Raw genomic sequence first — 58,998 nt, 5'->3', positions numbered from 1 at the left:
CAGACACCAGCCAGAATCTTGGTGGTGCCTAAGTGGGGACCATACTGTCAGAAGTTCTTGGTGTCCAGAAGTTGCACTCTATTCCTCTCGAAGTGGAAGAACACCTGTCCTCCACTTTGGTATTTGGTATAACACTTCCCCGTAAGAGTACCAAAGCAGTACTGCTTGTGTTCAAATGCCTTAAAGGATTTGTAATGAAACAGGTTCACTAAAAGTAATTTTACTTACAGTCTACCCTCCTACACCAAGATATATCAATAGATATGAATCCAACAGAGACTGGAGATGGAATGTAGACAAATCTTACTCATAAACACCACGTTGTGCTCTGGAATTACCCCCCCCCCCCCGTGACAGTTATCCTAGGGCAAATTCTCAGACTTCTGTAGAAACTGGTTTGGTTTGGTCATTGCCTGAAGCTCTTTTTACAGGAATCTTGTGCACTTCAGAAAGAAGTAAGACATTTATATACATCAGCACCAAACTAAGACACTAGTACAAGGAAGATTGAGAGACAGGAACTGAGGGGATGGAGAAAAATCAGGGGCTTCCAGTCAGACCAGCTGGGTATTTATGCTCAGCCATCATTAGCGTTGAATGGCGAAAATTACCCAGTCTCGCGGAGACTCAAGCCTTTGGGCAGATTTTTGTTTTGCTTATTTTGTTTTTTCATTTTTAGAAGAAAATACCTATTTTACCTTGTCCGGTTTTCTGAATAAACGGCCGCTACGAAAATAGGAATAAAGTTGTGTTTAAAGAATGGGATGCTCAAACAGTGCTTTGCAATTAACCTAAGGTATGTAAAAATACAGTGAATTTTAGGGTAAAGGTTTTGAAAAGTGTATAGTCAAATTTCTAACATTACACAGCACACTGAAATACACTGCCAAGTAATTTTGCTAGTTCCATTTTTGCCAAGTTGAAAGCAAGCTGCAGGGCCCAGGAGCGGTTAAAGATTAAACATAAAGGGTATTTTCTTGCCTACTCTAACAACTTGCTCGGATCTCACAGATCACCCGCGGTGTGGAGCCCTACTCTAAGGACGAGAGAAGTTAGCACCATCCAAACGCAATGTGAAATTGGCCAAGAAAGCGCGTAAACGCTTAAGCCAATTTCAGTGAAAGAGCAAGCGCCCCAAAGGCTGGTTTTGGCGAGATCTTGAGAAGCGAAGGAATTAGTAGCGTTCGTGAACCCTCTCGCGAGAGGTTTCGACGCCACGTCAGAAACTAGAGATCCTGACGCCGAGCGACAGGTGCTGGAACAAACCGACGGTGAAAAGCGGCGGACGCATAGGCGCTTCGGTGGGCAGGACTTCCGCCGGAAATGGGGTGGTCTGGGAAATCTCCGAGCTGAATTGAGGCCGGGTTTTTCCCTGCAGGTTTGGCCTGGGGGCTGGGTGAAGATGGCTTGTGCCGCTGCGCGGTCCCCGGCCGACCAGGACAGGTGAGTCCGGAGAGAGGACGGGGCTTGCGGCGAGCCCGCGGGTGTTGCGCAGCCTTCCCCAGCCCTGAGGAAGGCTCGCCGGGGGAGCTCAGCCCCAGCCCCGGGCTCCGGGCCTGTCCTCCGGCGTCCGTTCCTCCCTGAGGCCGGCTGCGCCAGGGCTGTTCGCAGGTCCCTAGATCCCAACTTAACCTAGCTCAGTGTTTACCTGTACGTGAGACAGAGGACTTTGGGTGCTACGTGGACATGACGTTAAGTAATCACAGTGTGAAAAATCTGTTCTTTCAGTTGTTGGTATGTTCGGAAAGGCTCGTTTGAGTTCTTTCAAGCCTTTAATACCTCTGACTCCTTAGTTTCTATATGAGAGAGCAGGCCCCGCCCTCAGAAGCTTTTGACAGGCACCTGTATCTAACTGAACAGTTACGGCGCTGCTTCCTTCCTTCCTCCCTCCCTCTAGCAAGTGATGTTTTTTTCCATCTAAGATAGTAAGTTAAAGTTCGCTTTTTAAGTAGAGGGGAGGCAGTTTAAAGAAAAAAAGTTAAGCACATAATAGTATAGGTGTACCGGCAATCCTGATGATGATGATGATGAAAGAAAGAATGAATGAATTTTTGGAAATATTTCTCTAGTGATACCAGCTGGGCTTTTCCTGTGGCAGGTTCATTTGTATCTATCCTGCTTATTTAAATAACAAGAAGACCATAGCGGAGGGGCGGCGAATCCCCATAAGTAAGGTAAGCGGGCTGTTACTTCTGTCTTTGAGGGCCTGGGGAGGTTGTATTGTCCGGGCCACAAAGGCTTCTTTTACTTTACTCCATTGTTTGGGGCATGAGGAGAACGGCAGCCAACAATTGGGATGCTTTCGTTAATAATGGTGATGCAGGAGGGCACTGATTCATAACTGAAAGAATTTTTTAAGTGGTTCTTCACGAGCCTGTGTTTGAAGGAAGTTGGGGGTGGAGCGTTGTAGGGTTTGCACGTTTTTGTTTTTTTAAGCTTAAGGTTATGACACTCTTTCCCTTAATAAAGGAAACCAAAATTATGGCATTGTACAATATGATATACAGAATGCAGCTGAGTTTTTAAACAAGACTTGCAGAAAATTCAGATATGTTGAGTTTTACAGTTTTATGTCTGTTATCATCGTCATCGTCTTCTTTTTGAGAGGGGTAAAGTTACTTTAAAATTAATACTTTTTAAAAGTAGGTGTTTATAGTTTTAAAAGAGATGATTTCCCCCTTGTGCTGTTTCAGTAGAAAAACCCGAGTTCTTAGTTGGCCTTGTGGCTTAAGTTTAGAAAGTGCCTAGTGCCAAGTGAAGGGGGTCTTTGTAGCTTTTCATTTTCAAAATTAATGTTATAGTCTATTTTTTTAAGATTAATTTACATTTTATACATTTTATAATCTGATGATGGATTTAAGGAACTTGGCCTGAAGCAATACATTATTTTTGTGTTATTTAATATCTCTCATTTTACTGCTTAAATGTGTAGAGGAAAGTCTACTTTGCTGCTACAGGGTAAAAGAGAAGACGCCAAAGCACTGATTCAGAGTAATGCCTAACATCAAGCCACATTGACAGAGGCCTCTGGAAGCAAGCTCTCAGGATAATTTGGAGAATGATTGAATTGTTTTTAGCTTTATTGATTTATAGCATACATACATAAACATATGTAAATCTTGTGTTTATTTTGATTAAATTTCATAAAATGAGTACGCATGGGTAACCAAGCACCCAGATTTTAAAAAGAACATGTTACCAGCACTCAGGAAGATTCCTTTATGTCCCTTCCCAGTCTCTGTTCCCTCCACATACACTCACTACAAAGGATGACCCCTGCCCTGACTTCCGATACCGTAGATGACTGTTGCTTGTTTCTTATTTTGTTTCAGTGGCATTACACGCTATGTACTTTTATGTCTGTCTGATTTCAATGAACATGAAGCTTATGACGTTTCAGCTTACGAGTGCTTATACCCTGCACTTGTGAGTGTAGTTTGTTGAATCTCATTGCTCTGTTGTAGGGTTTCCCGACAGCAGCACCACCGGCGTTTTGAGCCAGATGATTCATGGTTGCAGAGGCTGTGCTGTGCTGTGGGGGGTTTAGCGGCATCCTTGGCTTCTACCCACCAGAAGCCAGTGCCCTACCCCACCCTAGTTGTGATGATCAAAAATGTCTCCTAGCATTGCTGAATGTCAGGGGGCAAAATTACCTTGCTGAAAGCCACTGCTCTGTAGTACTGCATTGTGTGTATATACCACAGTCCAGCCTACTATTGATGGATAGTTGGGTTGTTTCTAGTTTGGGGCTATTAAAAATAGTGCTACTGTGAACATTGTTGAGATTGTCTATTTTGTGTTTTTCCTCAATACATACCTATAGCAGTGGAATTGCATGGCCATAAAAAATGCATATATTTAACTTTAGTAGATGCTGCCAAACAGTTTTCTAAAGTGGTTGCATCTGTATTATGTAGACTTCTTGAAAAAAAGACCCTTGTGGCAAAGACAGTTCCTAGCATATATTTATTTAATAGACAGATGTGTCCATCAAAATGTACCATTAATGACTACAGAATTCCGAGGGCTTCTGGAGGAGCCAGAAAGGGTACTTGGTGATAAGAACAAACACTGCTCCTCATTAAGCAATGGAATCTCCATTACCCATACTAAGCTTTGTCTATCCTGAATACTGTTGTTATACCTTATAATTTGCTGAGTATGGAAACCAAAGAGTAAATACAGACAGACAGAAAGAAAGAAAGGAGGGAGGGAGGAAATGGTTGCATCTGTAATAGTTGTTTAACCAGTATTAACCCTGTGAAGTTTATGTTCTCTTGGAAGGGAGGTGGATACACAAGTATGAATCAGTGTGAGTCCCAGGAATTTAAAAATTACAATTGAAACAACTGTACCTAGTAAAAAGAAAAAAAAGAAAAAAAAAGAAACCTAGGATTTTGGTATGTGTTTTGATCATAGTATTTGAAATGATTTATACAACAATGTAGCACTATCCACTTAAAGCTGAGTTATTTAGTGTTTTTGTTTTTAACTTTTCAGGCTGTTGAAAATCCTACAGCTACAGAGATTCAAGATGTATGCTCAGCAGTTGGACTTAATGTATTTCTTGAGGTATGATATGGTTCTTTGTTCACTATTTTCCATACTCATCTCATTGACATAATAACTTTCTTAAAGCCTGTTTTTATTTATTTCTTTATGTTAGAAAAATAAAATGTACTCTAGAGAATGGAATCGTGATCTTCAGTACAGGGGCAGAGTCCGGGTGCAGCTCAAACAGGAAGATGGCAGCCTCTGTCTTGTACAGTTCCCATCACGTAAGCTTTTTTTAATGAATGAATTAAGTTTGGGATAGGTTACTCCTCTACACTGCCAAAAATGTTCTAAAACTGACCTTTTGACAGGTCAGAAACATAATTTGCATTCTATAGATTAATTTAGAAAAAGGGCTACTGCTGATGCAGAGAGGTAAACAATGCTTTTAACTTCTTTTAAGTTAAGGACCTTTGAGAATGTGATGAAACCTACTAATCATTTCTCCAAAAAAAAAAAAAATTGGTGCATGAACATTTTATAAACCTCTGGAAGTCCCATCATTGTTCCCAGGTTAAGAATGTGAAATTATTAAATGGTCATACATTACTGCTATTTCAGATCCTAGAGACCCTTGAGGTCTGTTATTCATTTCTATCAGTAAATTTAAGAAGCCATATTGAGGGCTTCCCTGGTGGCGCAGTGGTTAAGAACCTGCCTGCCAATGCAGGGGACATGGGTTCGAGCCCTGGTCCGGGAAGATCCCACATGCCGTGGAGCAGCTAAGCCCGTGCGCCACAACTACTGAGCCTGCGCTCCAGAGCCCGTGAGCTACAACTACTGAGCCCACGTGCCACAACTACTGAAGCCCGCGTGCCTAGAGCCCGTGCTCCACAACAAGAGAAGCCACCGCAATGAGAAGCCCACGCACCGCAACAAAGAGTAGCCCCCGCTAACTGCAACTAGAGAAAGCCCGCGCACAGTAACTAAGACCCAACGCTGCCAAAAAATAAATTAAATAAATAAATTTATTAAATAAAAAAATAAAAAGCCATATTGAGGGAATTCCCTGGCAGTCCAGTGGTTAGGACTCTGTGCTCTCACTGCCAGGGGCCTGGGGTTCAATCCCCAGTCAGGGAACTAAGATCACACAAGCTGCGTGGGGTGGCCAAAATAAATAAATAATTTTAAAAATTAAAAATAAAAAGCCATATTGAGTGAAAAACACAAGAGATATGCATAGTGTGGTGCCACTTAGGTATACATTTAAATACAAAATATTACTGTTTATTGATTGATGTATATGCAGTATTGTTTATTGACATATATATAAACACTTTTGAAATGGACTGGAAGAAAACACGAAGTCTCAAGGTACTAGTTAACCTAATGGCGAGTAGGGGGTGAGGAGTGTGGTCAGGGGTGTGATGGTCAGAGTAGATTGTAGCATTAGTTCTAGTGTTTTATTTCTTAAAAAACAACGAGAACCAAACAAAACATACTTCAGTATTCCAATATATTAACTCGGTGTATTGGGAAGATGAGTATTTATTTACATGTAATTCTTTACTTTTCTGAATTTTTTATTTGTAAAAAATATGTTCTAGGTTTTTTAAATGGAGCTGTTAATTTTTTTCTTGACACAATAACCCCAAAGTGACAACTGAATTGTTTTTAATTGAATTAAAATAACTGGTTATTATTCTAACATAATTATTTGGTTATTAGTATCTACCAAAACCTGTCAGGATTGGTAGATATTTCTAGAAACTTAAGGGTCTGACTCGGGAATGACAGGTAGTATATTCAGTGTATTTTTTCTTTTCTTTGGCATCTTCCTACACTACTTCTTACAAGTCAAAAGACAAAAAAACAAAAACAAAAACCATCAACCTTTTGCTTTGACTAGTTAATAACATAGAAGTAAAAATTACAGTTGAAAAGATGTTGCTTACTGTTTCCAGTAAGAAAATAGTAAGAAAGTAAAAAGAACAAAGCTGAGCAGTGGGGTGTGTTGAAAGCAGCTACTGGAGCTGGAGGAGGTGGTTGGTGCCCAGAGCAGGGGTGCATGTATGCATAGATCATTTGGACATGTGAGTAACATATTTTGTAGCTTAATGACATGGGTTTTTGTTGTAAGACTGAGAGGGCTTGTGCTTCCTAGCTTAAGTTACAATGATATCCTGACTCTGTTTCCAGCTTGTTATGTTTAGATATATTTTCCTTTGATCTTCAAGTCAATTCCTAGGACCAAGATCAAAATTTTTATTTTGTTCATTTAAATATTTCAGCATTGTTCTTAATACGTTTTCTCCAGGAAATGTCCCCACTTGAGCAAATCATTGTCTTCATGGTCATTTGATTTTTTCTTTTTAAATTCTCATTTTCTTGATGTGGTGATGATTTCTTAAACTTTATGATTTTCAAGTTAGCAACCTTTTATGTCTTATTTCTCAGATTATACACTAAGCCTAACTTCTTGTTCCTAGGTAAGTCAGTAATGTTGTATGCTGCAGAAATGATACCTAAACTGAAAACAAGGACACAAAAAACAGGAGGTGGTGACCAAAGTCTTCAGCAAGGAGAGGGAAGTAAAAAAGGGAAAGGAAAGAAGAAGAAGTGACCTGGTATGAGAATCAAGGATGTGGTACTACTGTAAGAGACATGAATGGAGGTTTCTCATTTGTATCTGAGAGAAACAGAAGCTTTCTGTTTGCATCATTTAACTGAACTATGAACATTTGTGCCTCCCAACTTCAGCATCAGAGTTGACAATGAAATAAATTTACATCAGAAGTATGCATCCAGCTCTTAGGCAGTATAAAAGAAATTTTTTCTTTTTGCCTTTTAATGCAGAATTTTTGTGAAAGAAAGAATCATATTTTTAAATGGACAGTGGACTCTACCATAAGTTACTTGAAATCCTATATCTGTTTGTCCTCTGTGTAAACGTGTTTCAGATAAATGAGTTTAATGAGATTTGAAGTACACATTTTGTTCATCTTTTAAGTTAATGAAATAAAATTTCAAACTGACTTTTGTAGCTTTTGCTTACGAACTAATTAATGCCAGTAGAGGAGATAAAGAGGATAAAACGGGGAGTGGAAGCGTAGTGTGAGCCTAAAACCAGAAGAAAGTGGTTAAATCCTTTTGGAGGTCTATGAACAGGCAGTCTGTAGATCATATTCTTTTTTTTTTTTTTTAACTTGGAGTATAGTTGCTTTACACTACTGTGTCAGTTTCTGCTGCACAGCAAAGTGAATCAGCCGTACATATACATATATCCCCTCATTTTTGGATTTCCTTCCCATTTAGGTCTCCACAGAGCACCAAGTAGAGTTCCCTGTGCTATACAGTAGGTTCTCATTAGTTATCTGTTTTACACATAGTAGTGTATATATGTCAGTCCCAATCTCCCAGTTCATCCCACCCCCCCGTTCCCTCGTGGTATCCCTATGTTTGATCTCTATGTCTGTGTCTCTCTTTCTGCTTTGCATATAAGATCATCTATACCATTTTTCTAGATTCCACATATATGCATTAATATATGATACTTGTTTTTCTCTTTCTGACTTCACTCTGTGGATATATTCTTCTACTCAATTATTGTAATTGAATTGTTTAATCAATTACTAGTTTGTTGGCATGTGGAAAGTCCTGGAGTTTAAGCTTTAGATTTGCTTATTGTGTAGACTTAAGAATATTATTTTAATTGGAGTTCTAAAATTACCTATGCTTTAGCACCTTGACATAAACAGTTTTTCAAGAAACTAAATTGGATTGGTGATTCTGACTTTATTCCAAAGCACTGTTCTAAAAGTGGTGATTTTGTGTAAAATTTAAGAGACTCCTTATCCAGCCATATGTTTTTGTCTACTGATCATCTCTTGGGGAACTGCCTTCCCTGACTCCATATGCTTCTGGAAGGGCAGTTAATTACAGGACTGCATCCTGACCACAGGATATGATCCAAGCCAGGCCAGTGGATTATTTCTCACGAATTGTAAATCTGGAGTAGAAACACAAGTACAGATGGTGATGGGAATTGTTTACAAATTTGAGCTATCCTGATTCCTGTCTTCCTGAGGCCTGGTATAGCTCTTCTGTGAATCTTATGAGCTCCCTTATGTCCTTCTTTAAATCCCCATTTCTTTAAATTTTCATTGCTTGATATCAAACAATTCCAAGTGATTACAGAATAAACGAAGCCAGACTTTCAGAGCTTTAAAAGGGGTTGCACATCCAGGCTGTATGAGATGATCCATTGGTATGCAGGAAGAAGTATTAGAATTGCTACTTAGGTTTTTTTCTCTCTAATGACTTCTGTTGTTAATACGTTTTATAGTGAACATAATAGTACAGCAGTTTATATATCAGACTTACAAATAAATACAGGGGTGCAAAACATGATTCAGAGAAGCCCTCTTTGGGGAAGTGTATCACTTAGGAATGTGTTTGGCTGTGTAACAAAACAATGAGGGACTTAAGCAGGAATTAAATTTTTTCAAATAACATGAAACCCAAAGGTTATTATAGGTGTTGGTTAGGTTGCTCAGTGATGCCCTCATACCTTTCTACTCCACTATCCATGGCATGTTTCTAACATCCTTACAGTCGTCGCAAGCTTGTAAAAGGGCTGATACCAGACCCGACATTGTATCAGAGTTCCACATCTGTCCCCCTCTTAAAAGGAAAGCCAAAGATTTCTCAAAATCCCTCCTGGCCAACTTTCACTTAAGTTTCATTGTCGAGAACTCTGACACAAAGTGAAATACAGCCTTTCAGTCCTGATAGTAGACGCAGCCAAGGAAGTGAGTAGTTGAGAGTGGATACTGGGGCAGTCAACTTAAAAGATTTCTGGGCTTCCCTGGTGGCGCAGTGGTTGAGAGTCTGCCTGCCAGTGCGGGGGACGCGGGTTCGGGCCCTGGTCTGGGAGGATCCCACATGCCACGGAGCAACTGGGCCCGTGAGCCACAACTACTGAGCCTGCGCGTCTGGAGCCTGTGCTCCGCAACAAGAGAGGCTGCGGTGGTGAGAGGCCCGCGCACCGCGATGAAGAGTGGTCCCCACTTGCCGCGGCTGGAGAGAGCCCTCGCACAGAAACGAAGACCCAACACAGTCATAAATAAATAAATAAATAAAAGAACGTGAATTTCTTTAAAAAAAAAGAAACATGAAATTAACCTGTTAATTTCATAAACTAAAAAAAAAAAAAAAAGATTTCTTACAGAAAGATGACTAGAATCTAAAATTCTTTTAGTTAATGGGGCAATAGGATTGTCAGAAAAGGTTTCACAACTATTGCTGTAACATATTGCTGTTTCTTCATCTTGCTGCAATCAGTGAATAATTAACTTTGCTGCTTTCCCAATCAAGTGAAAAATAGACTCTTTTCTAATGAGCAAAATTGAGCATTTATTCATATGTTGAAATGTCATTTGTATTTATTTCAGTGAATTATGTTCACATCCTTTGCCCTTTTTTTTAAGGACTTTATTGTTATCAATATTATACTTGTACATAATTTAAAGAGCCAGCCAGTTTTAATAGTTTCAATTTTAGGCATTAACTTCCATCTGTAGAAGAGGATGATTTCGTTTTCCTTCCTTTACCCCCAACACATGCATGCATCTTTCCCATCTTCCCTCCTACCACTGTATTTTATAATTTTAATCACTATTCAAAGTTTACATTATTATCCTGTATTCCATTCATAGCTGAACCACGTAGTACTTTTGCTGTTCAAAATTACGGTCAGGGATCCAGCAGCACTGGGCTCCCCTGGGAGCTTGTGAAAAATGCAGAATCTCTGGCCCAAGCCCAGAACTGGAATGCATTTAGGAAGATCCCCAGCTGATCTCCAGAAACACTCTTGAGTATGCTATGGTTATTTTTTATTTCTTTGGGGCTAATTTTTTTTCTTTTATTTGCTCAGTTTTCTGAATATTTGTCACTAACTCAGCCATAAACTATCAGTTGTCAAAACATCCTTACAAATAGTTTGTTCACATCAGATAGTTTATTTTTTTTGTTTTTTATTAATTTATTTTATTTTTATTTTTGGCTGCATTGGGTCTTCATTGCAGTGTGCGGCCTTTCTCTAGTTGCTGCGAGCAGGGGCTACTCTTCGTTGTGGTGAGCAGGCTTCTCATTGCAGTGGCTTCTCTTGTTTTGGAGCACGGGCTCTAGGTGTGCGGGCTCAGTAGTTGTGGCACGCAGGCTCAGTAGTTGTGGCTCATGGGCCCTAGAGCGCAGGCTCAGTAGTTGTGGTGCATGGGCTTAGCTGCTCCGTGGCATGTGGGATCTTCCCGGACCAGGGCTCGAACCCGTGTCCCCTGCATTGGCAGGCGGATTCTTAACCACTGCACCACCAGGGAAGCCCAAGTAGTTCATTAATTTCATCTTTTTAAAGAAGTCTCTTCTGGAGCCTTTCACCTGGCTCTAATCTCTACTAGTTACCCTTTCCACCCAGTGCACAGCTTCACTCAGGGCTCTCTCTTAACCATCATTCAGAGTGTGACTCGCTTCACTACTTTGCTGTTTTTGGATATCCTGTATTTCTGCATGTTATGTATTCTTTCTTGAGTTACTTCTTTGTTTTGTGTAGCCCATCTTCAGGATCTTCCTGGGAAAAATGTAAGGGAGGTAAATGTTCTTAGACCTTGCATATCTGAAAGTGTCATCATTCTACCCTCACACTGTTTGGCTGGGTATAGAACTAGCATTGGAAATCATTTTATTTCAGAAGTCTAAGGGCATTGCTTCATGGTCTTCTGTTGTAGCCATTCTAGTTCATGATCTATCGTGACTCACATTATTCTTACTGAAACTCAGATCTCAGTGTTCTTAAATATCACAGTAGTGTGCTTTGTGTGGGTCTCCTTTTGTCTATTGTACTGGGTACCTAATGGGCCCTTTCAATATGGAGACTTGTGTTCTTCAGTTCTGGGAGATTTTCTTGAAAATTTCATTGATGATTTTTCTCCCCTTTCTGATCTTGGAATTGCTTTTTTTTTAAAATTAGACCAACAGCTTTATTGAAAGATGAGAACAGAGCCCCTCTTCCCCCAGGGTCCTTGTGGCATCGACCTCAGGCTCTGAGCATCCAGGCATCCTATAGCCGGAGAGCTGATCTTGGAATTCCTTATTTGAATATTGGACCTGCTGGGCAAGTCCTAAAATTTTCTTACCTTTTTTTCTTCTTATTTCCATTTCTTTGTCTTTATGTTCTGTTTCCTAGAATTTCTCAGCTTTATCTTCCAACCCTTCTATTGAACTTTTCATTTTTCTTGTTATTTTCAACTTCTGTAAGCTCTTTTGTCATCTAAATGTTTCCTTTTTCTAGCATTCTATTCTTATTTCATGGATGTAATTTCTTCTTTCTTAGAGGGTATGGTTTATATCCTTTTACTTCCAAGTCACTTTTTTAAGAAATTGTTTTTATTTAGATCCCTGTCATGTTTAAGTGGCTTTCCTTAATTTTTTTTTTAAGAGTGAAAGACCAAAAAAGTTGATTGGAAGTTCTGAGCACATAAGAAGGGCTTGCAGGCTGTGAGTTTCACTAAAGGGATATCTGGCTGAGACATTTTGGGGGAAACTTCCAAGATCAGTGGTGTTTTCTCTTAGGCTGATGTGCTTCCCCAGAGAGAAGTCTAAGAAGCTTCCAGGAGGATAAAGATCTGGGAGCCTAGTGGGAGAAGGCAGGGTGGGGCTAATGGGTCTCAGCATTTAGTCGCTCATTCCTGTTTTTAATACAACTTCCCTCCCTTAACTCTGCCTGTGTCCCCTACTCCAAAGATCCTCTTACTATCTTCAGACGATAAACCTCCAGTCTTTACTTGGATATGAACAGTTCTTCCCTAAACCCTCTTTTTTTTTTTAGTTTCCTCCTAACATTAAGATGCTCTTTGCAGTTATTTTGATATTGAGGGTAACTATAATGAAATTTCTGTACCCAAAGAGAGACTAGGTGGGGTAGGCAGAATGGGCCGCTCTCCCTACCACTTGCCACCCGCGCAAAAAAACAAAACAAAAACAAAACAAAACCACCTGTGAGTATGTTACTTTACATGGCAAAAGGCTTTGCATATGAGATTAAGGATCTTGAGCTGGAGAGAGTATCCTGGATTATCCAGGTGGGCCCAATGTAATCACAAAGTTGCTTATAAAAGGGAAGCAGAGGTCAGAGTACCAGGTAGTCACAAACCAAGGAAAGCAGGCAGCATGTAGAAGCTGAAAGCAGCAAGGAAATGGATTCTCCCCTACAGTCTCCAGAGGTAATGCAGCCCTGCCAACCTCTTGGATGTCTGACCTTCAGAACTGTAAGCTAATACATCTGTGTTGTTTTAAGCCACTGAATTTGCGGTAATATGTTACAGCAACAATAGGAAACTAACACACCAGGTGAACTAATGAGCTAAGACAAACTCTCCAGACCTTGGGATTCTTGACCTTACTAGTAGTCTCTACCAGTAGTTCTTGTTGGCAAAAAATTAATCAGTCGATCTAAGAAAGAACGGGAAAATTTTATTCAAGCCAAATTTGAGGATTGAGCATCCTCAAACCCGGGAAGAGCATCTCAGAAAGCTCTGAGAATTATCCTGCCCATTAGAAGTCAAGACACAGTTTATGTATGGTTTTTTTTGAGACAGAGGGCTGTATGATAGATGATGTGTTTGTACTTGACAGTTTTCATAATCCAGATCTAAGTGTCATCGTGGTGGGTCATGTGAACCTTTACAAGCTCAAGAAGGCCTGTTACCTTTCAAGGAGTTGTCTTGTTGATGCTAGGAGAATGTTGCTATTTATGGTTGAGCAGGTATTCCTGCTGATGGGGGAGCTTTGGTCAATGCATAATGTGGGTACACAATGCACACTGGGGGGAGAGGGGAGACCAAAGGACAGAGAAGAATTTTTATGTTTAAATTTTTCTTGTCTTGCCATAAATACGAATTTTATTTCACATTCTCAACCCTGGCTGCATATTTGAATCACCTGAAGAGTTTTAAAATACTGGCACCTGGGTGTATAGTAGATTAATGTTAGAATTTCTGGTAGTGGAGGCAGATACCAGTATTTTTTGAAAGCTGCTCAGATGATTGTAATGCACAGCCCAGGCCTGAAAACCTCTGTATAGTAAGTGTAACCCAGTGGTTTTGTGTCAAATTGTGATTCCTGGATCATTAGCATCACCTCGGATCTTGTTGGAAATGCAGATTTTTCAGCCCCACCACAGACTTCCTGAATCAGAAACTTTGGGGATGAGGCCAGCAATCTGTTTTACCAATTCCCGCTCCCGCAACCCCCGCCAAGAAATCCTGATGCACACAAGTTTGAGAACCACTGATTTGACCAAATAACCTCTTTATTGCTCTTAATTCTCTGAGGTGTGTGTTTACAAAGATACTTTATAAGCTAATATTGTAGTAAGCAGCCAGAAAAACTTCTAAATAAGGTCATTCTCAAATATATTTACTTTCTCCTGCTATATTATATAGAACTGTAATATTTGATGGCTAAGGATGTGAATTGTATCTATTACTCTAAACACCATGATTCTAGACATACAGACATGTAATAAGCAAATGTAGGAGATGAAGCTGACCAAAGTACGCCCTCCAGAAGTAGGTATTTTTAATAAAATCCCAAATTCTTTTCTTGGTCTCTTAAACTACAGAGTGATTTGGAGGCACATATGTGTTTACTACATCAAAATATACTTACATGCAATAACAACACCAACTAGTAGTTGTATGTGACTGTGTGTAATACATTATGCCAGTAGAAAGCAGTACAGCTGACAGCTATCACAGTCAACTATCCAGTGATAACTTCGCAAACAAACGGCTCTCCAGAGCTGCAGTTTAGCAACTGGATATTCAATCAACCGCACATCGTGTAGTACTATAGTATGTATTTATTGAAAAAAATCCGTATGTAAATGGACCCGTGCAGTTCAAACCTGTGTTATTTCAAAGGTCAAGAGTAGTTTAGGTTTCCTCTACATCTAATGCTAATTACTGGTAGAAACTCTTTTTTTGGTTGGTATGTTTTTAGGGAAAGTCTTTCCTCTGACAGGTAGTTACCACCAGGGGAAAATTACAGGCCAGGTGAGGAATGGGGTCAATAAACAGCAGTGTTTAAGGTTCACTTATCTGTATTTACTTAAGATTTTGCTTAAATTATTCTAGATTTCTTTTAAGCCCCATCAAATAAAATGAACTAAAACAGCTCAATGAGATAACGGAATTTTATTTACATCCATTTTCATTTACTATATCACATCTTCAGGATAGGTGGTAACTTATTTAAAGGCTATGCTCATGTTCTTCAGGCTGTAGGTACAAGACTCTCCAGAGTAGCAGTAATTGTCAATCAGAAGCTCTTAAGTAGGAGAAGAATTGTCGTAGGAATTCTTTGCCTTTACATATCCCCGAAATAGCGTCCATGTATAAACAAATGCTTGTCTTATAGCTAGACACAGGCTCGATTAGTTTTTCAAATACTCTAGCCATGGCAGTACCTTATTTGGGAAAACTAAACTGAGACAGAATTGCTCAACTCATAAGTTCTCCTGTCATTAATATGTACACGTTGACTGCCAAAAAGAGTAACTAAAATTTCTTACAGAATGCACTGTAGGGTAAAGCTATAGGGATTAAAAAAAAAAAATTGCATTCAGAATTTTCTTAGTAGTTTTAAAACTGGTATTAGCCTGTAAGTAGTTATGAGCAATAGTAACTTGTATGCTCCACCCTGCCTGATACTTTGTATACTAAAAGTTACATATTTTGTATACTAACAATCTGATTATATATTCTGATTAGCTAGAAGTTGCTAATTTTCATTCTTCTGCCACCAAGAAAAGCATAGTTTATTTACAGGGAAAGGGATTTAAATACTCCTAGAGGTACTTTTTTAAATCTTTAACCTAAGGCTTGATTTTCTTCCAATAACAACTAATTCTGTTTGCTTTCTAAAAGGTTTTTATTTTTTAAGGTATGGTTAATAAGATGCCTAATCATCACATTCCCCCCCCCAAAAAATATTATTATAATATTGGGTGTGATATTATCCATATTATTATAATATTAGGGTGATATTATGCCCTATTTTTGATATCTTTGATATTTCATGAGAAATGATTTCATGAGACATCATTATGATTTTACCTAATTGTTATCTAAAAGGGACGTAATCACCTTTATTTGCTTTAAGAAATATTTTACAGGCCTGGATATTTAATTTGAGTTTTGTTAGGCTCTTGTTTTGGTCAGTTTAGTCTAATTCAGAAGCATCCTAGCAGTATGGTTGGTGCAAAGCTCAGATTCTGTAGTACAGACAAGTTGTCAAGGTCCCTATAAGCTATGTGGCTAATCAAGCTAGTGACATTAATTTTAACTTTGTGTTCTGTACTTAAACTATGAGGTTGTATGCAGTTTATCAAAATAACGCATAAAGGTGAAGGCGTGTAAATGGACTACAAATGATTCTGATTTGTAAACTAGGGAAGCGTCTGGTGTTTGACCATAAAGGCCAGGGAAAGAAGGTGAAGGCCGTTTGTCTTAACCACTGCCAACTGGATTATGGGTTATATCACACTTCCTTTCTTCTCCGAGAATTGCTCTTAGAGCCTGGTGTCATCATTAGCATGTAGTTGCTAATGATAAAAACAAGAATGTACATGTAATCAGAAGTGGGCAAGCCTCCGGAGGTTCCTTAACTGCTTTTAAAAAGACTGGAAAAGAAACAAGACTAAACCAACATATTATTCAGCTATGAAGGTGAAACCAGGGATGGTTTCCACTATAGCATCTTAAAAACAGACAGATTGAAAGCTCATCAGCCAATTTTTAAAGAGCTACAAGACAATATTAGTAGTTCTACAGAACTGGGAGCTGTGATGTGTGTGTGTGTACATTTCCCCATTTATCACTCAACTGACTGCTGTACAAAGCTGTTTTTGTATTCAGCTGCTACAATGTTAGGAAAACCACCAGGCCAACCTCCAGTTCAGCCTCATTTATCACTTAACTGTTCATATGAAACATTACTCATGTGTATTGCTTTTCTGAAGTATTATTCAGATCACACCAGCACAGTGGAACCTTCAGCCTTCGGCAGGAGCTCCCCATGAGCATTATGCCCGACAGTAACACTTCCCTATGCGTGTGTATGCACAAATACATCAAAAACATTTAATACAAAATTGTACTTTACATGAAGTAGACCGTTATAGAGTATCCTAAAAGTACAGAGAAAATGCATGCAGAGAGAGCCCACTGAAGTACAAAGCCTGTAGGATATATAATTTTAAGTTTATATTTCCTGCAGGATGGTGACATCATGTCTTTTCCTACCCAGAGGCAAAATGTACTTTCCAAAAACTTGGACACTGCCCATTACATTAAATTTAAATGCTCCCTGTGTATACAGACAGTAAAAGTAAGCAAAAAAACTTACACATTCCTTTTTTTAATATATCAAAAATGTTTCCAAGGCAACATTATTAAAATGATTATACCACAGTTCCTAATATAACATCAAGCTCTAAAAGGAAGGTACAGAGAGGGCAGAAAGGTTTCATCCAGTCAGTGATTTAGGTGCTCTTCTTTTCCTCACCCAGTAAATTCACAGCAGCTTTCTTGGCTGTTAGGAGGAAAGAAAATTACATCAGAGCTACTTGCAATGCGGTTCTGTGCCTAATGTAGCTACTAGATTAACAACTTGAATGACTCATGCTCAGATGAGAACATACCGAGGTTCGTGGGCAGGGCTAGGAGAGTTTCCCGGAAATGGACAAGAGACCTCTTCAAGGGCAAATCCTGAGTACCTGAGCAGAGTTACTGAAGGTCGTCTGGCCTAGCCCCCTTGTAGTGACTGTCACCTAAGCCATTGCCCTCTGTCCTTTAAGTATCACAAGAAGTAGAGATTCCTTGAGCGTATAGTGTCCCCTGTACATTCAAGAAATTCTCCTTTGTGTCTGGGCACTCACCTGTACAATTTCACTATGTCTCAATCTGATGACAACAGGGTTGGCTGTCTATGCCTTAGTGACAAAAATCAGAGAAAATCATCATTCCCCAAATCAAGAAATGACGGAATACTTATATGCATGTTTATGTTCTATCGTGCCACCATTTCCTTGTATGATGGGAAGAGTTTGCTGTAAGTCTTCAAGTTCGTGGCACAAAGCTACATTCATCAGGAAAATATTCTTACATCTGTGGGAGATTAAGCCCCACCTACCCTGCCTAATTACCAAGTGGCTTGGAATGTGCTGTAAGAACGAGTGTGATATGTGTGATGGGGCAGCGGGGAGTGTTCTGGAAGCCTCCAGGCCTCCTGAGATTCCACAAACTGCAGCTGTTCTTGATGGAGCCCCAAGGGGAATGCCAGCCAAGCAGACCCTCCTTGTTCACCAGCTGCCTGACAGCTGCTCTCCCTTCACTCAATTAAAATTGCTGAACAAAGTTTACACAGAAACTGCAGCTTCTCTCTTAACTAGCCTTTTGCAAAAATGTCCTTTTTGGAGAATCCAGAAACTCGGAGAAAAGTCTAAAATGTGTCAGCACCTAAATTCCTCTTAACTTATTTTCATTCTCACACCTCTGTTTAGGAATGTATCAAAGTAAAATCGGATCAAAGTAAAATCGGATTTCAGAGTACTGAGATCTGAGAGAATCAAAGACTAAGAAATGTGGGCAAACTAGACAGAAATGACATCATCAGAGGTTGCTGGTTAGGCTAAGAGCAAGGAGGAACAGTTAAGAAATCTCTTAAAAAGGAACTGGCGATTCCAACGTGGGAGGATGTGAAGAAACTGTAAAAAACATTCTGAAGGAGACTGGAGCCATGTGCCCAGGAGCAAGCGTCGGGAGAGAACGGCCTGTGATGCGGGGGAGGGGAGAGCACACCACTGCTGGGACACACAGCTGCTGGGGGACCGTCTGGGGGATCTTCCTTCCCCAGGGGCCAGGTCACCTCTTGTCTCCCACTTTCTCATTATTGTAGAACTTTTTTTTTTTTTTAATTCTCTAATTCTATGCCCATTCTCCGCTTTTTAAAACCCTTACTGTGCCCTCTGGAATTTAAGTCCCATCATTAGCGAGCTCTCCTCTATCCTCATCCATTTCTCTGAATGTGTCCTTTACCTTGTTGCTTTTACAGAAACCTGGCTGTCCCCTAAGGACACTGCTTTCTCAAGTGTCGGCTGTTTTTTCCTTCCATGACCCTGGTACTACTGGGTCTGGAGGTCCAGAAAGCGTCCTTTGTTCTTCAGGGCCATGTTCAGAATCTCATGTCATCAGATTATCTTTCCCACTTGCCCTTCTTTTTCCAGTCCGCTGACCCTTGGGCTGTGCTGCCTCATTTCTTTAAGATTTTACCTCCAAACTTAATATCACTCTCTAGCACTACTCTTACTTTAATTATCAGTGATTACAATATTCTTCCAGTATCCTGGCCTCTTGGTTCCTCCCCTCCAATAACCTTGACATTCCACCCTACCTGCTCCAGCCTACCTCACGTCCTCACTGTCACAGCCAGTAATGGCTGCCCCTCTCTGGTCTCAGTGCCGAGCGTCCCACTCCACCATCACCTCCTATCTTTGCAGCCCGCTCCCTCTATTTTCCTGACTCGAGTTCTTCTTCCCCCACCACCTGGTTGTATAGTCCATCGATTCTATCGCCCCTTTCACTGTCCCTCACTTCCCTTTTGTCCTCACTTCCCTCCTCTGCCATCAAACATGAACCACTCATTAGATCCCCCTTCAGAGCTCCTACTTAACCAAGTCAACCCGGACGCAGCTCTCCATCTATCCCACGGCTGCACCCATGCAGCTGGAAATGTGGCTGGAAAAGAAGACACAAGCAGAATACGCGGCCTCACTGTAAGTTCAGGAACACAAACCTCCAGTGAGCCTCTAATGCCCCCTGGCGATCACACGACACTGACCCAGTCCATCCACTCTCCCGTCTTAGAGCGGCCAGCACACTACAGTCACACTCACTGGTCACCGTGTCACCTCTGGCTGTGTGTTGCGTGAAGCAACAATGGCAGGGTTGCGTAGATGCCACAGAGACCTGACGGCCGGCAAAAGCTGAAGTATTTATTATCTGACCCGTTACGGAAAAAGCTTGCTGACCCTCGTCCTAAGTAACTATTTCATACCATCTCCCCTTTCTATCACCTCCTTCCCCACCCTCTCTCAGTTGACCTTCTTTCTTCTTAGTTTCCTGAGGAATTTGAAGTGATGAGAAAATCACTTCTGTAAGCTCTCACCATCACATACGCTCAGCTACCAGCATCTTCACCCATCAACACTGATTCCCCTCCTATAATTCTAAACTGTTCCCGCTCCTACGACCGATCCCTCTATTTGTACTCTAGACCCTGTCTCCTCTGGTCTATTCCAGGACAGAGCTCCAGCAATTCACCTTCTCACTCCTATCATTTTTTTGCTCTCTACTGGATCATTCCTATTAATTTTCAAATGTACTTTGTTTCTTCTACCTTAAGAAAAAGAAATAAACATCCTCAGGACCCTAGTACCTTCCTCCAGTTACAGCCCCATTCTTCTACTCCTCTCTGCGGGAAACTTCTCAAAAGACTAATCTATGTTCTCTCATGCCCTTCCTCCCATAAAATCCATTCTGATCAGGATTTTGCTCTCGCCACCCCACAAACTCTGTTTTGTCAAGACCACTAGCGCCTTCCTCACTGCTAAATCCAAGAGTCAGTTTTCAGCCCTTATCCTCCTTGACCCGTCTGCACCATGTGGCCACGGACCCCTCCCTCCTCTTTGAAACAGTGTCTTCACTTGGCCCCAAGGATACCACAGTCTCGAGTTTTCTTGCTTGCTCAACTGGCCAGTCCTTATCAGTCTGCTTTTTTGGTTGCTTCTCATTTCTTCAATCTCTAAATATTGGTGGCCACAGGGCCCAGGCCTCAGACTTCCTCTTTTCTAACTACACTCACTCCCTTGTGATCTCATCCAGTCTCATGCTTATTATACTGTCCATATGTGGGTAACACCCCCACCAAATTTCTATCCCTAGCCCTGCCCTGTCTCCTGAACTCTCAACATCCATATCCACCTGGCTGTGCCGACTTCTCCATGTACCCAGGAGACACAAAGGTATGTCCAGAACTAAATTCCTTATTTTCCCTTCTACACCTGTTAACACCCAGTCTTCCCCAGCTCAGTGGCAATCCTATCCTTCCATGTGTTCAGGCTAAAAACGCTTGGCCTCGTCCTTGACTCCTCTCTCGTACTCCATTGCTGATCCATAAGCAAATCCTACTGGTTCTAACTCCAGAACATAGCAAGGATCTGACTTCTCACCTCCTACTGCTACCACTACAAACAAGTCAAGCCACCACCACCATCTTCAGCCAGATCACCGCAATAACCTTTTAACTGGTCTCCTGATTTCCTTCTTGTCCCCCTTCAGTCTATTCCTAATACAGTGGCCAACATAAGCCTGTTCCAACAGAGGACGAATCATGTTGCTCCTTTGCTCACAGTTCTCCAGTGGCACCCCATCTCACGCCCATCTCACGCCCATCTCACGCAGAATAAAAGCCAAAGCCCTTACAACAGCCTGGAGGGCATTATATGATCTGTCCTCTTCCAGCTCCACTCCCCAACCTCTCTAACCTTGTCTCCTTCAACTCTCCCTCTAGATCACCCCCCACCAATCCTACTCTGCCCGCTCCCGGCTTTTGCACATGCCATTTCTTCTATCTGGAGCTTTCTTCCCCATGGCTCCTACCCTTAACACTTTCAACTTTGACTCAGTAGAGCCTTCTTTGTGAGGATTTGCTACATCACTCTATTTAAAATTGTAACCTTCCCTTCAGCCCCTGGCACTCCCTATATTTCTATCTGCTTAATTTTTCTCTGTATCATCTGCTAAGTATGCCATATAACTTGCTTTTCAATGGTATTGTCTCTCTCTCTCTCTCAACAAGATTGTAACCTTCATGAGTTCACTATGGTCCATTGGTCTGTCTGGTTCCCTGGTTCATGCCCAGTGCTATGAACATGCTTGGCACATATTAAGCACCTCAACAAATAAGTATTTGAATGAAAGGATCAGGAGAGCTGAGAGAGAGGGCATTCTCTTGGCCCTCTAACAAAAGCAGTGTGAACAGCATATTAAGCAGTTCAACCTGAAATGAAGTAAAGAGACTGCACTTGTGTATAAATACAGATGACTCTCTGAAATCTCTACCAACCAAAGGAAAGTCATTTTTCCTAATGTGCTGACCGAATGATGTGTTTTATGTGACATGGTAGAAGAATGTCGGGAAAAGTAAAGGCAACAGGCAAAGTCTTGGGAAAGAGATCCCAGACTAGCCCTGGCACTCGGCTGAGGGAAGGTTATAGGACACGAAGTGAGGAAGCTTGTTATGTGGGCTCGGTATATCCCATGTCCTCTCACACGCTGCATCAGCTGTCCCCGAGCCATACCTTCTTTAGAGATGGCATCTGCAGTCTCTTTGGCTTTGTCCTTCAAGTCATTCACCACGTTGTCCACCTGCGACTCGTGCTTCAGGAAGAAAGGACGGATGATGCGCGCGTAGAGCAGGTCCGCTCCGTTGGCCGGGCTGGGAGCCATGCACCACAACAGGAAGCCGCACTGCACAGAGGAGAGGCAGCATGGTGACAGAGGGCAGCGGCATCTGACGACACACGCTGCCACCACTACTCTGGGGATGGCACTGCCTCTGCTATTTGCCCCAACAGCACTTCCAGTGTTTCCTGCAGGATACAGGTGCGCTTTTCTTAGATGGAAAAAACATGACAAATAATGACCTAGTAAGGAAAAGCTGAGACTGACAAAAGAAAGGCAAAACACACCAAGTCCAGCAGCTTAACTTCCTTCCTGACTTGGACCACTTTTTAGTTGAGAGTTACAAGAGACTTTTATTAATTATAACTCTTAATCAATTAAAAAAATAGTATTTATCTGTGTGTGTAAACCCTGTCCACGTAGGTATCTATGAGGCTTGTTCTCAACAGGCTTACCTCAGTAAGTTTGTCACCTTTATTCATCCTGTTATAGAAAAAAATACCCTGGCCATTCTTGAATGCTTCCCTTAGTGGGATCTCAGTTTTGGGTAGATCTTAGCCTTCAAGGAATCTTTACAGTCAGCTGTTCATCATCTTTCACCTTGAACGTAGATATTATTCTTAACTCTTCCTTTATGGCTCTACTTTGCTATTGAGATGAAAAATTGACAAGAGTTCTACCCTAAACACTTACACAACAAGAACTGTCACACTATGTTTACTTTGAAAAAACCTTTACTGTTTATTCAAATGATAAATAACTCAGCACTTTAAGTTGTCCAAGCAATTTATTCCGCTATAATGTAATGAATGAGCAAAAAAGGGAACATTCAGAATGATATGCTCATTTCCCTAGAATGTTTGATAAACAGCATACTGTGTTCTTTCAGCTTAAAAGCTTCTAACTATATTGTATTCCACACAGCATAGGTGACTCTATAAAAAACAGAAGTCATTTCTTGAGATTCCAAATCTGTAGTTTTTACTTCTCCTCCTTAAAGTAAAAACCTTTCAACTTCTTACGCCATATATATTTATTTCTATAGTCCTTTTATTCCAAACCAAAGAATGTATTCAAATAATCAAGAAGCTACGTTCCTTTCTAAGATGGTCTTTTAAGTTTGCTCTAGAGATGCAAACCTGCTAAGGGGCTACTACTAATGACAGAGAGCTTGAGTTAAAATGCACACATTTGTGCCCAAAACTCACCCCAGCAGTACCACGTTGGCTCTGAGAAATTTCCATTACACTTTGAACTTCTATGACACTCAAAATACAAAACAAAATGCAGGTTCTAAACAGATCAGGGTCGGAGGGCGAGCTTTCAAAAGACAGGGGTTACCAGACTGGATTTTAAAAAAACAAACTATGGCTATATGCTTCTGATAAGAAACACACCAGAGGTAAAACCAATTAGGAACACTGAAAATAAGGAGATGAAAAAAGATGTATCTGACAAATACCAACTCTCAAATTAGCTCATATATTATAGTAATATTAATAGTACATAAACATAAGGCAAAATAAGTAAACAGTGATAAAGAAGGAAAACAGTTAGTCAAGGAGAACAATTTGCCTGAACCTATATGTCTCTGAAATACGTAAATATATATAGGTTTGTGTTTTTTATATTTACAATTATATAATTTTAATTTTTATAATTATATATCACTTCCAATATAGCTTTGAAATGTATAAACTTGAAAGTCAGAATTATATAGATAAATGGACAAAATCCACAATCGATTTTTAACATTTCCATCAAAAATTGATATATCAAAAAACTAGAAATCAGTAAGAATACAAAGCAAAATACACAAAATTTAAAATCTTGATCTAAAGATATACACAGATCTCTCCACCCAACAAACTGGGGACTAAGAGAATTGTATACTACAGTATATAGAGGTAAGAGAACTGGGCTCAGAAAAGCTGGTTCCAGTCTTCTCACTAGCTGGGAAAACCTTGTGCAAGTTACCTAATTGCTTAAGTCTGTTTTGACTCTATAAAAAAAAAAATATTAATAGAAATTTTAAAAAATCTACCTCATACAGATTTTGTAAGAAAATAAGAAACACTTGGAGCATCTAGCATAGTAAGGCTCTGTCCCTATCCCAAGAATACTGTGTCTTCTACCAACATCCATGAAACAGTAACAAGCTACCTCATTAGAGCTTTAAGCCAGGTAAAATCAAATCCCAGGACCAACATACACCCTTTTTAAACAATTATTTTGTTCTTACCTCTCCTTTTACTACCTGAAATGAAATGCAAAGTCATGACATACTTACATACACAATTACAAAAAAACAAAACAAAACAGTCTTCTAACTGGAATATAAAGAAAAAACAAAGTGAAAGTAATTTATTAAAAAACAATGTATTTTAAAATGTAAATATTCAAGCCAAACTATATTAGAAAACAACATAAAATAATAAGTAGAATCAGTGACTATTAACAGCTACAGACAAAATTTTCTCCATGTATTCCCAAAAGGTTGCCTGCTTTCCATATCAGAGAATTCAGCCAAATGCAATTCATTGCCATAATCTCCAAGTTATGATTTTAAGCCAGCCCTCTCTTTACCTCTCCCACCCCTTACGTGCGACAGACTCCAAAACTCATTTACTGAAAATGGGATGTTCAGAGTTAGGAAAGCAAAGGATGGGAAAGCATGGCAGTAGGAAGGGGAAGGGCAAAGATTCAGACTGGCCATCTCGTAGTCTCACTACAGCTGTACGTGCAACCACCCAAAACTCCAGTGAGCCCGCACAGACACAGTGGCAAGTAAGACCTTCTGTTACAGGTCCAAGCTCTTAAATGAAGCCAATTCCTTGAAATATCCTCAGTCTTTAGTGTGTGTGTGTAGCTCCACATTTACTTTTAGTTTTCCAAGTGACTCTGCTCCAGCACACACTGGGCTTGGCCAGCCATCCTTGTGAAGATACGCCAGAGAAACCTGGTTTTCTGAACTACACATTTGCATTAACCCGAAGCACAGAACTAAGTGTGACTGCAGTTTTCACTGGCTTTAGCTTTAATGTCCTCTGCTTACAGCCAGGTTATTAACAGGCAGACCCTAGAGACCATCTCTCTAGTTAACATTTCCCTGTGGTTTTCAGTATCCAAACATTCATGTTTTCCATCATTTGTTTTTTTTGGGGTTTCTTTTCCGGCCACACACAAAGCATGCGGGATCTTAGTTCCCCAACCAGGGATGGAACCCGCGCCCCCTGCAGTGGAAGCGTGGAGTCTTAACCGCTGGACTACCAGGGAAATCCCTCCATCGGCTGCTTATATAGGTAACGCTAATACATACACACACACCTAAAACTTAATAAAACAATTTAGACAAAATGATATACAGGAAAAGGAAAAGTTACATTCTTGACAGAACATCGGAATTCTGTGTGGACATTTTGAAGAGAATGCAGTGTCCAAGGGGACGTGCCATGTACTACTTACTGCAAACAAAGCAATAGTTTCCCACCAACTATATTAACTATTTGGAGAGCAGGAACTATTTGGATTTAGTTTTTAGCATCTAACATCCAATATATTTGTTATTTATACAGGGGCATCTTGCTGTATTAATATTTAGGAAATTGGCATGGAGTTTTAAATTGACATGTAATACATTTTAATTGTTACTATTTAAAATTGTAAGAAATAGTCTCCTGGCTCGTATTCCTACGTAGAATATCTAATTGTCAGGAATGGATTATTGATGTAGACACACATGCCCACAGGCCTCAAGGTGAAGTAGAAATGACTCACTGGGTTAAGAACCAGGAGAGTTGGTATCTGTTCTATGACTTTAGGTAAATCAAACAACCTCTCTAAGAGTCGATTTTCTCTTCTGCAGAATTTTTAGGAAAGTCACAAATTAAAAAACGTACAAGATAGTAGTAGTATTACCACATCCTACAGTTCTTACTGTTGTTGAAAAATCTCTGAAATATTACCTGCCTATGCAGGTAACAGCCCTTCAGCAACCCAGAAAAGCTGATTCATTCACCTTTTCTGGATGAATTAAGCATGGCTACCAGACAGGACCAGAGCCAAGAGTCTACATTTCTGTACCTCTGCAATGTGATTAACTTTATAGGCTATTCTCCAGGCTGTTCAGTTAGTTCTTTCTGGTACCCTCTAGCTATCGTCTTGAGACAATAAAATAATTACTGCTCTTTACCTACATCGTGAGCATTTTCCAGTTCTCATATGAAGTAACTTTCTTGTATTAAAAATAAAGTTAATTACTATTCAACTCTCAAGGTGATATTCAGCCACCAGCTTTTACAACTCCCTTTTCTTAATCTATGTAACTACTCTACAGCCGAGGAATACCCTGAGCTACACAGATCTGGCCATCCTTTTAATCAAGCTGCCCCCAAAGTGCCCGCTGACGATACTTCCAACAGCAAACACAAGCCCACTCAGACAAAGAGTCCGGGCATGCCATTTCAACTCAACTCTCGGCACTATTAGCACAGACACACTAAATCCTTAAATTACAAATTACAACAGACCAGATAATTCTGTCTATGATTCTAATGCTGTCACTACTCAATTTTCCCCTAGAAGAGGTATTTCCAAGGTAGGGATACACTTAATATGCACGGTTTGGGACTAGCCTGGTGAGAACTGAGAGTTAATGTCAGAAAAAATGTATGTCAACACTGACTTCCTGGTATGCTGCAATCACTTGATCAGAAACAGAAGCCTTGGGAAGCCTTTGCAACGTAGCCACGAGAATGGTCATGGGCTAAAGTTAAAACAGGCTGCTCAGCACGCACAAATGAAAGGTAAAAACGAACATGGGAAGGGGAAGATTCTTCTATCTTTTTTGCCTCCTACAAAGTTAAGAAGAGAAATGTTATGCTCTCTGTCAATGGGTGAAACAATACAGGTGATGGTCTGGATCAGGACTTCAACTTGCCAAAGTTTATTCAACCTTGTTTTAAAAATAAATCTAGAAGATGATTCAAATGAGAGTAAAGATGAGGTGCAAAGATATTCATTGTAGCATTAGTTAAAATAGCAAGGTAAATGTCCTAAATGTCTATTAACTGGGGAATGAATAAGTTATTATCTATAATGGATTAGACATTTATGTCAAAGAATATTGAACGAGAAAATACTCATAATATTGTGTTAATTGAAAAAAAGTGAGTTATAGAATCATATATCATATATATCAGCGGTCCCCAACCTTTTGGGCACCAGGGACCAGTTTCGTGGAAGACAATGATTTTTCTGCGGGGGGGGGGGGGGGGGCGGGGGGATGGTTCAGGTGATGATGCAAGCGACAGGGAGCAGCAGATGAAGCTTCGCCTGCTTGCCCGCCGCTCACCTCCTGCTCTGTGGCCCGGTTCCCAACAGGCCACGGACTGGTACTGGTCCACGGCCTGGGGGTTGGGGACCCCTGATATATATGGTTTCAACCATACATCGATGGTTAAGACAATAACAATTGTCTTACATCAAGCAATTTATCTGCACATTAAAAAAAAAAAGGAAGACTACCCTAAGATGATAACAGTGGTAGTCTTCCAAATACTATTTTCTTCCCTATCTAAAACATGCCCCAACACACATGCACACACACACAACACAAATGCAAACAGTATGACAGCAGGGATTTTGTTTTATTCACCAAAATCCCCCTGACCTAGAACAGATTCTGGCACATAGAGGTTCTAAATAAATATCTGCTAAATAAAGAAATACACTACTTTAACAATCAGAGAAAAAAATTATTTTTAAATAAATACATTTATTTTTAAACCTTCTGTTCAAAGATGGACCTCAGAGCAAAGCTCTGAACAGGCAGAATCCACTTTTTCTAGCTCAATACATTGAACAGTATCTTCTCGACTAACCCTTGATGCCTAATCATTGGTTCCTCTTATATTCCTGCAATCTTATAGGCTGCTTTAGAAAAATGGGGGGAAAAGGCCAACAATACTAATTCTGCAAAAGATAAAATAGTAAACATGGCCTTAGTTGCAGGTCTCCTTTTCATCCTCCCACACAATCACCTTGTGATTGTAGCAATGGCGCAGGTAAGATCTATGCTAGTCCTTAAAATGGGATAGTCTCCTACACACTGCAATTCAGAGACCTTTTCTCAGTCAGTTCACTGAAGCCACTCAGAATACGCCACTAATGCAGGAAGAAAGCATTTTTATTGACAGCACAATCAATTTTTAATCATCTCAAGTATATTATCTATTTGGAACATATGCGGTAAATTCACTCTCTCATTCTGGACGCCGTGACATCAAACAGCTGGACGCTCACTACTAATGGATGTGCATTTGTTTTACTGTTAGGGAGGAAAATTTGTTGCAAAGCAATTTTTGTAATGTACTTCAAAATCAAATATAAATGACTTGGTGATTATCTTTTATTCTGGATACTTTCTACCTCAAGGGGCCTCCCATTAGCAGAGGCGATCAGGAGCAGGCTGAAGTCGGGCTTGTGTTTCGGAAGTCTGAGGTCAGATACTGGTGTGAGTGGTTCTGCGGACGGACGGGATTCTGTTCAGGGCGAGCAGTGGGGCCCAAGGCAAAAGCCCAGTTTCCTTCTGTTAGAGACCGCAATGTGATGTCACTGCCGTTAGATGGATCTTATTAAGGGGTTCAAAAATATTTTAAGTTTAAAATATGGACATTCAAATTAAAGATTATAAAATTATTTTTATAAGTGCTAAATATCTTTGGATAACAAAAGCACACAAAAAATCCAGCAATCTCTGGAATCTTAAATCTTCCCACAGACCAATTTTTTTCCCATTTGTTTTGAAGGAAAAATTTTCAGCTATGTTAAAGGCGTTCTGTGGTAACAGCATTCAAAATTAAGAGACTATCCATGTTTTCATTTAAGCTTTTAAACTATTTAGCTTTTCTTTTTTTTAACCATAAGTGGTTTCATACTGTAATATTCTATAATTTTTTATAATTAATGAATTATGCAAAATTTCTATATCTCTACAAATGGATTTCATTTCATTTAACTTGTATGGATGTACTATTAATTCATTTTACCATTTACCAGTTGACGGACGCTGCAGGGTTTTTTTTTTTATAATTTTTATTTATAACCAAAAATGCTGCAATAAATGTCCTTATGCAGCTCTCTTATGCGTGGTGAACATTTCCTTAGGATGGATACTTAGAATTGCTAGAGTATCATTTTCATTGTGACAAGAAACTGTCAAGGCCTCCTTTAAAAAGGCTATTCCAATTTATAGCATTACCACCACACATCCATTTCCCAATATATTCACCAATACCAGATATTCTCATCCTTTTAGATACCTGCCAATGTAACGAGCAGGTATTTAAATGTAATATGGTATTTCACTATTTTAACTCACATTTCCCAGATCACTGACTACGCATATTTTTTTCTCTTCTGTGAAATGTCTATTTATAACCTTTGTTCATTTTTCTCCTTTTCTTCTTACTTGTAAATGTTTTTATATATTCTGGATATTAATTCCTTACCTGGTGTAAGTGTTGTAAATACATCCTCCTAGTCTGTCATGATTTTATCTTTGCTTATACTGCCCATTGTCATATAGAAATTTCTGTCTAGTTTCTATACCTCCAAGTTAAAAAACATTCTCCTATACTTTTTCTAAAACAGAGGTTTTGGCATAGAAGTCCTGCCCTGTGAGGCACTGGGGAGAACAGCTAGGGACTAAGTAGCCAGGGCAGTTCCTCCTCAAGCCCTCCTGCTCCAACCCCTAGAGCTGTGAATTCCAACTTAGGAGCAGCTGCTTGGGGAGGAAAGGGTGACACCTGCACCTGAGGAGCTGTTTAGTGGGGGAAGGGTAATCACCTGTGGCTTTTCTGCTGCCTGGAGTCCCCACCCTAGGACTCACACACCCCTGCCCTGAGCTTATGGACTAGCATGGGTCAGGGTGTGGCCTCCTCCATTCTAACACCCGATGGAATAGCTGATACTCCTGGAGGAGAAGGAACTTACAGGCCAAAATAACAAGGTATTTGAAAAGTACAACCAGTTCAAAACAGAGACAACACAATCAACTACAGATTCTATCAGCAGCAGAAATTTTAGAAGTGAACGACCAAAAATTTAAAAACAGCTATGCTAAAAGAAATACAGCGACATGAAAGAAGAACAAGAAAACATAGGGAAGAGCCAAGCAAAACTACTAGGTATGAAAAATATAACAGCTGAAATAAGAACACAATGTATGGCATAAACAGCAGAATGGAACAAAACTGAAAAGTGGAAGATTGGATTGAGAAAATCTCCCAGAAAGAAGGAAAATACAAATAAATATGTTTGAAAAATAGGTAAGGCCAGAGGAAAAGAAAGAATATATCCATAATTACCAAGAATTAAAAATCAAGGTAATATCAACGTGGTGGCGGCTGCGGGGAAGGAGACCAAAGGATGACAGAGCTTCCGCTAATTTCCTGTAACTACATTTCTTTAGATAGAAAATTTAAAAAGCAAGTTAATAGAAATGTAGACACTAGGACAAATTAAAACAACAAGGACACTCAAAATAGGCCTAAATATAGAAATAAGGAAACAATTATTGATTCCGGGGAAACTAAAACACTGCAGTTAACACTGCATGTACATTATATATATACTATATGGCCCAACTAAACAGTGCTTAACAAGTCATAATAATAAAAGCAGTGAAGCCTTATCTAACCAAAATTATCCCTGAGGAAGATGGGGACATCTTTTATTACTATCAAGCCTGCATGTGTGGCAGGCAGGAAGGAGGAAAGAAAGCCAAATCCTTATCTTCTGGTGGGTATCAAGGGCTAATGTGTAGGGACTTCCCTGGTGGTCCAGTGGTTAAAACTCCATGCTCCCAATGCAGGGGGCCCAGGTTCCATCCCTTGTCAGGGAACTAAATCCCGCAGATATGCCGCAACTAAGACCCAGCGCAGCCAAATAAATAAATAAATAAATAAAAGAGCTAATGTGTAAAACATAAAAATTAAAAGGTAACTAAACAAGGATATTATTTAGAAACAGAGGTAAATGACAAAATAATCTGTCATAAATGAAGGGACAGTGGTTGCTTTTAAGGAAGGGCAATATAAGGGGCAGGAGTGCAGATCTTCAAAACTCTTCCAGAGCTATTTGAGTCTTTAAACTATGTCATGTGTAACTCTTACTAAAGCAAATACATAAGAGTATGAGGGAAAAGAAGAAGACCCAGAATTCATAAGATCTGGACTCACCACCCTCGGCAGCTTGGGAAGTCTGGGTCGGTGAAGCTGAGGAACTATTTACATCCTATGCAACTAACCGGAAGCAAGCCTCTTCCGCGGAAGACACCTGAGGAATCAACTGAAGACAGTCCATCCCATTCAGAGAAAAAGAACCAACCACCCTATCTATCAAAAGATGCAAACTTTTCATCGTCATTTGCCTTGGAGGCCAAGGCTGGAGTTGATACAGGTGCCATTAGGGACGAGTTCAACATCCTACTCCCTTTCCTCACACAGTAGTAGCCGAGGCGAGTTCTCTGGCAAACACAAGGCGTGGCAGGGCTGATCCCAGACTACTGCACCTGCCAGAGTTATTAAAATGACTTCCTCAGAGAGCCCGTTTCACATCTGCTTTTTCCAAACCTATTAATAAGTATTTTATTCCAGAAATAATGACTCCAGCACACCACTGTGAATAATTGATGACTTGGTAACATTTACAATGTTGACGCATCAAACACAGACAACAGAGCATAAAGATAGGATCTTGGCAAAGAGCAATGCTTGAGCTAGTTCACAGTATTTCCATCTTTTATTATTATCAAACACATTGTAAAGACAAAATTGCTTTGGCTGTTTCCAAGACAATATACAAAATAAGTTAGACATGTTGAATCCTGTCTTCCTGTTTATTAATCTGAGGCAGAGCCACAGATGTCCAACATTCAAGCATCTGTTCCTATTCCTTGTATATAGGTCCTGAGATGGAGTTTATTTCAGGGGTAGGGAGCAAAGCAAAAACACAGATGGAAGAAAACGGCAGTTCAGGAAAGCCAACGTACCTTCAGCATGTAGTAGAAGGGGAACCATGACAGGAAGAGGTCAGAGAAGAATTCGGCAATGCTGAACACACCATACACTACCCAGTAGGTCAGCCACTGGGTATCATCTTCTTTGTTTGGACTCTCTATCGCTTTAATTCTGAAAGGCAATACAAAAGCAAGGGTATCATGCAGTAAGATCTCAATGAGACATTTTCAAACATTATACTTTCACAGCTGTCCTCCAACACCAACTGAGAAACTCAGGCAAATGCATGCATCATGTCACTAGATGCAAAAGTACAACATGAAAACAGGCAGCAATGTAGAGATGTCAGGACAAGCCATTATAACTACCTGTTACCAGTTCTCTGGTTACCAGAGAAACCAGCACCAGTTGTCCCCTGGATCTCCACTCTGCTTGAGTCTCCACGAAGGCTCCAGGAAACACCACCAATGACTGGGAACTAGAGTAATCCCCACTCTCAAGTGGGGTCCTGCCACTAGGGATATATCAATAATTCACTCATGTAACTCAGTTCTTATGCACTTTTAATAACTGAAGTACATCATGGTGAGTAGGCATTCCATAAAAGACCTTCTGGAATATAGTTTAGGCACTGTCCAAAGTTCACAACACACTTCATTACAAAGAGGTGAAAACAAACATCATGGTGTCCATTTGGTTTCGACTGACATTACGTGATCCTCAGGCTGTGACCTTTCCTCCTCTTATCGGTGAATAATATGACTTTCTCAGTATCTACTAATGCTTAAACAAAATTCATTCTGTAAATGAATAGAACTAAATTTAAAATAACCTTCTTTTACTTCTGCATCACAGGAATTTCTTCCAGTCCTGGGAATCCCTTCATTCTAAACCTCAATTCCATAATTTTTTATCCTATCCTGATACATGCCTGGATACTTATCGTACCTGAGCTGGACTACAACAGTAAACTAGAAGAAACCTGAATCTTGTTTGGCCTATGCGATGGGTTAACTATTAAAAATACATTGGCTACTTGGTAACACGGGTTCACCAAAGAGACAGGCTGATGAATCATGCTGAGTCATTCCCTAAGAACGCCTCTGAATTAATTGGAAGTAGCCGTGGGTGTAGGTGTGTGTGCCTGCATGAGTGTTTTAAGAAGATGACGAGGGGGTAAAAGTTATAGCTGAATGAGATGACTGCTAATGAGGAAAAGGAGAGGAGGGAGTGATGAAATGAATGCTGCTTTGAGCATCAAGAATAAACACAGAATCATAAAATGAACTGAAGGCAGCTAATTATAAAATAATGGCTTCTCACATGTGGACTGTGTTTGTGTTTTAGCTTTCCTCAGGTAGAAGCTAGCTGATGTAACACAAGGCCAAAGGAAAAGCATAGGCAAGCATGTGAACCAAAGAACTAACAAATGTATACCCTTCACACGTAAGGTTTTTTTCCCCTCTGTGCTTTATTTGGTATAGAATATGGTTTATCTATTTATATTTAACTGGATTTTAAAAGTTATCACTACGATAAAAACTTGTTTCTTACACATCCATCCTGGGCAGAGGGGATACATAGTTATATTTCACTTAAGGTCTTAGTTTTGGGAACCAAAGCAGTCCATGACTAACCAGCAAACACACATCCACACACAAATATAAACTGAAACAAACATTTATGAAACCACTGATATTTTCAATTCCATTCTATGTCATTATTATTTTTTTATTGAAGTATAGTTGAGTTACAATGTTGTGTTAGTTTCTGGTGTATAGCAAAGTGATTCAGTTATATATATGAGTAGGTATACATACTTTTTAATATTCGTTTCCATTATAATTTATTACAAGACACTGAATGTAGTTCCCTGTGCTATACAGTAGGACCTTGTTGTTTATCTATTTTATATATAATAGTTTGTATCTGCTAATCCCAAATTCCTAATTTATCCCTCCCCACCCCCACTCCCCCTTGGCAACCACAAGTCTGTTTCTGTTTCGTAGATAAGTTCATTTGTGTCATATTTTAGATTCCACATATAAGTGATATCATATGGTATTTGTCTTTCTCTGTCTGACTTCACTTAGTATGATAATCTCTAGGTCCATCCATGTTGCTGCAAATGGCATTATTTCATTCTTTTTTATGGCTGAGTAATATTCCATTGTGTGTGTGTGTGTGTGTGTATACACACAAACACACACACACACACACCACATCTTTTTCATCCATTCATCTGTTGATGGACATTTAGGTTGCTTCCATGTTTTGGCTATTGTGAATAGTGCTGCTATGAACATTGGGATATGTGTATCTTTTCCAATTATAGTTTTATCTGGATATATGCCCAAGAGTGGGATGGCTGGATCATATGGCAACTCTATTTTTAGTTTTTTGAGGAATCTCCACACTGTTTTCCATAGTGGCTGCACCAATTCACACTCCCACCAACAGTGTAGGAGGGTTCCCTTTTCTCCACACCCTCTCCAGCATTTGTTATTTGTGGACTTTTTTTTTTTTAAATTTATTTATTTTTATTTATGGCTGTGTTGGGTCTTCACTTCTGTGCGAGGGCTTTTCTCTAGTTGCGGCAAGTGGGGGCCACTCTTCATCGCGGTGCGCGGGCCTCTCACTATCGCAGCCTCTCTTGTTGCGGAGCACAGGCTCCAGACGCGCAGGCTCAGCAATTGTGGCTCACGGGCCTAGTTGCTCCGTGGCATGTGGGATCTTCCCAGACCAGGGCTCGAACCCGTGTCCCCTGCATTGGCAGGCAGATTCTCAACCACTGCGCCACCAGGGAAGCCCAGTGTGGACTTTTTAATGATGGCCATCCTGACTGGTATGAGATGGTACCTCACTGTAATTTTGATTCGTGTTTCTCTAATAATTAGTGATGTTGAGTATCTTTTCAAGTGCCGAGTGGCCATCTGTATGTCTTCTTTGGAGAAATGTCTATGTAAGGTTCTGCCCATTTTTAATTGGGTTGTTTGTTTTTTTGCTATTGAGTTGTATGAGCTGTTTGTATATTTGGGAAATTAATCCCTTGTCGGTCGTATTATTTGCAAATATTTTCTCCCATTCTGTAGTCTATCTTTTCATTTTGTTGATGGTTTCCTCTGCTGTGCAAAAGCTTATAAGTTTGATTTGGTCCCATTTGTTTATTTTCGCTTTTATTTCTATTGCCTTGCAAGACTGTTATGTCATTATTTTTAAGATGTTAGTCAAGATCCACAGATTCAAAAACAGAAAAACTACTCTAACAGTTCAAGTTCAGTCCTTCAAGGAATAAGCTCCCTAACTTATCAACAATATGAATTCAAAAGTTTCCATGCTGATACACTTGGAACACTCTATAGTAACACTGAAAAGTAGGAAGAACTCAAAATTGAACACACATATTGAACACAACTTTGTAGAAAAGCAAGGCCCAGGAAAAAAGACAGGAAAAGATCACAGAGTCTCATTAAGGTAAAGAGATTTTTTAAATAGAACTTCTATTATTGAAGTATTTAATTAGTTTTAATTTAAAATAGCACAATGTTCATTTTTTAAAATGTGTCTACATGTCATAACATCATAAGCTAGTCAGAACAAGAAAGAACGTAAAAGATAATCTAACCCACTCAGTGTACAGTTGAGGAACCTAAGACTCAAAGAGGTAAGAGAAGAAAAGAGCTTAATACTGGGATTTCCTCAATGCTATTTACGTATATACTTTCTTGTCCAAATGAGTGGATGCAAAATTGTGATTTATAAGCAAAATATATATTTGGTCATTCAAAAGACCAAAATATAGTTTTCTTATATATCTGGTCTTCATCCATGTTCCTGCACAGCTCTCCAAACCCTTGCAATTTCTGAAGTGTTGAGAGGGATAAAGGTGTCTTTTGTTATGTTAATGAGGTGACTTTTATAAAGCACATAAGGAGGGGAGCTGGATGTCCCTGGAGCCAACTATGTGGTTAGAGGGCTGGAACTTTCAGTCGCATTGCTGACCTCTGGGGAGGGGAGGGGGCTAGAGGTTAAATCGATCACCAATGGCCAATGATTTAGTCAGTCATGACTATGTACTGAAGCCTCCATAAAACCCCAAAGGACAGCTTTTTGTCCCTTTTCAGAGAGCTTCCATGTTGGGGAACCACAATGCTTCCTTGTGCCACTGTGCTGGACCCCAAACTCCATGAGGACAAAAGTTCCTTTGTTTGGGACCTCGCCTATGTATCTCTTCATCTGGCTATTGATTTGTTTCCTTTTATAATAAATTGGTAATCTAGTGGGTAAATGGTTTTCCTGAGTTCTGTGAGCCATTCTAATTGAACCTGAAGAGGGGGACGTCGGGACCTCTGATTTATAGCCAGTTGGTCAGAAGCACAGGTTAACAACCCGGGCTTGTTACTGGTGTCTGAAGTGGAAGGCAGTCTTGTTGGACTGAGCCCTTTACCTGTGGAATTTGATTCTATCTCCGGGTAGAAAGTGTCAGAACTGAGTTGAACTCTTGGACTCTCTGCTGGCATCTGAGAATTGCTTGTTGGTGTGGAGAAGCCTTCGAATTTGGCCCTCTGCACGTGGGTGATTCTTTGACAATGTGGTCTACTGCCATGTACCTATGCTAAATGGTATTTCAACTCACGTATCAGAATGAGGATGTATCAACTTTTCAGGCAACACAGGGGATTCAAGAAATCCTAAGATGCAATCTCTATCCTCAGGTCATTTGTAGTTTTTGGTCTTTAGCCAAAGTGGCAAAGCTAAAGAATGGGAAGGGTAGGAACCTAAAAATTATTTATTGTAACCTTGAGAATAGCCCTATGGAATAGGTAACGTTATTCTCATTTTTGAGAGGAAGAAACTGAGGCTTAGGGAAGAAAAATAACATGGACAGGGCACCCAGCTGCAATAGCAGAGACTGGGTTTACACCCAAGACTGACTCCAACAAAGCTTGTGTCTGTTTCTCTATCCCAAGCTGTTTTCCTAATTGGGAGAACCACTCACTACCCGACTGCACAGCACTTAGCAAAGTGTCTGGTGCTAAGTGGGCAGCTAATAAATTAAATATTTATAGCATAAATATAAATACAAAAGGAGTTCATAATCTTACTTTTGGAAGGGACCAGAGTCCTCTATTGGAGAAAATCAAGGCTTAGAAAGGTTAACTTGGGCACAGAGCAAACAGGAGAAAAGGTCATAGTCTCAACATCCAGATTCCTAAAGGACCATTCCACCCTCTATCCTGCTTCCTTGAGGTGGGGGGATCATTAGAAGTGAACAGGATGGGACTTCCCTGGTGGCGCAGTGGTTAAGAATCCTCCTGCCAATGCAGGGGACATGGGTTCGAGCCCTGCTCCGGGAAGATCTCACATGCCGCGGAGCAACTAAGCCCGTGCGCCACAACTACTGAGGCTGCACTCTAGCGCCCGCGAGCCACAACTACTGAAGCCCACGCGCCTAGAGCCCGTGCTCTGCAACAAGAGAAGCCACCGCAATGAGAAGCCCATGCACCGCAAGGAAGAGTAGCCCCTGCTCGCTCCAACTAGAGGAAGCCCATGCACAGCAATGAAGACCCAATGCAGCCAAAAATAAATAAACAAATTAATTAATTTAAAAAAAAAAGTGAACAGGATGGTATTCTGAGTTGGTGCCCCACACCCCAGGCCGTGGACTGGGTACCAGTCTGTGGCCTGTTAGGAACCGGACCGCACAGTAGGAGGGGAGCAGCAGGTGCGCGACTGAAGCTTCATCTGCCGCTCCCCATCACTCCCTGTCGCTCGCGTTACCGCCTGAACCATCCCCCGCCCCGTCCGTGGAAAAACTGTCTTCCACGAAACCAGTCCCTGGTGCCAAAAAGGCTGGGCACCGCTGCTGGTCCACTGGTTCTCAAACTTAGATAATGATCCACATCCACCTTGGGAACTTTTAAAAACCATACATGCCCAGGTCCTTCTTCAGATCTAGTGACTCAAACTCTCTACCACATACAGCACAGGTATGTGCTTTTAGGAACATGTGCAGGCGATCCTAACACACAGCCAAGTTTCAGAATCACCAGCTCCAAGTTCCAGTTTCAGTACCACTTCGTCATGTCATTTCTAGGACAGAAAATCAAAATGACTGATTTGGGTCCCATCAGCTATAGCCAGAGGGGAGGCTACCCCTTTCCAGCAATGAATGAGAAGCCAAGAGAGAAGAAAAGCTCAATCCTAGAGGAGCTCTGGAACTGTCCCAACAGCAGCTGACAGCAATTCCACCACTCTCTCCACAGTCCTGGGCCACTATCTCTCTAGTGCCACCTTGTCTTCAAATGGCAGGTGTCAGCAGTGACCTTGGGCTAAGAACTACTCCCAGGGGTTTGGGAAGGACACATTCACAAAAGACGAGCACCGTGGTCTTACATTGCTCTCTGCCCACTGTTACTGCCACATTCTCACCACTGGCCCAAAGCCTGGCCACCTAAGCCCAGAGCTGTGGTTCCTTATTCTCTCCTGAGCCACCTGCCATGTTCTAGAGGCAGAGCTTCATCTCCCTCAAGCAGGTGGCAAAAGGAAGCAAGGCCTGGGTGAGCAGGAGATGGGCCTAGGGTGAGGAAGATGGTTGGCAATATTACGGGAGCAGCTAGCAGTTCTAAAAATTCACTGAGCGAATCAGAAATTGTAGAATGTTGAGCTGGAAGATATCTTAAAGAACTAGTTCAAATTCTACATTTTATAGACACAAAAAATGAAGTTCAAAGAGGAAAGAGTGATATTAAAATGAATCTCAACTCAAACTAAAAGATTATAGAAAAAAAAAGATTATAGAAGTATGTGTTTACACATTCTTTTAAGGGCAGAATGGACTGTTTAAATAAATTTGGGTGTATCCATACAATGAAATACTCTGAAGCCTTTGAAAAGGATATTAACAGGAAAAGATGTCCAAGATATAGTGCTATGTCAAAAGAGATTACTAATTTTGTGTTTAAAAGAAAAAAGAAAGATATATATTTGCATGTGTTTACAGACCAAAAATGGTATTCAGAAATATATATTTCAAGTTGTATACAGTTAATCCTGAGTATTGGGATTGCAGAATTTTACTTTTTTAAGATCTTTACAATGAGTATGTGCTATTTTTTTAAATTGAGGTACAGCCGGTGTACAATACTATATAAGTTACAAGTGTACAGTACAGAGATTCACAATTTTTAAAGGTTATATGCCATTTATAGTTATTATAAAATATTGGCTATATTCCTTGTGTTGTACAATATATTCTTGTAGCTTATTTTATACCTAACAGTTTGTACCTCTTAATCCCCTACCCCTATATTGCCCCACCCCCCCTCCCTGTCCCCACTGGTAGCCACTAGTTTATTCTCTGTGAGTCTGCTAGCATGTACTATTTTTTTTTTTATCGGAGTATAGTTGATTTACAATGTTGTGTTAGTTTCAGGTGTACAGCAAAGTGAATCAGTTATACATATATAGCATGTACTACTTTTAATAATGAAAGTGAGGAAAAATATTTCTGTTTGGAAGGAAAAAAAACCACAGGGCACCAGACTTTATACAACTACTTTCTCCTATGAGACTAGGTCTCTCTTTAGGGCTTTGTTAAAAACAAACACTAAAGTGAACAGCAGACACATTCATTTAATTTCTCTCTTGAAGAAACAGCTCATGATTTTCTAACAAACAAACCTCTCTAACAGTGATCAGACACAATCTATTGTGTTTTAAGGCATTAAAAGGGCTTCAATACACACAGAAAGACACAGAGGGAGAAAAGAAAGTCACACAGCCCATCATATGCGATTGACTCATTCTGATTTCTTCCTTAAACAAAGCAAACTATCAAAAAAGTATTAATTACACTGAACTATGAAAGAGCCAGGCTTTTCCCTTCATTTCTTCCCAATGCTCACCTGGCTTTTCATCATTTCACCATTCTTGGCTTGCAGCTTTGTATCCTGGTTCTACCACTTACTAGGTATTGGTTGGCCAAAAAGTTCGTTTGGTTTTAAGTAGACGCATTTTTCATTTTCACCAAGAACTTTATTGAACAACGTATTCATCAACCGAATGAACCTTTGGCCAACCCAACACATGACCGTGGGCTTCAGTGTGCTCATCTGTCAAGTAGAGATGATAAACCTCATTGTGTTGCTGTGAAGATTAACTTAGTTGATACATGTTAAGCACTTAAACAGGGTAAGCACTCAGAAATATTACCTTATTAGGTAGTAACTATAATATGGTGGTGATAGTTTATTATTATCACAGGGAGGCAAGAGATTAAAAAGAAAAGAGCAATAAGAACACTCCAGTCCTTCTGGCTAAGTACAACGGGTAAAGGATTAATAGCATTGTTAATAAGGCTAAAGGGTGATTAGGGAATTACTCGTGAATTTTAATTGTACCTCACTCTCCAAATCCCAAATGCTACAGAGAGTAAAGGGTTAGCTGAAATCCAAAAATCCTATTTGCAGGTCAATGGCAACAAATTTGGACGCTGCTGAAAACATTTTTCAGGCCCATGCTACAGGGGAGGACTGGCCAAAAGTCTTGACGCTGGTATTGGATTGGTACTGATAGGGAGGTAACCACTGGCCAGCCCTTGTCCAGACCGCCCAGCGCCAGTGACTGGTACTGGCTGCCTCTACCTTGTTGGCTCATCTATTTCTTTCTTTGCTGCTTTTTCTAAACGCAAGATCACGAACTAAAAACGGCCGAAGGATAGCATTAAACATGTGTGAAGAAACCAAAGTTTGAGCAAATACAGTCCTGGGCTACCAGCATCCTCTCCCTCCCAAATTAAGAGTCATCATTCAGAGAACCTAAATATGCTTTGACCCACAGGCACCACTAAACTGCAAATCCCCTGAGTACTTTATTAGAACAAAATCATGTAAACTAAGGACAGTCCAGGGGTTTAAATAATTTTGTGAGGCAAAAGGAAGGTATTTTAGAGATGAACTAGTTCAAAAATCATTAACGGAGGCAACAGTCTTGTGATACCTTGGAGCTATGGGCATGGGCAGGAAAGCCAGCACTCCAAGGTCACCAGAAAAAAAGCGTGACCCTCTGCTGTCCCAGCCCTGGAATATCAACCTCCAGACTTTTTATTATGCTAATTCAGTGGCTCAGGCCACTGTTAATGGAAGCAGCTGACTGAACCCTGATATAAAAGGTGAGTGGCCTCACCAAAAGCTTTCTAAACCAAACTTACGTTAGATATCTAGGTAACTGTCAGAAACAGCTCTGCTTCCCTTACTGAGGTTTTATTTTATCTATTGATTAAATATATCATTGTTTACAGTTAATGCTCACGTAGGAGGGCAGGAAAGAGATAACCCTCCATACTATTTTTAGAATTATTTCAGACACAACACATCCATCAGGGAAACATTCACCTTTACACACATCCTCTTAATTCAGATTCATGTTATTAGTAAGCAAAATAGATAAAAATGCTTTTCTATATATGAATTGTACAACCTATTTATATTTCTGTCTCTAATTCTTGTCTTTTTAGGACAAAGTCCATGTTTATTATGTGTAACATGTAAATAGCTTTCAGAGGTATAAACAATTAACAAATATAAACAATAATATGTCAAATAATATGCTACCCAACTTTTACCTAATATTTACTATTATAAATATTCTATCATTATATCATTAAGAAATTAAAACTAGCAAATAGGAAAAGCAGATATGTGGAGGAAAGCTGTTTTCTAAGCCTTTGAGATATGTCATAGATATTTGTTACTGAGATTTTCTTCTTCCATCAATGACGACTTTAGTTATGTTTATCATTGGGATGGATGTTGCATTCTCTTACTTTGATGTAGTTACAAATTAAGCATTTTTAACACTATATTAACTTTTTCAGACTCAAAGGTTATTCCTGGTTAATGGGTATTTCAAAACCTCATTCATGTCATTAAGTTGAAAAATGTCAATTTCCTACAATAGTATGAAGGATAAACTGTGTGTATATTATATTTAGTATTATATACATGTATGTCTACAATGAAGGAGAAGCATAAGATAGATGACAAATACAAAAAGCTCATTGAGAAGTTTTGCAATTATTTATTCCTATGTCCTATATTCCAAATGGTCTACTTTAAAGGTAGCTTCTAACAGGGAATAAGACTGTCTGGCTTAATCTTCTTTGTTAAAATTTTTCTTAAGATAAAAAGGAAATGAAAAAATAAGTAAGATTGTTTACCATCAGTACAAACCAAAAACCTAACTGGCTCTACTTTTCTCCACTCAATTCCTAGTGGTGGGGGGTGAAGTGAAATGGCCAGAGAGGCCCTGTCTAGGTAATCCACCGCAACTGTCAGTGACAGGCTCATTTGGATGCAAGCATATGCTGAGCACTGACCATGCACTGACACTGTACTGAAGCTCTGGGGCCAAAACAGTGATGCTCAAGGACATAAAGTCAAAAACAGTCAAAAGATCACTCCATTCTTAAGTAAGCAGCACAGGTGTGCTTGGGGAGGGGTCCAATGGAGGAGTTATGGGAAACTGGAAATCTCAATGGAAACAAAACAAGTAAAAAATAGGTTTAATATTTAAAAATTGGTCGTTAAACAATGCCCAGGGCTTAGGAACATGTATACCACTGTACCAAAAGAGAAAAAAACCACTGGCCATATCACATATTTATAACGTGGAAGAAGAAAACTTTATGGTACTTTATTGCGCCTTAGAATAACAAAGTCTTAAGCTGCTGATCTAAGTACAGGAAAAAGTAAGATAAGGAACAGAAAAAGAGTAAGCGAAAAAAATAAGTGAAAGAAAATACTACTTGGGAGGTTTTTCCTTAATCATTTAAAGTTCAATGACATGGAGTTAGACAACCATGACTATGATTGTCAGTTTTCCTCTTTGTATGTTAATCAAAAGTAGCCACACTTAATTAAGCACTTACTAAAATCTTGATCCTGTGCTAGTGTTTAACTTATCCCTTCCTTTTACATATGAGAAAATTGAGTACTATAAAAGTTAATCTATTTCCCCAAGGGTTAATTCAACTAGTAATTATCAGGTCCATGTACATATGTTTCTGATCACTCACACCAAAGAAACTTAGGTACACACTACCTGTACTGTACATGGTTCATATGTAACTTAGCCACTACAGTTCACACTAGCCAAATGACATAAAATTAAGTAATATTATATGTCTTCAGACCATGGCTTTACTACTGAAACCAGTTGTACTCATCAATAGGATTTTAATTTTAATGAGTTGATTATATTACCAGACAGGACATCAAAAAAGCAGTTCATGAAAATAACCTATAACAATAAAAAGCTTTGAGATGTGCTGTTGGTAAAGAACAGAAAGGAATCTACTTTGGGTCCATTTGCTTTGTTTTATTTCTAACGTGGTAAGTTATGTTTAATAATAAATATTCCAGGGTTCAAGGTAGAGTCTTTGAAGCATGAATATGAAGAATACGGACCATAATGTTTATAATCCTTTCTGATACAGCAGACACACAGTGTGACCATCCACAGTGCCCACTATGTGTAGGACTGCTTTTTGGCTGTGTTTATTAGAGAATGGGAAGCAGGAATTCCTAACAGCTCAAAATAATTTTCCTATTTCCTATTACCTCTGTTTAGCAGTCTGCCATTGCAAATATTATTTGACACATACAGTGTGTCAAATTAGAAGGAAAAAAAATCACACATTTTAAGACATGAACAGTATTTTATTTCCATGCCAGTAAGGAAAAGATTTTTCTTCTTCATGGAAAAAAGAAGGTCAGAAACTATGGGCACTCAGAAAAGTACACTTGTTTTTCACTGCAGAGTAGGTGTGCTTTCAAAGCAAGAGAGAGAACCAACAGAGCAAGAGATCAAACAAACAAAGGGAAAAAACTAAACATACAATAAAACCAATCTGCTTATTTACTGTTTTATATCATGCCCAATCCTCCTCCCCACCACAAAAGAGATACAATCACTAGCAGCAAATATGCTTCTTAAATATGTAGAAACTATAAGATGACTATACAAGAACAATGAAAAAATATACCACGCTCCTTTCATTTTTAATATAGTGTTCTCCTATAGTATAAAATGACTAACTTAATGAAATGCATGATATAAGGTAAATTCACAAGCAAATGCATTTTAAGATGAGTCTGTAAAACATCTCTAACGGAGATTAAATTACAAAAAAACCAAAAGCAGTCATTTAGTGGTCAAATATTTTTGTGTTTAATTATACTGATCTTATTTGTCAACTGTTCACCATTTTGTTTTTTAATGCAAAATGGAAGCTTCAGTCACAGTCGAATATAAAGCATGAGGAATGTTGGCAGTGGGCGGGCGAGGGGAGTCAGGCACCCCTACACCTACGCCTGGCTTTGCCTCAACAGACTTGTGACCTGAGTCATAAAACTTCATTTTGTCTCCTCGGTTTCCAAATCCGTTAAAGATGGCTATAGCCCCAGCAGCCTGATCTCTAAGACCTCTCCTAGCTAACATTTTATAACTCAAAACAGAATGCATTTAGACTATTCAATAGACAGCTAAAAAAGATGAACGCCTGAAGCAATAAAACAGCAGATGCAAACAACAAGGTCCTACTGCATAGCACAGGGAACTATATTCAATATCTTGTAATAAACCATAATGGAAAAGAATATGAAAAAGAATATACGTGTAAAACTGAATCACTTTGCTGTACACCACATTGCAATCACTAACACAACTTTGTAAATCAACTATACTTCAGTAAACAAACAAACAAAAAAACAGCAGATGCAAATCCTACTGGGACAACCCTCTGTCAATAAAATTGATGGCTCTGTATATATAATATCTATGTCAGGTCTGGCATCAGAAAATTTAACTTGTGCTCAAGCACCCTCACAACCTGCACAAGAACAACCTAAACTGACCTTTCCCAGACAAAAGAGGGCCACATCAAGATGTAGACAGCAGTCCAGAGTTACCTCTGACGTGTAAGTGATCCCTTTACTAGATCACCTAGCCAAACTACCAGAAGCTGCAGGATATATATAGTAGCCATGTGAGAGGGACGCATGATAGCTCCACTCCCTGATTCTTCCACTTCCAGGAATCAGGGAGTGTTAGAATGAAATCAGGATAGGTTTCTGCAGCCCCTGCTTATATTTCAACTGCTACAAAAGTAATTTCATTAGCAATTTTTGAAATTGTTTTTAAACTTCTGCTATAATCATTTATTCAAAAAATTAATTACTTGGTAATATTATTGATAGGCACTAAATGTCTTAAAATGGCCCATAAATATTTATACTTGTTTTAAATACTATCTGAGGATATTAAGTTGAAAAACAGAGTTCTCATTCAAAGTCCTAAAAAAGAGAGCTCTAGAACGGGAGGAGAGGGACGCAGCTCAGAAGGACAAATAGACCCTATCTCCAGGGCCTCCATACAGAGAACAAAAAAAGTTCATTTAAGTTCATAGGGAACACTCCAGAACAGAGTCTTAGGAATAAGATCACCCTCCATAACTGCTTTAGAGCCCAGAAACTAGATCATGAATAAATTGTTTAAATCTTATTTGCTCCTCAAAACTTTCTTTTCTCTATGACACAGGCAAAGGGAAAAAAACAAAAACGTAACCAAAACGCTGGCTTTAATTATCAGCATTTAAGTTTTCTCCACAACTCCTTCCTTTTAAAATAGTTCAGTAATGCTAGCCATAATACTAAGTAAAAACACAACCAGTAAAAAGCTGACAAAGGTAAACGTTTAAATGTTTACGACTACACTGGTGCTTAAGGCATTTACAGAATGCCAGTTATATTTTTGGTCTAAGTGCCCAGTAGGCCAGAATATGTGCATGTGCTTCACGCTACCCAGAGAAGGAAAGTGTGGGCGTGAGCAGCTCTGCCCTGAAGCGCTAGTAACAAAGAACACACGGTTGCAGAGAGTAAAGCTGGTGTAATAGGAACATAAGCAGCTTAGTAGAAAATATATCTGCTCCCAAGTGCTCATGAGTAAAAAAAGAAAAAAAATAAGTACAAGTTCTTTAAAAAACACAAGAAAACAAACACACCCCTTACTAATGAGTCCATGAAGACAACCACAAATACACATCCCCCAGCAACATTAGGGAAGCCTAGCTCTGCTTCAGATGACTTGCTCTTGAGAAACAGAAAGTGGTTCAGAACCATCAGTCAGAACCATGGCGACTTTCCCAAATTCTCCTCTGGGTAGTGAACCTGTTCAGCAATCTGCCATTGCAAACTGTAAATAAGTAGATTTCAACCCTTTTTAACCTATATTCCCTCATGTTATCTGCTGTGCATCATTTGCTAAGATGCTGTAGCTTTTACTTGTGGTTGACTGTATTACAATTCTTGTAGTTATTTTGACTGTCTCCTTCAAATATTCTCCCTCACGATCCCCTTTTCTGATCTGACCTCATAGGGGGACCATCCCCAAACATCTCCCCCTTGAGATTCGTTGCCTCCTGACAAAGAACTACAGACAAGGCTGCATTTCCTCAGGAGATCCAATGCAGTGTGTCATCTTCAGATGGGCATGCACTGCTTAAAAAAAGAGCAGGTCTCTGCACATGATGAGCTATATTGCTGCTGTTGTAAATCAATGCTGTACCACAGCCAACAAGAGAAAGAACTTGTTAGTAATATATTCTAACTCATGTTCACAAAACGCTGCAAATGACTATGTGTGCAGATATATGATTTGGGATGGTAGTACCTTATTTGAGAACTACACTGCATGAAGATCATGTATTTGTATTGACAGTGTCAAACTGATAAAAGAAAAAGTTACATCAATAGTTAATTTTCATCTCTATATAAGGTTATGGCATGTATCTGTGGGACACTCGAAGAGCCATATGGGAAGCAATATAACGAAAAGTTAAAAACATGGGCTTTGGGGCCAAGCTCCCTAGGTTTAAATATCAGTGTCACCGTCTACTGTTATGAGACCTTAATCAAGTTACTTCTTTCTCTGTTTCCTCACCTGTAAAACGGGAATAATCATAATACCTATATCATAGGGTTGTTATGAGGATTAAATAAGCTATATTTATAAAGCACTTAAACAGAGGTATTTAAGTGTTTATTAAATTAAGGGCTGCACAGGTGTTCAGCAGCCGTGCAAAGACCTAAAAGCAGTAACACTCTTTGTACTGATAGCAAAAGGTTAAAATGGGCTGGTGAGGACACACAGAAGATAAAATGACGCATCACTAAATTGGGTATCAGATTTGAAAAGTGTTGCCAAACATTAAATACAGACATTAAAATTCTGGACTCTAAGCATATTTAATCTTTTCAAGCTTGGTACTAAAGTATGCTTAAATGTGCTTTCACATTTCTGTGTAGGTCTGGAGCCCTCAGTTACAAGTCTAGCCTCTGTGTGACCTTGGAAAACCTTCTAACTCTCTCTGTCCCTCGATCTTTTGAAAAGCGATCAGACTACATGTTTGATCTCTAAGGCCCAGCTCTGATAGTCCCAGGAAGGTGGCCACCTGGTCCTTAAGAAACGTACGAAATAAATGAGAGGAAAAGTAAAAGACGTTTTAATAGAATTTTAAACAAAAAGATGGCTGAGTTGGACAAAATCCAACCCTCATCCTTTCCCTTCGCTGCAGGGCAAAGATAAAAATGGAAAGCAAAGTCATTAGACTTCCGTCATAACTGCACTCGAATGAAGAAGCAGGGGCGGGAGGAGCCTCCACATTCCGGCACCACTGGGAGGCAGTAACCTTCGGTCTCGGGCTCCGACTCTGTGTATGTGACGGTGCAGCAAAGCACACTCGCCGAGAGGTCTCTCAGAAAGACTCGCTTCTGTGCCATCCAAAGCAGGGCCGCCCCAGAAACAAAGAACCACGTTATTATATGATTCCATTTGTATGAAACGTCCAGAACAGGCAAATCCATAGAGACAGGAAGTAGATTGGTGGTTTCTGAGGACTGGGGTGTAGAAGAAATGGAGAATGACTGCTAATGGGTACAGGGTTTCCTTTGGGGTGATGAACATGTTTTGGAATTAGAAAGCGGTGATGGAGACTCCAGGAGGGCACACACCAAGGAGGACCTCCCAGAATTTCTGCTGCCAGTGTCCTTGTCCCCGTGGTGAGCCACAGCCGCCCCCCACCTCTGCAGGAGCCCTTCCAACACTAGCAGATGGAGAACTTAATGTTCTAGATGATATTTTGACTGAAGTACCAGAACAGGATAATGAACTCTATAATCCAGAGAGTGAACAAGATAAAAAATGAGAAAAAGGGTTCAAAAAGAAAAAGTGACCAAATGGAATCTACTGACACAAAGCAACAAAAACCTTCTGTTCATTCAAGACAATTGATTTGTAAGTCACTGAGCTCATCAGTTAGCAATAACAAAAGAATGGTTAGTACAAAAGGAAAGTCAGTCACAGAGTATAAAAATGAGGAATATCAAAGATCTGAAACAAACGTCTAGAAGCTGATCGGAAAATTCGTTTGTCAAGCAGTGCCTCCAGAGAACCTTGTAAGAGTCAACCTGAAAAAACATGTCTGCGGAAAAGGGATCCTGAAAGGAGGGTCAAATCCCTTACGCCAGATGGTTCTGAGAGAATTGGGCTTGAAGTGGACAGATGTGCAAGCAGACACAGCCAGTCTTCTAAGGAGGAAGTGAACTCTGAAGAAGGTGGCTCTGACCATGAGACTGGCACCAGTGGTTCTTCCGACGAGCAAGGCAACAACACTGAGAATGAGGAGGAAGGGGTGGAAGATGTGGAGGAAGATGAAGAGGTGGATGACGATGGAGAGGAGGAGGAGGAAGAAGAAGAATATGAAGAGGATGAGAGAGACCAGGAGGAAGAGGGAAATGATTATGACACCCGAAGTGAGGCTAGTGACTCTGATTCTGAATCCATTTCCTTCACAGATGGGTCTGTCAGATCTGGTTCAGGAACAGATGGATCAGGTACTAATTTTTATATGTAAAGGTTTGTGTTTTTTTTTTTTAATTGACCTCACTGGTTTTTTTCTTGAATATGTTTAAATTGAATTATAAAATTTTTGAGGCAATGGGGGGGATGTTAGTAAGACTGTCCTGTGATTTTTTTTTTATATAGTGTACTTTTGAGTATTATAAATGCACTCGAATAAGATTTACATATCTTAGTAAAGGCATTTCCCAGCTACAAATTGACTGTATTATAAATGTATACTAGTCTGATTGTTTCTCTATAAGGAAGTGTATTTGAGGTTTTAATGTTGTAAATTCTTAGATTTCCATACTAGTCAACAGCAGCTTATTTAAACACTGATGTACTTGAAGTATATTCATATGGAACCCATCTGCTAGGTATAACAATATTTGCATGTTAAATGCCTCTAGATTTCATTCATGTGGCAACAGAAATCAAAATAACTTTCTTTTTCTCTTGGGAGCTCAAACTTTCTTTCATTTCTGTACCTGTGGGTTGACTGACTGGGGCAGGGTCGCCAGAGGGCTGGGTATAAAGGTACAAGATGGAAAATAAGAGTATAAAATTATTGTGGAGAGACTGGGTAAGAGGCATCTTGGGCCATTCCTTCAATATTACATGCCCTGCCACTTTACCTCTATCTGACCCATGAGACTTGACTATGGGAATGGTAGATAGTTGCAGTCATTAGGCTGAGGGAGCCCTCTTTTGGGGGGAAATTCAGAGGGTAGAGCAAGGAGAGGTCAGGGTACTTAGAAACCGCTGGTCACTCTGTGATGATTATACTCTCATGGCTGTCTTATGTAAAGATGCAGCCAGATCTCCTACACAGGCCAAACGTACTAAATATTGGGATACAAGAAAAATTCTACTCTTTTGATATATTTGATAGTTGCAATGGCTTTATTATAGAATTTTATCATTTTAATGTAGTACATTGTTAGTAAATCATCTTCTTGATATAGTGTAAATGATAAGAGCAAATGACCAGGTATTTTCTAATTGGCACCTGAAGTGCTTCTAGCCTTTTGCTCACTAGAGTTCTAGGTTTAGGAGTTTAGACAGGTTTTGAAGGAGGTTAAAGAGTTAAACTGAACAGATGGGTAGTTGGCTTTAATATAAAAAGAAAAACTTGTGGAATCTTTAATTCTACTATTCCATCATACTTTTTGAAAACTGATGGGATATACATTTTATAATTTATGATAATGGATAGAGAACAAAAATTGCATTGGCAATATGAATGAATGTTCATTTATTGTGGAGAATGTGTGAAACCTGTAAAAGTAGGGAACATTTTATTATAGGAATCTTCTTTTTGGTGTCCATGTTAGGAACGATATTTCTTAGACTTGAATGTTTATCCTGTTTAAGTCAAACAAGGGAGACATATAAATATGTAGGGCCCGAAATAATGTGTATTTTTATTTTATTTTATTATCTTTTTTTAATAAATTAATTTATTTTTGGCTGCTTTTGGTCTTTGTTGCTGCGTGCAGGCTTCCTCTAGTTGTGGTGAGCGGGGGCTACTCTTCATTGCAGTGCGCAGACTTCTCATTGCGGTGGCTTCTCTTGTTGCGGAGCACGGGCTCTAGGTGCATGGGCTTCAGTAGTTGCGGCGCACAGGCTTAGTTGCTCCACGGCATGTGGAATCTTCCTGGACCAGAGCTCGAACCCGTGTTCCCTGAACTGGCAGGCAGATTCTTAACCACTGCGCCACCAGGGAAGCCCCATGTGTATTTTTAATAAGTTCCTTAGATGCTGATACTTAGCAAGATACCTATTCATACTTTGTTTTTTTGTGGATTAGACATTTCAGATTGAATGGTAGCCAATAGTTTTATAAAACCTGGATATTAAAACTGTTAAGAGACTTACTGTTACAAAAGAGATACTTGCCTGGAACTCTTACTTTCCATATTAAAGGAAATTTGTGGCTTTTCTTTGGAAGAGCTCTTACGTGGAACATATTTTAAAGACTGTATTTAGTATGCAGGACATTATTATTTTTATTTTGGAGTAGTTTCTCTTCATAATAATGTGTGAGAGAAAAATGGGGTGGATCTGGAACTCCACCAGAGGTAAAAAATTTTTTTAAGATTTTTAAACACAAGGGATTACAGTTTAGTTTTTGTGTCATGAATTTTCTATATTCCAGTTTATTTTACCTTATTTTTCTCAAAATTTCAGTAATTTTCTTATAAAAGTGACACACTTGGTGGCTGTTAAGGGTTTATTTGTTAGACGATTTTCATTGTTTTTTTGACCTGAGAATAATAGTCGGGAGAGGGGATCATAAACTTAAGAGCAGTGAAAGTTATTTATACAAAAAAGATTAAAAATCCTTGGAGATTTTTTAATGGTAATGGTAATGCTACATTTAACATTACATAAAAATTGTTGGGTGAGATCTTACTTCTGCTTCTGTTATATTTCCTGCATCATCTTTTTTAAAAAAAAATTAATTTATTTATTTAAAAAAAAAGAAAGAAAGCAGTGATGGTTGCAAAACTTTATACTAACCGCTGAATTGTACACTTTAAAAGGGTTGCATGGAAATTATATCTCAGCAAAAAATGGGGGGAGGGGCAGGTCTGCTGTAATAATAATGGTTCCTATTATTATCCGGTAGTCTGCCTTCTCTTTTCAGAAATAGAAGGAAGTAGGGAGATTAAAGTCATTCTGTCAACAGCTCTTGATAATGATAAGTCTGGAATTATATTTCAAATTGCCTATAAAGAGTGGCCAAAAAGTCTGGAAACTTAGAGGTAGAGGATTAATGGCCCTGCTCTCAAAGAGAAATTACATATGCCGAAAATAAGAGTAACCAGTAGGAAGGGGCTACCTGATAAGGCACTGGTTGCCCCACCCCGAAGGCTAGCCAGGCCTCCAGCTGTCCAGTGCTCCAACATGACAAGGTGTGGTGTGAAGCCAGGTGCACCTGGGCCCCACCCAAAGATTTCCCCGGGTAGTGAGTCACGAGAAAAGCTACGAAGCCAAATGGGCTTTTCCTTATTTTACTTCTGCACCCTGCAGCCTCTAAGCCTATCACTGACCGTTAAGCACAATCTGTGGGCCACTCTATGGTGGCCCAAAGAAAGGAAGCAGCAGGAGCAAAAGCTGAAAGGTGAGAAAGGAAGGGATTAGCAATAGTTTGGCAGGATCACCAATTCCTTCCAGGAATCACAGCAGACAGAATGACCTTAAAATGTACATTGTTAACATGTCACCTCCTACTTAGAACCCATCCAAGGCAATCAGAAAACATGCCAACTCCCCACAGCTACCTGGAATAAAATGCACACTTGGTGTGCCAGCCACCAGCTGTGCCTGATGGCACCTGCACCTCTCTGGTCCTCTTTCGCCCCTCTTCCCTCTCAGAGCTTCCAACGCACCAGGTCCTCCAACAGCCCAAGCGCCGGGCTGCCCAGGGCCTGGCACACGCGGCTCCCTCCGCCTGACTCTGCTCTCAGCGGGCAGCTTCTCATCCCTCAAGGCTTAACTCAAATGGCAGCTCAGATAAGTACCTACAGGGGGCCCCTCCCGTTAATCTCTACCACAGCTCCCTGCGGGTGCTCTGTGGAGGGCTCACCACGCTGTCACTACTTTTCTATTTATTGCAGTTTACCCCGTAGACTAGTCATGCAAAGATGGGGAGTATGTGCAACTTAGTCCCTGGTGTATCTGAGGTGCTGCCACGGTGTCTGGCGCACGGTTGGCATTTGATGTTTGCTAAATAGATGAACCTGTATTCTTAAAAATAACTCTGGCTGGGGAGAATTCCAAGAGACAAGGAGAACAATTAAAGTGGTCACAGATCACACCTTAAGTAACACTGATTGTGGTGCTACTAACAGTACCACTTACAAGGACTTTCTTTCTGACAATTATACAATTACATCGGTTAAGCAATGAACAGACTTGATTTGACTAATATAACAGTGATTGCCTGAATGTTTACTAACTGGGGGTCTGTGTGCTTTTACTGTGCACACAATCCCATGTGCCCTTGAACCTCCTTCACAAAGCAGAGGCCAGGTGGGCCTCTGGACTCTTCCCAGGGTTAGCAGGCTGTTCTTCTGCCCCTTTCACCCCCTCTTCAAGTGTAACAAGCACAGGTTATGCTGCTGCTCTACAGCAGGGCTTCTCAGCGTGGGCTGCACATGAGACTCCTTTAAAAATTCCAAAACCCAGGCTGCGCCCCAGACCAATTACATCAGAATCTTTGGGGATAGGGCCCAGGCATCAGTACTTTTTAAGGCTCCTCAGATAATTCTAATGGGCAGCCAAGGCTGAGAAGCACTGTTTTAGTGAAAAATCCAAGTACCCACAGAGACCAACCTTCACTTAATTCCCTTATGATAATAGGATCTTGTATTCATTTTAAAGGTAAAAGAGCTGGGTGTACCAAAAGGAAGCATCCTATGAATAAATATTAATCTAGAGATACTCATAAATTATTTCCTGAATGTTTATTTAAATCATTAAATCCCCTTTTTTAGATTTTTAATACTCTTCCAACTCCTATTAAAGTGTACTACAAATGTCACTTTGCCTCAGAATACTCAGATAGAAAAGTGTGTCTACTTGGTGAATAAAAAAATTCTAAAATATATAAAACCCACTTACCTGAACTACTCAGGTACATGACCATCTCTACCATTTCCTAGAATTCCTAGCAATAGACACGAACACTTAGCTTCTTGTAAATAAAGAGAGCCAATAATATTAAATTGACTATGTAGAAAATGAATGAAAGAATGAGTTCAAACAAATGATAAAAAACTGAAACTGACTTGCTTGAAATTACTTTAAAATATGACTATAAAAATGGCTCCTGCTAGAAAGAGAGTCACATGTAGAGAACAAACTTAAGGTTACCAAGGGGGGAAGGGCGGGGTGGGATGGACTGGGAGACTGGGATTGACATACAGACACTACTATGTGTAAAATAGATAACTAATGAGAACCTACTGAATAGCACAGGGAACTCTACTCAATGCTCTGTGGTGACCTAATGGGAAGGAAATCTAAGAAGAGTGGGTATATGTATACATATAACTGATTCACTTTGCTGCACAGCAGAAACTAACACAACATTGTAAAGCAACTATACTCTAATAAAAATTAATTAAAAAACAGACAAACAAAGCGGCTCCTGCTAGAATTAATCCACTAGGTCAAAGAAAAGCCTGTCCAAGCCCTGTCTGCCTTCAGTCACATCCACTTCCTCATACACAGATCTACACATCCCACCCAGAAACAGATTTTTACTTTTCTAAAGCTCGTATCAATCATCTAATCACACCAACAGACAAGGTTATGTTTCTCACAAGATTACTCACCAAACAGCACTGATGTGGAAAAAATGTTTTTTATGCTCTTCAGTATTTTTAAAGATCCACCGTCTTCCCTAGTTCAAAACAATTCAAGCAGCTAGGCAGTTACTAAATGTGATCAATAACATCTAAAGCACAAACTTGAAAAATGCTTCAAAATCTTTCTTACTAAAAGAACTCTTACAAGTAGAATACACAAACAGAAGAAAAGTAAAGGAATGTTCTACCTGGTTATTTTGTCCATCATCACAGACACAGTGATGTGCAAGCCATTTTGAACCAGTGTTGCCTACAGACTTTCTATCTACACCATCTATTATTTTATGGAGAACTGCTATTCTTGTAACTTTTTCATTGATCTGAAAGTCAAACCAGTTTTTCTGGTCTGTCTTCAGAATCGTGTGGTATACACAAACAGTGTGGATGGTACTTTAGCAGATAATGCTGGAGAAGATCTCCAAATTCAAAAGCAAGTAGTGTCCTATATGCAGCTAGATTTTCTGGAGCCACTAAGTGTCTGTACCAGACTAATTCAGTAATTACTACTTACGTAATTTCGATTTAATTTTTCAAGTCAGAACTTTTTCTAAAACACATTTCCCCTTTCTAGTCATATATTAAATTCTAGCCTGGCCTATGATAGACACAGTTGTAATAATGTGTTATTGGTGTCTTAGCCTTCCAGCTGAAATTTTTTCTTCCTTTTTTTTTATCCCTATGGTTGAGGAAAGTTGTACAGACCAATTCAATAGAAGTAAAACCCACCAGCTTTCTTGGAAAGAGCTGTAGAATAAAACAAAATTTATTTGTGGGGAAGCATAATTCCTATTGAATGAATGGAAAAATGAAATTGTAGAATATTTTCAAATTAAACACACTGTAGAGTAAAAACAGCCTCAGCCAGCAGAAAAGTCAGATGGTAATCTGATAAGATTCACTTGTAATTTAGATTAATTATATAAATGGGTCATTTATATAACCAAGGAGATATATTAGGGATGCATTTTATAAGGTTTGTTTTTGTTTTTATACTAGGATAAGTGTTTCCCGTTTGCCTGTAATAAGTGGCCAGCCTTTTTAATATAAAGAAGACAAAATTCTCCCCAGTGTCTGAATTAACATTAACTCTGAATTAAAGAAGCTCTAATTGATGGGGTTTTACTGTGTACATAAATATAAGGTGAAATACACACTGAAATAATTATTAGGGAGAAAGAATCGGCTCTCTGTACCCGTTGAGATCGTCCCACCGGTAAAGGTCGACTTTGCTCTGCCTTTCATTTGTGCAGCTGTTAGAAGGCACACGCTCCGCCACTTTAAGCTGATGAAATATACATTTCGGCTAGTCATCAGGAGATCAGGTGTCAAGGTAAGGCTCTAAAATGTGTAACCTTAAGCAGTCAGTTACTACTCTTTGGTCCTCTGACCACTCTCCCAGGGAAATGGGGATGGTACAGTAACTAGCACAGCTCTGGATGGGGGAAGGGGGGAGTGAAGGGGAGGAAGGGACGGTTGCAGGGGGAGCCACTTACGAGACGTAGGCTGGGTAACCAAATCCTATCAGGTTGCAGAGGAGAGAGGCTCCATAACCGAACACCAGGTACAAAGCCACCAGCCCGATGACACCTGCAGACACGAGGAGAGAAGTGGGTCGGGTGGCACACAGGCGCTCCAGCCGGGCAGCCCCCGCCAACACCGCAAAGCTTGGCCCGTTCTGAGCGTTGGAGAAAAAGAAACCGCACCGAGGCTGGGCCCGCGCCTTCTCGGGGCTTTGCCTTTGGTCTGGGGATACCCGGCAGGCCGCACCTTTGTGCCCTTCCTTCCCCAGTCCCTCCCGCAAGGGGCCCCACGCCACGCTGCGCACCAGAGGCAGGAGCCCCGCTTCCTTCCCGGAGGGTCTGGGGAGGCCGGGATTCCGGCGCCTGCCCGCGGCCCCTCCCGTCCCGCGCCCAACTCCGCGGAGGGTCTGGCTACGACCCGGTACTCCGCCACGGGGACCGCGCTCCCTCCCGCAGGGGCCCCGCCGGTCGGCGCCAGCTCTGCTCTCGGCCACTGGCACGCAGCACTGGGCCGCAGGGCAGACACGTCAGCGCCGGCCGGTCCCCGACCCCACGTCCCGGGTGCCTCGTCACCGGGCCGCCCCGGGCGCGGTCTCTGGTCCCTGGCCTGTGCAGGCGGCCAGTTCTGTCCCCGACGACGCCACTGACCCCCGTCTGTCACCGAGCCCGTGGTCCCAGCTGCGATGCGACAGCTGCTCCCGGGCCGGGCAAGCGGCGGGATCCCGCGGGCCGCAGCCCCACACTCACCGAGGACGATGTAGCTCCGGTTCACGCCGGTCTTGGCCTCGAGCTTGGCCAAGAGGTCAGTCATGCAGTTCTTCTGGTGAAGGAACCGGTCGAACCTCTGCCTCATGGCTGCAGACATGGCGGGGACCGTCGCGCCGCCGCCTGGGGCTACTCCTGGTGCCGGGTGGCCGCAGAGCGAGGTGACTGGGGCGGCGGCGGCGGCGGGCGGGGCGGGAGGCGGGCGATTCCTGAGTCCCTCCGCTCGCGCCCCGCAGCCCCCCTCCTCGCCCCGCCCAGCCGCGCCGCCCCCTCTCCCTCCCGCGGTCCGCAGCGAGCGCCACACCAGGGGCGGCGGCCCGAGCAGCCGCTGCTCCCTGCGGCGCGGCCGCCCTCCGCCTTCTGTTAACTGGGTAAAAAGAGGGTGGTGAGTCTTGTGAGGTCCCTTCGGAAATCGTACTCGAAAGGACGTGGAAAGGAGGGGGCAGGCGGCCTTGTTGCTCCCACCTAAAAAGTAGCGGGACTGGTTTGACGTACCTACCCTGCTCTGCTAAACCTGCTGAGACGTTTTAAGTCTAGAAATTGAAATGCGCGACCATCCTGAAAGAACTCTTTGGTTGCAGACCTACTTTTCCCTTCGTTGTCAGTACTCGGCATAGTTCTCACTTACAGCTAGTAGTCTTTTTGAAAAGACCCTTGAAGAAACTTAACACACCCTCCTCTGGGGACACCATTTCCAAGAAACGTCCTGCCCTACACTGCTTAAACCATTTCATGGTGGGCTTGGCATTTGCTTGATCTCTGATACCCTGGAAACTTTTCCAGACCCCAGCCACGAAGACAGTAGTGTGCGCTTGCCTACAAGCAAAATTACCCTGCAGAAGGTAATTCCAAATATTTGGGCAGGACTTCACTTTGCTTCCTTCAGAATGTCGTGCTCAGGCTCTTCCTCCACCTAAACTTAGGCTCTTGTTATCGCTCGCCCGTATTATTTCAGGAAACTCCCTTTGAAAGTATTCTTTCTTAGTCCTGTGATCTGCACCCTGCTGCAGAGTTTTCCTCGTTGCTTAAGCTTGAAAGGCTCTCCGTTCCCTACAGACCAGAGCTCCCATTCCTTAGTATAGCATTCACTGGCCCTGCGCACAGACTTGCCCCCAACATTCTCTCTTTGTCCTATGCAACCCCTCTGCTCTTTCAAATTGACTTTACAGTACTGCCTTACACTTCAGTGAAAAGCTACCTTGCCCACTCTTAGGCTTTTCCTTTTGTGCTAATTCTCCTTCCTCTTTTCTTCCCCAGATCTTAGCTCAATTCTCTCAGTAGTCCCATGACCATCCAGGCAAATCAGTGACCAAATTAAATCAAAAAAAAAAAAAAGTAAATAAACCAATAATAGGATTACTGTGATAGCCTCCCCGCTGAGGTGTCCATTTCTGTCTTTGTACCTACAGGCAATTCTCAGTGTGGCAGCCAATTGGAATATTTTTAAAATGTGAGTCAGGTTGTGTTGTCTTTTTGCTCTTAACCCTCCAGTAGCTTCCCATCTGCTGAAAGAGTGGCCTCAAGGTCATAGATGATATGTGTGGTTCATCCTTCTCCCTTCTAATTTCATCTCCTATTGCCTGCTTCCTTGCTGTGCCTCAAACAAGCTGAGCCCACTCCTGCCCCTGGGCTTTTACTTTTCTTCTGTCTCAGTGGCTCTCATACAGCAGTGATGTTGTCCCCCACAGGACATGTGGCAATGTCTGGAGACATCTTTGGTTGTCAGACGAGTGGTGACAACTGGGGTAGCAGATGTTACTCACCACTGCTAGCATCTAGTAGGGATGCTAAACATCCTGCAATGCACAGGTCAGTCCCCCCCCCTCCCCCCCCCCCCCCCCCCCCGCCGCAAAGAAGAATAATCCAGCCCCAACTGCCAGTAGTGCTGAAGTGGGGAAACCCTTCTCTATCTAAAAGCTCCAGATAAGCACTTAACTGTCTCCTCCCATTCGTCAGGTCCTTGATCAAATGACAAATTTGTGAGGCCCTCTCTGATCCAGAATCGCAACCCCCAACGCTCTCTAGCCACTGTCTTGCTTTATTTTGCTCTATAACACTTATTACTCTCTGATAGTCTATGTGTTCTACTATTTGTATTTTTTTTCTTTCCCCGCTAAATTATGAGATCCACAAAGGTGGGTATTTTTGCATGTTTTGTTTATGTCTGTGTCTCAAACACCTAGAACAGTGCCTGGTACTTAATAGGTGTTCAGTAACTATTTGATGAATGAACGAATATCTAACATGCATTGTACTACTCAGTAGTCTATGTGTTACATGT

At 40.6% G+C, this 58,998-nt stretch overlaps 2 protein-coding genes across 3 annotated transcripts; one reads left to right on the top strand and one right to left on the bottom strand.

The window, feature by feature from the left end:
* Positions 1-1,311: 1,311 nt before the first annotated feature.
* Positions 1,312-7,529, top strand: SRP19 (signal recognition particle 19). 2 transcript variants are annotated; one of them, XM_059919410.1, is made up of 5 exons: positions 1,312-1,443; positions 2,099-2,174; positions 4,501-4,572; positions 4,667-4,778; positions 6,984-7,529. In XM_059919410.1, exons 1-5 carry the CDS (start codon positions 1,403-1,405, stop codon positions 7,115-7,117), a joined length of 435 nt encoding a protein of 144 aa, XP_059775393.1. In that variant the 5' UTR covers positions 1,312-1,402; the 3' UTR covers positions 7,118-7,529. The 2 variants fall into 2 exon arrangements, with proteins under 2 accessions (XP_059775393.1, XP_059775392.1); XM_059919409.1 differs by lacking the exon at positions 2,099-2,174 and having other exon boundaries at positions 1,317-1,443; positions 6,984-7,086.
* A 7,196-nt stretch (positions 7,530-14,725) lies between these two features.
* REEP5 (receptor accessory protein 5) lies at positions 14,726-56,927 on the bottom strand. Its single transcript, XM_059916879.1, has 5 exons — positions 56,700-56,927; positions 55,926-56,019; positions 32,128-32,266; positions 21,971-22,139; positions 14,726-17,142 (listed from the first exon to the last, which is right to left on the bottom strand). Exons 1-5 carry the CDS (start codon positions 56,815-56,817, stop codon positions 17,093-17,095), a joined length of 570 nt encoding a protein of 189 aa, XP_059772862.1. The 5' UTR covers positions 56,818-56,927; the 3' UTR covers positions 14,726-17,092.
* Between the last annotated feature and the right edge of the window lie 2,071 nt (positions 56,928-58,998).

Source organism: Balaenoptera ricei, chromosome 3, assembly GCF_028023285.1.
Source record: "Balaenoptera ricei isolate mBalRic1 chromosome 3, mBalRic1.hap2, whole genome shotgun sequence".
Taxonomy (NCBI): domain Eukaryota; kingdom Metazoa; phylum Chordata; class Mammalia; order Artiodactyla; family Balaenopteridae; genus Balaenoptera; species Balaenoptera ricei.
This window is presented reverse-complemented; position numbering and strand designations above follow the sequence as displayed.

Excerpts from the sequence above, each read along its gene's own strand:
- REEP5 (XM_059916879.1), bottom strand. The coding sequence starts at position 56,817 with ATGTCTGCAGCCATGAGGCAGAGGTTCGACCGGTTCCTTCACCAGAAG. Across the intron at positions 56,020-56,699 it reads CCGGAGCTACATCGTCCTCG|GTGTCATCGGGCTGGTGGCT; the intron begins GTGAGTGTGGGG and ends TCGTGTCTGCAG. Across the intron at positions 32,267-55,925 it reads GGTTACCCAGCCTACGTCTC|AATTAAAGCGATAGAGAGTC; the intron begins GTAAGTGGCTCC and ends ATTGCCTTTCAG.
- SRP19 (XM_059919410.1), top strand. The coding sequence starts at position 1,403 with ATGGCTTGTGCCGCTGCGCGGTCCCCGGCCGACCAGGACAG. Across the intron at positions 4,573-4,666 it reads GACTTAATGTATTTCTTGAG|AAAAATAAAATGTACTCTAG; the intron begins GTATGATATGGT and ends TCTTTATGTTAG. Across the intron at positions 4,779-6,983 it reads TCTTGTACAGTTCCCATCAC|GTAAGTCAGTAATGTTGTAT; the intron begins GTAAGCTTTTTT and ends TCTTGTTCCTAG.